This window comes from Cryptomeria japonica, chromosome 9 (assembly GCF_030272615.1).
Source record: "Cryptomeria japonica chromosome 9, Sugi_1.0, whole genome shotgun sequence".
Taxonomy (NCBI): Eukaryota; Viridiplantae; Streptophyta; class Pinopsida; order Cupressales; family Cupressaceae; genus Cryptomeria; species Cryptomeria japonica.
The window spans coordinates 24062423-24134511 of NC_081413.1; positions in this window are offsets into that span (position 1 = coordinate 24062423).

Sequence of the window (72089 nt, forward strand, 5' to 3'; positions counted from 1 at the left end):
CTTCTTCAGATTGTAGTCTGGATTTATATGTAGTCAGTGAGGCTCCTTTTGTGATGAGCAATGCGCTCTAGGCTATTGGCCTTCTTAAAAGTGCATGCCCCTTCATTGTAATTCACAAACTTACTAGAGAAGTATTATCTGACTGTGGATAGGCTTCCCACCATGGTTTTTCCCTTTATTGGGTTTTCCACGTACAAATCTTGGTGTCATGTGGATGGTATTTATTCTGTGATTATTGTTTATGCTTAAATAGTTTATCTTCTATTTCGGTATTAAAGTTTAAATTGCTAATGGTTTCGGTAATCTGTGACAACTGATTCACCCCCCTCTCTCAGTTGTCTTCTAGATATTTGAACTCTCTAACAATTGGTATCAGAGCTTGGGTCCTCTCTGCAGAAAGCTTAACCACTTGAGGAAGATCCTATGGCATCTAACAATTCAATTTCATCCAGTTCTTCTAGAGATATCTTTTGAAGGGATATTCTGAAGCTTGATGGAATAAATTACACAGAATGGAGGATTCAAATGGAGACTCATCTGAGATGTCTGGGCAAGGAAATTTGGGAGATCACACAGAATGGTGTCACCCCTTATAATCTGGGATCTAGAAATCCTCCTCTGACTAACCTGTGTTAGGTCCTGGGAAGGACAATTGAGAGAGGGGGGGGTGAATCGGTTGTGAACCAGTTGTCAATAAATTGTAATCCAAATGCAAATTATTCCAACTTAAACTTAATGTCGGTAAACCAAAATTAAGTGTCGGTAAAATAGATTAGTAGTTATAGAAGTACATGTTTAACTTAATGAATAAAACATAAAGAGAAACAACATCCACAACACATAACACAAAGATTTTGACATGGAAACTCAGTAAGCGAAAAACCACGGTGGGAAACCTTACCCACAATCAGATGATACTACTGCAGATAGTATGTGTATACAAATGGGGTATGCACATGCAGAAAGGCCAATTGCCTAGAGCTCACTGCTTAATCACAAAATAGGAGTCACACTAACTGCAAAATTGGATGGTTGAATTTAATGATAATAAACTACTCAAAATAGCATCTCCAATGTTGGATTCAGTACCGGTTAAGCTCTGAACATGAGTGTCAAAACACCTTCATAACCTTCCTTCAACCTTCAAATAATGTCTGCATGATTCGTACAAGGATCTTCTTATTTTCGCTCTTCAATATTCGAATACACTCATAACATAACCATATCCCTATCTTCAATAAGATCTTACAATCATATATATAAAACCTAAGACCAAATGTATAGGTCGGTTCACTAAAGATATTACAATTAAATCAATTACAAATAAGTCTTGATGCGATACAACATGTCGCCTCAATACATTTACCACAATAACAAATCAATTAAAAATCTCCATAATGTGTCGTGCTGATCTATAGTACCGGTCCATAACCTAGACCTATTTGCTGGTAAAGGCAAATTTGTCAACCCGATAAGACCAATAAGCAAAACACCAAATCCAAACTTCTAGTCCATGTCTTCGACATAAGCAAATGATCTCCAGATGATAACAAGTCATCATCGCTGTTGGTGAACAATATAACCTACTGGTGAATACATACTAGTGATTGTGCATAAGCCACTAACCATACCGATGAACATAATGTAAACCTCTAAGAAGATAAGTGTTGACATCAATGACAAAACCAATGCAACACATGACGAAGTCATCCATAATACCAACAATCTCCCCCCTTGGCATTGATGGCAACACTAGATGAAAAAACATCTAAGTGCCAAAAACATAATGCCAAAACAACAAACCAACAATCTCCCAAAGGTAGATTGATGCAAAGTTTGTTACAGAACCAAAACCAAAAATACATATATCCAAAAGAGTATATATCTCTCCCCCAATGAATAATCTCTTCTCCAAGCAATAATGTTTTTTTCATAGATATCTCTCCCCCTTTGACATCAAATGCCAAAGCAGTTAAGAATTCAAAACTTAACATTCAGCCAACTAATCCCCCTAAGAAGTATCTCTCCTCCATCAAAGCCGGAAAAAAGATTCTTTTGTTAGTCCATGTCGGTTCGATGCCAATCTTCAACATCTAAGTCTTTGTCGGTGGGGAAATTACCCCAAGATGCTCTCTGAGATATTCAAATGTTTCCTTAGATAAAGGCTTTGTAAAGATATCTACAATTTTCTCTTTAGTATTCACATAAACCAATTTCACTTCATTTTCTTCAACATTCTCTTTCAGAAAATCATACTTAATAGAAACATGCTTTGTCTTAGAGTGAAATACCGGATTCTTTGATATATCAATTGTTGCTGAATTATCACAATAAATGTTTACTGGTTCTTTGCCTTTTACCTTTATATCCTTCAACATTTGCTTAATCCATAATACTTGAGTACAATTATTTTCTGCTGCAACATATTTTGATTCTACTATTGATAATGATGTACAAGTCTACTTCTTGTTTATAAATGAAATCAATCTACTACCAAGAAAGAATGCGCCACCAGTGGTACTCTATCTGCCATGTACATCTCCTACCCAATTTGCATCAGTGTATGCACATAAATCAAAATTTTCATCTTTAGGATACCATAAACCAAGATTTGTTGTGCCTTGTAGGTACCGGAAAATCCTTTTAACTAATAATTCATGATTTTCTTTAGGATTTCTTTGAAATATTGAAACATTACGCACTGCATTCATTATATCATGTCTTGTTTGTGTCAAATACAGTAAACCTCCAATCATAGATTTGTAACTTGTTAGATTAAGAGGAGCCGAATCATCCTTCAATGTCAATTTATCAGTTGTAGTCATAAGAGTACTTACCAATTTGAAATTTTCCATACCAAATTTCTTCAAAAGTTCCTTCAAGTACTTTGTTTGACATATGAATATACTTTTATCTGTTTGTGAAATCTGCAAACCTAGAAATTTTTTTATCTCTCCAATCATAGACATTTCAAATTATTTTTGCATTTGGTTAGCAAAGTCCTTGCATAATCCATCTTCACCTCCAAAAATGATATCATCTACAAATACTTCAATAACCAAAATATCATCATTGGTAACTTTGTAATACAAATTGTTGTCAACATTACCTTTTGTGTAACCAAGCTTCAAAAGATATTTATCCAATCTAGCATACCAAGCTTTGGGAGCTTGCTTCAATCTATATAAAGCTTTCCTTAACCTGCAAACCATATCCTTATTATCTATCAAATAAAATCCATCAGGTTGTTCAATGTAAACTTCCTCCTCAAGATCTCCATTAAAAAATGCACATTTTACATCCATTTGATAAACTTTATAGTTCTTATAGGCTGCAAATGCAAGAGATAGTCTAACTGCCTCAATTCTGGCTACTGGTGCAAAGGTTTCATTATAATCAATTCCTTCTTTCTGTGAATAACCTTTACAAACTAATATTTTTTTGTTCCTGATTACTTCTCCATCTTCATTAAGTTTATTCCTAAATACCTATTTAGTTTTAATTACATTTTTGTCTTTAGGTCGGGGAACTAATGTCCAAGTGTTGTTTTTTTCAATGTGTTCTAATTCATCTTCCATTGCTTTTATCCAATGTTCATCTTTACATGCTTCAATAACAGATGCTAGTTCAACTTGAGAAATTAAACATACCTCTTCACTTGCCAGTCTTCCTCTAGTCATAACACATTGATTCTTGTTTCCAATTATCTGATCTTTTGAATGATTCAATCTTACATACCTGGGTTTGTTCTGATTAACATTCACGGGCTGTTGTTCTTCAGTCATAGTTGACTTTTCTGATGATGCTGGTGTGACCGGGTCTTCATTCTGTACCAGTGCAGTTTGTGCTGGTTCATTTATAATCATTTCAACTGCCAGTTCTACAGATCTTCAATCTCCTCTAAAGTGTTCATCTATCTTCACATTAGTACTCTCAATGATTTTCTATAGCCTTTTATTATAACATCTATATGCCTTGCTTTTAGATGAATAACCAAGAAATATTCTTTCATCACTTCTAGGATCAAATTTGCCAATATACTCATCTCTTCTAAAATAACATTTGCTTCCAAATATTCTTAAATACTTAAGAGTAGGAATATGACCAAACCATAGTTCATAAGGGGTCTTACCGGTTTCACTTTTGATGTGAACTCTGTTGAAAGTATAAACGGTTGTATTCACTGCTTCTCTCCAATACACATGAGGTAGATTTACTTCCATTAACATTGTTCTTGCTGCATCCAGAATATTTTTGTTTTTCCTTTCCACAACTCCATTCTGCTGGGGTGTCTGGGGTGCTGATAGTTGTCTTTTAACTCCATTCACTTCATAAAATGCATTAAATTCTCTAGATATAAATTCTCCTCCTTGATTTGATCTTAAACATTTGATTTTCTTGTCAGTTTCATTCTCTACCATTGCCTTGAATATCTTGAATCTTCCAAAAGCTTCTGATTTCTCCTTGAGAAAAGTAACCCAACACATTCTAGAATAATCATCAATTATTAGCATAAAGTATCTATCTCCTTGTAGACTTCTTGTTCTTGCTGGACCACACAAAGTAGTATGAATTAAATCAAGAATATTATTGGATTTCTCAGTAACACTCTTAAATGTTGTTCTAACTTGCTTTCCTATTTGATATTCCTTACATACCGTATTTTGAGGTTTCACAATCTTAGGTAAATCCCTTACTGCCTTAGTTGAATTGATCTTTACAATGTAATCAAAATTCACATGATAGAGTCTTTTATGCCATAACCAACTTTCATCAATGTGTGCAATTAAATATGTTTTATCATTGGTATTCAAATGAAAGATATTACCTTTAGTCTGATTACCGGTTGCAATCTCTAATCCAGTTCTATTTATGATTTTGCATTTCCCATTCTTGAATTGTAACTGAAATCCTTTTTCCACTAACTAGCCAACACTCAAAAGATTATGCTTTAAGCCTTCTATATAATAAATATTGTCAGTATTATGCTTACCATCCAAAGATATAGTTCCTTTTCCTTTGATTAAACAAGCTTTATCATCTCCAAACATTACTAGACCTCCATGAATTTCTTGAAAAGATAAGAATTTTCTTTTATCACCAGCCATATGATGCGAGCATCCACTATCTATAATCCATTCATCATTTTCTTCAATTTTAGTTGCCAGTGCCTACTCTACTAGTTTGACAATGGGTGTCGGTTGATCTTCTTTTATTGCAACAAAAGCCCATCCGCTATCTACTGGATCTTCAGCTGAATCATCTGTAACACCTTCATCTGCATAGTAGCATGACTTATCTTTGTTTTTCTTAAATATGTATCTCTGATATTCAAGGTTAGGTTTATATGATATTTTTACTTCCTCCCTTAGTCTTGCATATCTATCAAGACATCTAGATGCAATATGACCAACTTTATTGAAATTAAAACATTTGAAAGGTGCTTTACCTTCATACTTACTTCCTGCTAGACCTTTAGGCATTTTCCTTGCAAATAGTGCTTCAAGTTCTTCAAGTTCTTTATTTTCTCTCCTCATATCTTCAAGTTCTTTTGCATAAAGTGGTTTCCAATTAGTTTTGTCAGATGATGATGATGTTGATGCTAATGATGATGCTTTAAAATCTAAATCAATATTTATAGTAGAAACAGGACCAAATTCCTCAAGCTCAAATGTTGAAAGTTTTCCAACCAAAGTATATCTAGAAACTGAAGTATTAGGCATTGTTCTCATTTCATTAATAGCAATCACTTTCATTTTGTAAGCCGATGTCAATGCTCTTAAAACTTTAGACACAATTTCATCTTCACTTAAGGATCCTCCACAACATTGTATTCCTAAAACAATTTCATTAACTCTTTCCATAAATGGAGAAATTCTTTCATCTTCTCCCATTTTTAAGTTTTCATACCTGACCCGATAACATTCTAATTTTGCAATCTTGACAGTGGTATCTTCTTCATTCAGTGTTTCCAGTTTATCCCAAATAGCTTTAGCAGTAGATCGATCTGATAATCCCATGATTTGCTGATCTGATAATGCACTCAGAAGCGCTTATCTTGCTTTACAATCATTGTCCATGTCCTTAGCCAATGTTGGTGGATGAGGTTGATTCGGAATAGGAGCAACATAGCCATTCTTTGTAACATCCCATATATCTCTTCCAATGTAGTTCAGATGTGTTTCAATTTTGATCTTCCATATACCATAGTTAGTTCCATCAAGCTTCAGACTATCCTTCCTAAAAATTAAAAAAGAGGACTTAGCTCTGATACCAATTGTTAGGTCCCGGGAAGGACGACTAAGAGGGGGGGGTAAATCAGTTGTGAACCAGTTGTCAATAAATTGTAATCCAAATGAAAATTATTCCAACTTAAACTTAATTTTGGTAAACCAAACTTAAGTACCGATTTAACTTAGTGAATAAAGCATAAACAGAAACAACATCCACAACACATAACACAGAGATTTTGATGTGGAAACTCGGTAAGGGAAAAACCACAGTGGGAAACCTTACCCACAATCAGATGATACTACTATAGATAGTATGTGTATACAAATGGGGTCTGTACATGCAGAAAGGCCAACTGCCTAGAGCTCACTACTGAATGACAAAATAGGAGTAACACTGACTACACAATTGGATGGTTAAATCCAATGATAATGTACTGCTCAAAATAGCATCTCCAATGCTAGATTTAGTAATGGCTAAGCTCTGAACATGAGTGTCAAAACACCTTCATAACCTTCCTTCAACATTCAAATAATGTCTGCGTGATTCACACAAGGATTTTCTTATTTTTTCTCTTCAATATTAGAATACACTCATACCATAACCATATCCCTATCTTCAATAAGATCTTACAATCATATATACAAAACCTAAGACCAAATGTATAGGTCGGCTCACTAAAGATATTATAATTAAATCAATTACAAATAAGTATTGATGTGATACAACATGTCAGCTCAATACATTTACCACAATAACAAATCAATAAACAATCTCCATAACATGTCGTGCTGATCTAGAGTACCGGTCTATAACCTAGACCTATCTACTGGTAAAGGCAAATTTGTGAACCCGATTAGACCAATAAGCAAAACACCAAATCCAAACTTCTACTCCATGTCTTCAACATAACTAAATGATCTCCAGATGATAACAAGTCATCATCGATGTCGGTGAACAATATAACCTGTTGGTGAACACATACTGGTGACTATGCATAAGCCACTAACCATACCGGTGAACATAATGTAAACCTCTAAGAAGATAAGTGTTGACATCAATGACAAAACCAATGCAACACATGAGGAATTCATCTATAATACCAACAACTTGGACAAGGAGCTTGAGAATGATTGTAGAGCAAGAGAATCCCTCTTGTGTGCACTATCTGATCAACAAATAATGGGATTAACCAACAAATCATCTGGAAAGGCTATATGGGATAAGTTAGAGACTCTTAATGAAGGTGACCCTACAGTGAAGATTGCTAAACTTGATGGTTACCGGGTGAGATATGAAAACCTGAAGATGGAAGAAGATGAAAGGATTACTGCATTCATGGAAAGGGTAAATGAGATTGTTATGGGAATTCAATGTTTTGGTGGAATTCTGAGCAATGATGAAATTTTTTCTAAAGTCTTGATATCCCTACCACTGACTTATAAAATGACGGCTACTACTATTATTGAGTTGAGAACAATGGCTAATACATTTGTCAACAAAGATACTTTGGTTGGGAAACTATATGCTTTTGAGCTTGAAGAATTTGGACCTTCTGGAGTTGTGAAGTTTGAACTTGCTTTTCATGCATCTATGTCTACAACCGGTAAGCAAGACTGGAAAGCTTTGTATGCAAAGGAACTGGAAGATATGAAGAGAGAAGATGATGAATTTGAGAAACTTGAAGCACTATTTTCTAGAAGAGTACCTAAAGGACTGGTAGGAAGTAAGTATGAAGGAAAAACACCTTTTAAATGTTTTGCATGTAATAAGATTGATCATTTTGCATCTAGATGTGTTGAAAGGAATTCAATATTTGAAGAAAGAGTTATAAGATCATTTAAGTCTAACCCTGGATATCAAAACAAGTATAAATACAAGAAAAAAAGAGACAAATCATTTTACATAGCGGATGAGGAAGGCATTATTGATTCAAATGATGAACCAGTAGAAGACTTTGCTAGTGGATCCAATAATGGGAAGGAATGGGTGTTCCTAGCTATCAAGGAAGATGATCCGGTACTGGAAGAGAATGTACCCAAAGAGAAGGCACTTGCTACTAAAATTGAAGATAAGGATGAATGGGTAATTGACATCGGTTGTTCACATCATATGACTAGAGATAAAGGGAAGTTTCTGCCTTTGCAAGAATTTGATGGTGGTCTAGTTATATTTGGAGTAGACAAGGCATGTATGATCAAAGGAAAAGGAACTATATCATTGTATGGTAAGAACAATACTGACAATGTTTATTATGTTGAAGGTTTGAGGCATAATCTTTTGATTGTAGGACAATTGGTAGATAAGGGATTTCAATTACAGTTCAAGGATGGGAAATGCAAAATCATTAATAGAGCTAGCTTGGAAATTGCAACCGGTACACAGACAAAAGGTAATATATTTCATTTGAATTCTGGTGAGAAGACATGTTTGATTACACAGATTGATGAGAGTTGGCTATGGCATAAAAGGCTGTATTATGTGAATTTTGATTGCATTATGAAGATCAGTTCAACTAAGGCAGTTAGCGACATACCTAAGATTATGAAGCCATATAATCCGGTATGTAAAGAATGTCAAATGGGTAAACATGTCAGAACCTCTTTTAGGAGTATACAAGATAAATCAAATGATGTTCTTGATCTTATTCATACTGATTTGTGTGGCCCTACTAGAGTTTAAAGTTTTCAAGGTGATAGATATTTCATGCTAATCATTCATGATTATTCTAGAATGATGTGGGTTACTTTTCTGAGAGAAAAATCTGAAGCATTTGAAAGTTTAAAATCTTTAAGGCTAAAGTGAAAATTGAGATAGGATTGAAGATTAAATGTTGAGATCAGATCATGGTGGTTAATTCACATCCGGTGAGTTTAATAAATTTTGTGACAAGCATGGTATAAGAAGACAATTTTCTGCTCCCCGGACACCTCAACAGAACGGAGTTGTGGAAAGGAAGAACAAAACTATCTTGGATGCTGCTAGAACAATGAGGATGGAAGATAGTCTACCTCATATCTACTGGAGAGTGTTGGCATTTGCATGAAAATTGCATTAATGATATGTTATGTTGTCATTGATGTCAATTAACCGGTAATGATATTGTTGATATTGTTGTGATATTGTTTTGTAACCGGTAGGAAGAATTTGTGGAATGAACCAGTATTTCTATATATTGGAGAGTTGAACCGGTAACTGGTAAACTCTACCTATTGTTTTTGATAAACCCTAACTGATTAAATTTGGTGAAATGGTTATATTGGTTTATGATTTGATGATGAGCGGCAATGATTATGACACGTATGATTATTGTATGAGGACAATTTCAAGTAATTTGGGCAAACTCTTGTAACGGTTTTTGTCTGGAGAATGAGCAAGTATATTGCATATATCTAAAGCGCGTGATGAGTTACTAAGTTCAGTGAAGCGGTGATCAAGGAGCGATCAAGGTTTTCTTGATTGATGTGCAGAGATTGCTATGTAATCTAATGGTCATACTTGAACCGACTTGTTTGTAATCTCTATAAGAATTAGGTTTTTGTTGTAATACCAACCTAATTGATTTTTTTTATAAGGTCGATGAAGTTGTTTAGTTTAAGAGTTGGCAAAGAGTTGGAAAAGATCAGTTGAGTTTATGGTTGCCAAACCGGATGATGTATCTGCAGTTTGAGTAAAGGTAGATAGGAGCATGAAAAGGATCTGATCAAGCAAGTGTAGTGCTATTCAGACAGATCAGCAAACTCCTATTTTTTTCTAACAATTACAACATAATTGAAATCCCCTAACCGGGTAAGCTCTAACAAGCTTGGTACTATTCAAATCCTCTAACAAGGTGATCCATTAGCTTGTATTTTCAAATCCTCTACCAAGGTTACTTCTTACAGGGTATTGCTTCTAACAAGGCATTGTAGTCAATCCCTTAACCGAGTGGTTCCTAACAGGATCAGTTCTTAACAGGACTTTTGTAAAGCTTTAACAGGGTAGGCTCCTAACAGAGCAAACTTCATAAGAGTTCAGATAGTTATCTTGTGAGTCTCATCTCATCGTGGTTTTTCCCATTTGGGTTTCCACATCAAAAATATTTGTGTCAAGTGGTGAATGTTTTTGTGGTTATGTTCTTATGGTTGATTTACTTAACTACTTAACTACTTCGATAAGTTATGATAACCGGAACCATTGAGAAATGAATTATGTTGACATATGAAAAAGCATTTGGATGTTTATGAGTTTGAAGTTATTTACTGTTAATTTGTTTTAATAGTCAACCGGTTTATCTTATGAGTTTTTATCTTGACAGTGGTATTACATTGATAGTTCTAAGTTTATTTTGAGAGATTGATTTTTGAGATTGGTGAAGTTTGTATCAGTTTTTCTATCTACTAATTCACCCCCCCTCTTAGTAGTTAACCAGATACTTATTCTTTCATCATACCATCAATTGGTATTAGAGTTTATCAGGTCCTCTAAGGTCTAAGCCTGATAGCTTGAGGTAAAGATCTTGCAGATCATGATGAAGAAGGAAGGTCCAAAGTTTAATAGAGATAACTATAAGATATGGAGTGACATAATGAAAATTTATATCAAGAGTCTGGGAAGCCAGTATTGGGAACATGTCAATACTAAATGTGTTGCACCTACTGGGATGTTGACTGATGATCAAAAGGAAGCACAACAAGAAAATCATCAAGCATTAGAGGCAATTATAAGTTCTTTGTCTGATGCAGAGTATGTAGATGTTCATGGTCTAGAGACTACATATGAGGTATGGAAAAAACTTGAAGAGATTTATAGCAATGATGAATAGGTTAAGATTACTAAAGAAGAGAATCTAAGAGGAAAGTTTAATGACATGCAGATAGCTAAAGGTGAGAATATCCAGTAGTATGGTCAAAGGATAAAAGAGATAGTTGGTGAAATTAAGAGTGCGGGAGGTAAAGTGGAAGATGCCACAGTGATCAGTAAGGTATTGAGAACCCTGCTACTGGTCTACACTATCTGAGTTGCAGCCATTCAAGAGTTAAAGTCCATTGACAAAAATAAGATAACTCTTGACTCCATCATTGGCAAGTTTACTACTTTTGAATTAAATGGTTATGATGGTAGTGTACAGAAATATGATTCTGCATTTAGAGCTTCTGTTTCTAACCCATCTATGAAGAAAAGTAGAGATGCCAGTCACACTTATGAATCTAGATCCAACAGAGAAGCTGATGATGAAGACGGTTTAGTTGAGCTTGAAGCATTGTTGGCGAAGCGGTTGCTTAGAGGTACAGGTAAATATAGAGGTAAATTACCTTTGAAATATTTTGCATGCAACAAGATTGGACACATAGTTGCCAACTGTCCTAATGGTGATACTAAGCACAAACGAGAGAAATTCAAGAAGTATAAGGGTAAAGGTAAAATAGATTTTCTTATTGTTGTTGATGATGGTATCACTGATGAAGAATCTGATGGTGATGCTAATGAAGATATTGTGTTTGTAGCCATTAAAGAAGAGATATCAGACAAGAAGTCATTAGTATCTAGGATGGATAACTCTAATGATTGGATCATTGATAGTGGTTGTTCACATCACATGACCGATGATTGGAGCAAATTTCTTTCTTTGAAGGAATTTGATGGTGGAGTTGTAAGATTCGGTAATGACTCACCTTGCATGGTTAAAGGTAAGGGAACTATTTCTTTTAATGGAAAGAACAATGCATATGATGTCTACTGGGTTGAAGGTTTAAAGAACAATATTTTGAGTGTGGCACAACTCAATGACAAAGGATACCCATTGGATTTTGAGAATGGTATGTGCAAAATCTATGCCAGCAAAGGTGAACTGATTACAACCGGGAAGAAAACTTAAGGTAACTAGTTTCACCTTAATCCTAAAGTCAGCAACTATTTAATTGCAAAGATAGATGATAGTTGGCTTTGGCATAGGAGATTTTGTCATATAAAATTTGATAACATTGTTAAAGTGAGTAAATCCAAGACAATGAGAGGTTTTCCTCAGTTGGACAAATCGGTTAATACTCTATGTAAATAATGTCAGTTGGGAAAGATGACATCCTTAACTTTCAAGAGGAAATCTTTTTTAGCGGAACATTTATTAGATTTGGTTCATACAGATATTTGTGGACCAATAAGGACAAAAGGTATTCAAGGTGATAGATATTTTATGATCTTCACTGATGATCACTCAAGGATGATGTGGGTCGCATTATTGAAGGATAAGATTGAAGCTTTTGGTAAGTTCAAGGAATTCAGGGCCTTAGCTGAGAAGGAGAGTAGTAAGAAGATAAAGTGTCTGAGGATAGATCAAGGCAGTGAATTTACTTCTGAGGAATTCACTAGATATTGTGAAGAAAATGGTATCAAATGGCAGCTTTCTACACCGAGGACACCACAACAGAATGGTATCGCAGAGAGAAACAACGGGTCGGTTGTTGAAGCTGCTAGGATGATATTGATACAAGGAGGTGTAGCGAAAATTTTCTAGAGAGAAGTTGTCAGCACAACTATCTACACTATGAACTGGATTCTGGTAAAAAGAGGTAAGGACAAGACTCCTTATGAATATTGTTGTGGAAGATCACCTGATGTTAGTTATTTCAATATATTTGGAAGCAAATGTTTTATTAAGAGAGGTGATTATATTAGAAAATTTGAAGGTAAAAGTGATGAAGGTATATTTCTTGGCTATTCCACCAAGAGTAAGGCCTACAAGTGTTTTAACAACCAGACACAAAGAATTATTGAGAGTGTTCATGTTTGAGTGGATGAATATCCCGAAGTCTCAGAGGAAACCAGTTTGGAGAAAAAGGATGAAGATCCTTGCATTTTGTTTTTAGAACCAGAAACTATGAAATCTGAAACCGGCAAAGCATATACTGATGTACCAGTTCAACTGGAACAGATAAATTCAGAAGAAGATGATGATAATGAAAAACTTGAACCTGAAGATAATGATCATGTTATTCCAAGATATGTGAGACTGAATCACAATCCTGAATAAATAATTGGGGATAAGGATGTTGGAGCACTAACTAGAAGAAGAATCAAAGAGAATTCTTGCATGATCTCCACTATTGAACCAAGAACTGCTAAGGAAGCATTTGGTGATGATCATTGGGTTAAAGATATGGAGGAGGAACTAGATCAAATTGAGAAGAACAACACATGGACCCTAGTACCCTGACCGGTAAATAAAAATGTGATAGGTACTAAGTGGGTATTCAGGAACAAATTGAATGAAGATGGTGTTGTAGTTCGCAACAAAGATAGGTTGGTTTGCAAAGGTTATGCACAAGAGGAAGGAGATGACTATGGTGAGACTTTGCACCAGTGGAAAGACTAGAAGGTGTCAGAACTTTACTTGCATTCGCAACACACAAGAAATTCAAGGTATACCAGATGGATGTTAAGCCAACTTTTTTGAATGGGATACTGGAAGAAGAAGTATACATTAAGCAATCAGATGGTTATGCTTTGAATGATGAGAAAGACATGGTATGCAGATTTCATAAGGCTTTATATGGATTAAAGCAAGCATCGAGTGCATGGTATGAAAGGATTCATACATGTCTGATGAAGATAGGCTTTCTGAGAACCACTGATGATAGTAACATATATCTCAAATTTGAAGGAGATAAAATATTGGTCAGTGAAGTATTTGTAGATGATATCATATTTGGAGGTAATGATGACATGAGCAATAGTTTTGCAGATGAAATAAAAAATGAGTTTGAAATGTCTTTAGTGGGAGAAATAAAAAATTTCATAGGCTTGCAAATACAACAAATGAAGAATGGTATTTTTATCACACAATCTAAGTATGTGAAAGAGGTCTTGAAGATATTTGGCATGAGTGACTGTAAACCAGTTGGAACACCAATGGTTACAGGTTGTAAGTTGTCTAAGGAAGATGAATCCACATCTGTTGATGAGAAGGAATACAGGTCAATGATTGGAAAATTGCACTATGTTGTTAACAGCAGACCAGACATAGCTCATGGAGTTGGCATAGTTGCTAGATTCCAAAAGAATCCTTAGGAAACACATCTGATAGCAACCAAGAGGATATTTAGATATTTGAAAGGTATTGTTGACTATGGATTATGGTATCCATATGGAGGAAATTTTGACTTGAAGGTGTACACAGATGTAGATTGGACAGGGAATGTTGATGACTAGAAAAGTGCAACTGGTGGAGCATTTTTTCTTGGAGGAAGACTTATTTCATGGAGTAGTAAGAAGCAAAGTTGTACATCACAATCTACTGTTGAAACTGAGTATGTTACAGCTTACATGAATTGTACTCAGGCTATCTAGATGAGGCACATTTTGGAAGGTTTTAAGATGAAGATTTCAAAACCTATAAAGATCTTATGCGATAATACAAGTGCCATAAATATTTCTAAGAACCCTATTTTGCACGCACGAACCAAACATATTGAATTGAAGTATCATTTCTTAAGAGAAAAAGTACATAGTAAAGATGTGATCTTTGAGCATGTTTCTACCAAGGAGCAGTTTGCAAATGTCTTTACTAAACCTCTGCCTAAGATTACTTTTGAATATCTTAGAAGTCAGCTAGGGGTTGTATCCCTTCATGAGGTCAGTTAAGCATGATGTAGATTACATCAGTCCTGGAGCTACTTGCATAATTTTACAGAAGGATTGGTGTATAAGTGGAGTTATTCCATAGGGGGATCATCAAGTTGTAGGTTGTTGATGCCGCATAGTGAAATTTGACATTACATGTTTTACTTTCAATTTGGCATTGTTGTCAAAGGGGGAGAAGAATCATGTGATTATGGGGAGAAGAACTAGTGACAAGCTGAAGACATGGAGAGCATGGTGAATACTTGATATTGATATTTCTATTGCCAATAATGCCAAAGGGGGAGATTGTTGGCATTTGCATGAAGATTGCATTAATGATATGTTATGTTGTCATTGTTGTCAATTAATCAGTAATGATATTGTTGATATTGTTGTAATATTGTTTTGTAACTGGTAGGAAGAATTTGTGGAATGAACCAACATTGCTATATATTGGAGAGTTGAACCATTAATCGGTAAACCCTACCTGTTTTTTTTTATAAACCCTAACCGATTAAGTTTGGTGAATTGGTTATATTGGTTTATGATCTGGTGATGAGCGGAAATGGTTATGACATGTATGATTATTGTATGAAGACAATTTCAAGTGATTTTGGCGAACTGTTGTAACGGTTTTTTTTCTAGGGAATGAGCAAGTATATTGCATATAATGCAAAGTGCGTGATGAGTTACTAAGTCCTATGAAGTGGTTATCAAGGAGCGATCAAGTTTTTCTTGATTGATGTGCAGAGATTGTTATGTAATCTAACGGTCATACTTGAACCGACTTGTTTGTAATCTCTATGAGAAGTAGGTTTTTGTTGTGTTACCGACCTACTTGAATTTATTTATAAGGTTGATGAAGTTGTTTAGTTTAAGTTTGCAAAGATCAGTTGAGTTTTTGGTTGCCAAACCGGATGATGTATCTGCAGTTTGAGTAAAGGTAGATAGGAGCATGAAAAGGATCTGATCAAGCAAGTGTAGTTCTATTCAGACAGATCAGCAAACTCCTGTTGTTTTTTAACAATTACAACATAATTGAAATCCCCTAACCGGGTAAGCTCTAACAAGCTTGGTACTATTCAAATCCTCTAATAAGTTGATCCATTAGCTTGGATTTTTAAATCCACTACCGAGGTTACTTCTTATAGGGTATTGCTTCTAACAAGGCATTATAGTCAATCCCTTAACCGGGTGGTTCCTAACAGGATCAGTTCTTAACAAGACTTTTGTAAAGCTTTAATAGGGTAGGCTCCTAACAGGGCGAACTTCAGAAGAGTTCAAATAGTTATCTTGTGAGTCTCATCTCACCGTGGTTTTTCCCATTTGGGTTTCCACGTCACAAATATTTGTGTCAAGTGGTGAATTTTTTTGTGGTTATGTTCTTATGGTTGAATTTACTTAACTACTTTGATAAGTTATGATAACCAGAAGCATTGAGAAATGAAGTCTGTTGACATATGAAAAAGAATTTGGATGTTTATGAGTTTGAAGTTGTTTACTATTAATTTGTTGCAACAGTCAACCGGTTTATCTTATGTTTTTTTATCTTGATAGTGGTATTACATTGATAGTTCTAAGTTTACTTTGAGAGATTGATTTTTAGATTGGTGAAGTTTGTATCAGTTTTTGTATCTACTGATTCAACCCCCCCCCCTCAGTAGTTGACCAGATACTTATTCTTTCAAGATACCATTAGAAAGAAGCAGTGAGCACAACGGTTTATACATTCAACATAGTACATATCAAAGGAGAAACCGGTAAGACACCTTATGAATTATGGTTTGGCAATACACCCACAGTTAAGTATTTCATAATTTTTGGTAGTAAATGTTATATCAGGAAAGATGAAATTATTGGAAAATTTGATCCTAGATGTGATGAAGGCATATTACTTGGTAAATATAATGAAATCAAAGCATATAGATGTTATAACAAGAGATTGCAGAGAATTGTGGAGAGTGATAATGTCAAAGTAGATGAGTTGAACATAAGTCAAATCAGAGTTTATGAGAAGGAACCGACAGTGGAAATTATTATATCTGAACCGGTAGCACCTTTACTAGAACAAAGAGTTGAATTAGTTACTCAAACAACATCTGAGAATTCTACAGTAACTGAAGAACGGGGAAGAGGATCAGAAAGTCAGAAGACTCATAGGTATGTGAGATTGAATCATTTAGAAGATCAAATCATTGGGGATAAGAGCAATGGAGTGATGACAAGAAGAAAACTGACAACTAATGAGGTATGTTTAATTTCACAAGTTGAACCGGTATCAGTAATTAAGGCATGTAAAGATGAACATTAGCTGAAAGCTATGGAAGAAGAATTAGATAAGATTGAGAAAAATAATACATGGACCTTGGTTCCCCGACCTAAAAATAAAAATGTTATTGGAACTAAATGGGTTTTTAGGAATAAATTGAATGAGGATGGTCAAGTTATAAGGAATAAGGCTAGATGGGTTTGTAAAGGATATTCTCAGAAGGAAGGAATTGATTATGGAGAGACTTTTGTACTTGTAGCTAGGATTGAAGTTGTAAGATTATTTCTTGCCTATGTTGCTTATAAAAACTACAAGGTTTATCAAATGGATATTAAATATGTATTTTTCAATGGGGATCTTGATGAGGAAGTTTATATTGAGCAACCTGATGGTTTTTCACTATCAGATGATACATATATGGTTTGCAGGTTAAGGAAAGCTTTGTATGGATTGAAACAAGCACCTAGAGCTTGGTATGCAAGGTTGGATAAATATCTTTTAAAGCTTGGTTTTACTAAGGGCAGTGCTGACAACAATTTATATTATAAGATCATTGATGATGATATACTGATTATTGAAGTTTTTGTTGATGACATTATTTTTGGAGGTGAATATAAGTTATGCATAGAATTTTCTAAAAATATGGAGAAAGAATTTGAGATGTCTATGATTGGTGAGATGAAATTTTTCTTAGGTTTGCAGATTACTCAGATTCACAAAGGTATTTTCATCTGTCAAACTAAATATGCTAAGGAATTGTTGAAGAAATTTGGTATGGGAGATTATAAACCAATAAAGTACTCCTATGGTTACAAGTGAGAAATTGACAAGAAAATATGTTTCTGCACTGGTAAATCCCACAAGATAAAAATCTATGATTGGAGGTCTGCTTTATTTGACACAGACTTGACTTGAGATTATGAATGTTGTTTGTATTGTTTCAAGATTTCAGAGTGATCCTAGAGAAAATCATGAGATGACGGTGAAAAGGATTTTTAGATACTTGCAAGGTACATCAGAATATGGCTTGTCGTACCCTAAGGATGATAACTTTACTTTATGTACATATACAGATGTTGATTGGGCTAGAGATGTTGATGATCGAAAAAGTACTTCTGGTGGAGCTTTCTTTCTTGGAAAGAAGTTGTTTTCATGGATCAGCAAGAAACAATCATGTACTTCTTTATCTACTGTTGAAGCTGAGTATGTTGTTACTTCTACTAACTGTACACAAGTTTTATGGATGAAGCAAATGTTGAAGGATATAAAGGTGGATTATGATGCACTGGTAGTTATTCACTGTGATAACTCTGCTGCTATTGATATATCAAAGAATCCAGTATTTCATTCCAAAACAAAGCACATATCTATCAAGTATAACTTTTTGAAGGAGAAGGTGGAAGCAAATGAAGTTAGACTAGTTTATGTGAACCCTAAAGAGCAAATTGTAGATATTTCACTAAACCTTTGTCCAAGGAATCATTTAAGTACATGAGAGACAAATTGGGAGTTTATGCCCCGCCAGTAGAGACTTGATTGATGCGGTTTGGCATTAGTCCGACATGCACTATCAGAGATACTATTCATTCCGGCACTGATGTGGGATGCTACTGCTTAAGGGGAGTAGTCAGATTTTTGATTCAGTGGTTTATGCCTTTGCTTTGATATTTTTGTCATATTTTTGGCATTGATGTCAAAGGGGGAGTGATATTGATGTGAAAAAGAAAAATAAAGTGAAAAAGGAAAAGAAAGAGAAATTTAGAGCTTTACAAAGATATTATTCATAGGGGGAGATATTGATATTCAGAGCTATTTGTGGGAGTTTTTTGGTTGTCTTCCATTGGGGGAGACTTGTTTGTCATTTCTTGGTACTTAGATGTTTTTCACATCTAGTGTTGCCGTTAATGCCAAAGGGGGAGATTGTTGGATATTTGGTGGAATTGATTATGTGTTGCATTGATGTTTTGTCATTGATGCCAACATTAGTTGTTTGGATGCTTTACCAACACTCTTCTGGTCCCGGTAGGTTGAGTGGTTTCTGGTTAACTTGGATCCGACATTATCTAGTAGGATCCGATATAGTTTGGTGATGGAATCAACTTGTTCATGATACTCATGCTCATATTTGGTCATTTGGTTTTGGTCTGGAGATCGGATGCTATCCTGCTTGCTTAGAAGATTGGTTTCAAGTTTCGGCAAGGGTTTCACCGATAGACCTTTTGATAGAGATCTTTGATGAATTGCATAAGTGGTGTTGGTGTAGCATCTGGTGGATTTTCAGGATGTTGTTGATGATCATGTTCGAGACTTGGTGGTTGGAGATCATTGTTGAAGTGTGTGGACCTATATTGGGTCCCAATTGATCTAGGTTATGGACCGACTTTAATGTAATGTGTGGATAGAACCTATTAATGCATTTCTGGGATATCTTATGTGTTGATATTATTTATTTGGTCTAAGACCGACATGGCTTGTAATAATGTAATTGGGTTTATTATCTGGTGGCCAACCTAATTGTTTATGGTTGAGGGTTTGTATATATAGATGTAAGATCTCATTGTAGATCATCATGGTTATTGTTAGAGGTCATGGTCAAGGAATGTAATGTGTGAATAATGTAATATCATTTAGGCAGAGGAGTTGGTCGATCATTGGAGATCGAATTGGGTTTATGTAAGAGGATTTAGTCCTCTGGTATTGAGCTTAACCAAAACTATACTCAGGCATAGGAGATGCTATCTTTTGTAGTTCAACACTTCTCCGGATTGTATTATGGATTTATATGTATTCAGTGAGGCTCCTTTTGTGATGAAAAATGTGCTTTAGGTTGTTGGCCTTCCTGAAAGTGCAGGCCCCTTCATTGTAATTCACATACTTACTCCAAAAGTATTATCTGACTGTGGGTAGGCTTCCCACCATGGTTTTTCCCTTTACCGGATTTTCCACGTACAAATCTTGGTGTCATGTGTATGGCATTTATTCTGTGATTATTGTTTATGCTTAATTGGTTTATCTGCTATTTCGGTATTAAAGTTGAAATTTCTAATGGTTCCGGTAATCTATGACAACTGATTCACCCCCCCCCCCCCTCTCTCAATTGTCTTCCGGTTATTTGAATTGTCTAACAAATATATTGTATATAATGTTGAAACCTATAACATCTTCAAGAAGAAGAATAAAACACAATGACAAAAAGGTTATCATGCTAAAGTATTACAATTTGCACCATAACTTGTTGAAACTGATCCTTATCATCACTGTAACCAAAACACATGAAGATCACAACCTGAACTTTAACATTTGTTGAAGCTATTCAAAACAAAAGACATCATTTTTTCTAAATTTGTAGAAGCTAGAACTTAATTCTATCTAGTTGATTGTTGGTCTTCATTTGTTCTTTTAGGACCTACTTGCAATTGTGAGCATAGGAAAATAGTCTGAAAGATGATTTCAGAGTAAACCATGAGAATCTCTCCTTCTTGGTGAAGCTCATGGTTAGATAAAATAGCCATGTATACCTACTTTTCCATATATTAAGAAAAATAATTTGTCTCATAGAATCAATTACTATATTTTTTTTTAAAATTTAGGCCCAAAACAACTTCTTTCCAACATAAGGCATGACCAAAAATATCTAGAATATATTTTTGCTTAGTCAAAATGCAATTACAAAAGATATGTTTCAAACTTTCATCTTGAAGGAAAACAAGGCATTTATCTAGTTGAATCATCATACATCACAACCAATCATTTGCTGGTAGTTTAAAATGCAAAATTTTCCAAGCCAAAATGTGTGCATTGGCCTCTGCTTTAGACAACCAAATTTGAGCACTCAACTTTTTCCACGTTTTTCTTAGAATTTACAATTCCATTTTTTATTTAATCTTAGATTTAGTGAAAAAGAAGGCAAAAGACTTAGGTAGACTTTTTTTAAAGGAAACTGGTGTAAAGTGGAAAATTGGATCCTAGTGATTCCCCACCTAGGAGAGAGAAAGGAAGCCACTAAGATGTTTTTCACTTGGAGGAACTCTACATTCAAAAGAGGGGATTGATTCCACTAGATCCAAATCCAAGGGAAACAAGGATGTGAATCCCAAGTGGATTGCGAGGGTTTAAGTGTGATTTACCCTCTTTTGTAAATGAGAAAGTTGACTATGCAGAAAAGAGATAGGAAATGAGTGAAATGAGGAGCTACCAGTTCGGGATCATGCTGTAATTTCAAATATGAGATAATTAGATTGATACAGATCTGCCTTGCAAATTTGGAAAAAATTCGTCAGGACCGTGGCAGGAATGTACATGGTCCTCCACAAAATCCTTGAAACGAAAAGGGTTATTCCGTCTCTGCAAATGAAGCCCAAATCTACAATTACAGTTGTGCACCTGCAACCTACACACAAAAAAGAGAGGGAGAATGGTTGAGGATAGGGGTTTGCCTCAATCAAACCCCAGTTGAGGAATCAACCTTGAGGCAAACCTCGGTTGAGGAATCAAACTTGAAAGAAAGTAATTACAAATTCTTGAATGTAAACAATGGAAATGAATACCTTGCAGATTTGCAACTTGATGATGATTTCTTTTCTTCTTGAATGTAACCAAAAATGTTGTATAAAATGGCATGTAACATGACAAAACCTTAACACATACATGCTTGTAAATGAATGTTGTAATGTTGCTCTAATGGATGAATGAAGAAGACTTGAATGCTTGAATACTTGATGATGACCTTGAAATCCCGTATCTTATCCTTATGCCCCTCTTATCCTCCTAAATGAGGGAATTGAATCCACTTTTATACATGCCTCAAGGATTAATTTTCAACCACCGAACGCCGACAAAGAGGAATTACAAACCCTGAAGGTAAATTATGCATAGGAGACTGGGCAGACCTAACTTAGGGCCACCCTAAGGGGTGGGGAGAGGGGTGCCATGCCCCTGTCCTGCCCTATTTTAGGGCTCGGATAGGGTCTAGAGTCTAGACAAGAAAGATTCAAGGATGAAAATGCAGAAAAGGGGTCTAGATTAGGAAGGAAGAATGTCGTTGTCGAGTGAGGACCTAAAATGTGGTAAAAATTGCAGGGGTCACAATTTTATGACACTACAACTCAAAAAATTGATGAGTAGATAGCCACCACCAATATTTTTAGAAATCACATTCTAATGGTGTGCAAATATTTATGGTAAGATCACCAGGAGAGATTTAACAAAGATTAAATACCCTTTGAACCTATTATTTAGACCAATGGTATTCTTAATAGTTGACCAAACAGCCCACTCTAATGAGTTGAAGTCCCACAAATATTTAAGCCAAAGAACTCTTTTCTTGAAGAGATAGTAAGCCTCTCTTTGGAGAGAAACAACAAGAGGCTGGCCCTGATATTGGATCAATTTGTTCCAACAAATTGAGGAATCACCAAACTTAAAACCATGTTGAAGGGAAAAAATTCTCCAGCTCAAGTATTTGCAGACTGGCTACGATGCCCTCCGAATAGACTGTAAGGGAAAGGAGGTTTTAATACAAAAAGAAGGTACCATTAAAATTTTATCCACCCACTTAACATTTTATCATTTATTCTTTGTCGAGGCTTGGACAATGTGAAACCGAACCAAATCTTTCCAAGGCTCGTCTCCCTTGATTTCTCTAATTATCCATTTGGCTGCAAGATGCACCCCTTGAGTTTGAGGATCCAAAAGGCCTAATCCACCTTTAGATTTAGGTTGGGTACAATGGAGCCATGAAGTATATTGGAACACAACAATACCACTCCAATTAGACCATAGAAAATGTTGAACAAGTTTGATAAGATCATTATCTTTATTTTGAGGCCAACCAACAAGAAGAGTAGTAAACATGTGAAGCAAGAAAAATACAATTCACCACTTGGATCTTATCAGCTAAAGATAAAAAAAAAATTCAAGTGCATATTTCATTTTGACTTTGTTAAGAAATCATCTCCGCATATTAGAAAGAGAAATGCCCAAACCAAAGGGGATACCCAAATAGTGTGTAATTTAACCATGCTTGATTTATAAAGAGAAATGCCCAAACCAAAGGGGATGCCCAAATAGTGTGTAATCTAACCATGCTTGATTTGCTTCCATTCCTTAGGAATCCAAGGAGGAATGAGGTCAATCTGTGGCATGAGAAATTCAATTTTATGACGAGAAAGATTTGACGCAGAGAGGAACAGTAAATGTTGAGAGCATGCATGGTGTTATTAATCTCCTCTTAAGAATAATTGGAGGAGCAACATATTGTCATCAACAAAATGAGAATATATCACAACCGAGTTGTTGGGGGTGGAAATACCCTTGATCTTATTCATTTGATTATATTTTTGTAACAAATAACTCAAGGCATTGACAGCTAGAACATAAAGAAAATGTGACAAGGGGGTCCTTTCTTTGTAGAGGAAAGGGCTTGAGCATCTCTCTGTTTATAATCAGCTAGGTATTGGTATCTGAGAAGAACATTTCATCATGTTTGCACAACTTAGGACCAAATCCTAGCCATTGCAACATTTTAAGGATAAAGCTTCAGTGCATTCTATTGTAATCTTTATCAAAATCTAACTTCACAAGTATAAATTTTTGGCTTGATAGTTGGGCCCATTCAATAGATTTCCAAGAAAGGATAAGATTATCAAGGATAAATCTCCCACCAAGAAAACCAATTTTCCCAAGTCTAACAATATTTTTTGCAACCAGTTTGATCCTTGTGGCTAAAGCTTTAGCAATAATTTTATAGGAAGTAATAAGAAAGGTGATAGTTCTGATACTTAATATAAGTACAAATCCAATAGCCAACAAGATGAGGGGGGGGGGGGGGGGGGTGTGAATCATACAAACTTAATCATCCATAAAAACATCAGATTCAACCTCGACAACATATATTTCAGTAATATTACCAAAACTGTTAAACATGCAAACTCAAAAGCATATGAACATCATAAACCTCATAACACCAAATTTAACGTGGAAACCCAAATAGGGAAAAACCACTATGGGATTTCGGACCCACTAAGAAATATACTCTTCTAGAGTATGCTCGGTTAAAAGCAAATCCTGTTAAAGATTACAAACACATTGCTAGATGTGACTCGGTTAAGGGATTTCCCTCAGATCTGTTAGGATCTTCACCTTGTTAGAAGTGACCTTGTTAAAGGATTTCAAACACTCAATCAGAATGTCACCTTGCTAGAGGGTTTTACAAATAAGACTGTTAGGTCCACTCGGTTAAGATATTTTCTTTCACTTTCACAAAATAACAGTAATAAAATCTATCTGCAACTTCACATCTAAAATGCTAACGCAGATTCCTATTTGTTCAATACAATCTAGACATAGAACTAATCTTGTCTATCTGCTGGGCTTCTATACTCTATTATTCAAACAGGTCTTCAAGCTTCTGTGCTCGATAATTACTATGTAGCATCCCTGTGCATACACTTGCCCACATACATTGTTTATCAACAGTTTCCTATTTATAAACAATTAGGTAACCACTTAATCTCCTTGATCACATTTCCCATGATCAATCATAGTCATCAGATCTTCGATCTTGTCCAGGTTCAATGCATCTTTCGATCTGAAAATGTTTTACCTTGCCTTGGAACTTGTATACATTTCTTGGAACTTGTGCCAGGGTATTACGGTTCAATCTGAGCTGTAGATCTTCATGCCGACTTTCCTTTGCCTTAGATTCGTTAACAAACTTCATTCACGACTCACTAATTATCTAATCAGTTCCAACTCATCAGCTTCCTTCATTAAATAACGCATGCAAACATTTAATGCATTCTGTTATAGCTCGGTTACAACTCGGTAACAACTCAGTGAATACTAAACTTTACTCAGTAGACATTCCGCCTTCATTAACCGATAGCGATAACCTTAGGGTTTACCGACTAGTTCCTTAGGGTTTACCGACTAGGTTCTTTGCTTGATAACATAGTATAGTATTAACATTTATAATTTACAACATATGTATGATGTTAAAACAATCTAAAACATCATGATCTCATCATTGTCTGACTCGGTACTAGTTGCCCATTGAATACCTTATTCATCCCCTTATTCTTCATATTCTTTCCTGTGTCTTTTACCGACATCTATATATTCTTCATATCATACTTCTCAAGATATGGCAACATCATACTGAATTAGAAAATCAATTACTTGACATCAATGACAAAATAATAATATCAAGACAGTAAAACATCCTTAATCAGTTATATCCATAATCATCAACAACCTTCTCAATATCCTTATGAAATGCCAACAATCTTTCATTGTCTGTTATAATGCTATATTGCCAACAAAAGGTAATATGACACCACCCAAAAATGGTGTCTTCATTCTTCCCTTTAGGGATGAGTTTCACAATGCCCTTTTTAATAGCAAGCCCTAAAGACGTAGCCTCAAGGCCTCTAAATAGAGCAGATAAAAATCATCCTTTGTATATTGCCACATGACTTGATAAAATCCCACTAAAATACCATCAACTTTGAGACTTTTGTTTGTTGCCATATAAAAAGCAACTTGTTCTAGCTCTTCAATAGAGAGAGGTCTAAGAACAGACTATAATCCTTATCCAGTTTCCTAGGAATATTCCCTTTAACAATGCCTTTTAAAATCGGTTGAACATCTTGCCAATGGACATCTTTAAATAATTTTTTATAATATGTTTGAAAAAAGTCTTTAATCTCTTCAGACTTTGTACAAAGATCACCCATTTCATCTTGGATAGCTCTAATGAACTCCTTTCAATTCTTGCAATTAAGAAAGTTAAAGATGTACTTAGATCCCAAGCTATTGCCTTCCTTAGCTCAATGTAATTGAGCCCTATCTTTAGCTTCTTGACCCGTATAGTTATCCAATTTACAAATTTAGGCCTCTAACGAATCTTTCAAAGTCTGTAAGTTAATATCATAATTAGGCATGCTATTCAATAATTATATATTGTGTTCAAGTTTACCTTTAAGGGATTTTTCTTTACGTTTTTGTTGCCAAGCCATTCTCCTCTCGAAGGCACAAAGGAATTTAGTTCATCTTGAAATGGCATTGTTCCACCAATCCCTGTAAGAATAGACTCCTTCATTAGGCTTAGGGATAGAATTCCAAAGCCCCACTAGAGTAGACACCCAGGAAGGATTTTTAAGGTGAGAAGTATTAAGCTTGTACGGCAACCTGAAGTCCTCTTTATTCTTATTAGTCTCTATGATCGAACAAACAATAGGATAGTGATCTGAGAGAGTAGACTTGTGTAATCTACTCTAACACAAAGACTAGCTAAATCATGAACAATATGAAGATTAGGGGAGATGTAGAATAGATGTCCAATCTGTTGAGATTTATCTCCTCCTTAAACCTACAACTTGACCAGGTAAACCAATTATTATCATGAGTAAGGTCTTTTTCATGAATAGGATTTATCACCCCAATGGAATTACAACAATATAACCATTTATCAAACTCTTCATTAATAATTTTGTGAGGTTGAGCCAATAGTGATTATTATGATGTTCTACCATGTTGAAGTCTCCACCAATTACCTGTTGCAAGGTGTGTGCCCTTGGTCTCCTTGTGTTGTGTAGCACAATGCTTGGGTTTGTGACATGGCTTAACTGCCTCTTGTGGATTCTATAAATCTAGTGGTTGTATCGGACATTAACAGGTTAATCTTTTGGTGCAACGACAACCACACTTGTAACAAGTGGTATCAGATCTTGGTCACAGGTTCAAACCCCTCGCTTGCATTGGGGGGGGGGCATTGTTGCAAGGTGTGCACCCTTTGTCTCCTTGTGTTGTGCAACGCATGGCTTGGGTTTGTGACATGGCTTTACCGCCTCTCGTGGATTCTATAAGTCTAGTGGTTGTATCGGGCATTAACAGGTCGATCCTTTGGTGCAACGATGACCACACTTGTAACATTACCCAATCAACATTAGGCAGATTTTTGGCCATCCACTCTCATAACTCACTTCTATCTTTTGAAAGATTAGGAGCATAAACAGAGAAAAAGCCAATGGACTATCCACTAATAAAAGTGAGGACCCAATCACAACTATGTGAAGGATCCCCACCTTGATTAATGGCAAATCTCTCCACCCATGCAACCAAACCAAGGATAGCCCTACCTCTACCTTCTATATGTGATGCATAAAAGAAAGAAGCTTCTCTCCATAATAGAGAAGAAGAAAGACAAAAACCACTCAGCTTGACCTCTTGGAGAAAGACAATGTGAGGTTTCCAAGTAACTAATGTCTCTCTAAATCCATACTTGCGGCGAGGGACATATATCCCTCTGACATTCCATGACATTATTTTAAAGTTCATGGCAAAGATAGAATGAAAGGGGTATCTTCTTGTGGAAAAGAATCAAAACGGTTGGCTATAGCAACTAAAGGATTCGTGGGGCCCAAATCAGAATTGGTAGGAAATGGAGACTGTGATCTTTGCCTGACAAAATGGGTTTGAATAGAAGTGTCCACATCCTTGGGAGAAGGGGACTGGGAATGTTGTCTCAAAGAATGGGAGAGAGAAGGAGAAAGATGAACAATATATTTGGAATTATGAGTAGAAGAAGATTGGTGGGCTCCTACAGAAGAATGAGGACCCACTTTTCTACTGGAAGGCTTATATGACTCCTTTTTCTTTATGACTACCTTCCACCCATGCTCCATAACAACATCCTTATAAGTAGAAGAAATGTGTTAAGACTCATGATTAATGTTGGTATCCATAGGAAAAGTGGACCGTCTCATAGCTTGGATTGCATCTTTAGACCCAGAAGGAACTGACGACTAGTTCATAAATTGTGGCTAGTTGGGTTGTGTTAAAGCTTGAGTTTGAATAATTTTGTTCTTTCTAATCAGGCAATCCCTAATTAAATTTCCTTCTTGTTGGCAATAGAAGCATGCATTAGGTTTATTTAGATATACTAATGGTTGAAAAAACTCAAAAACTACTCCAATGAGTTTAATACTTTCCAATAATAATTTGTTTAAGTCCATTTCAACACAGACTCTTGGATAGACTCTTAAACTGGGAAGCAAACTTGTCAGAGTTGTTCTTACACCAAATAATCCTACCTAGTTGAGCAACAATATCCTTCAAGAAAGGTCTAAAGGCAAGATTCAAAAAGGGAAGTTCCACCCACATAGGATATCGTGATCATGAAGGACCCTTAGGATGAAAGTCTAAGGTCCAAGCTTGAAAGTAACACACTTGCCTACATATGACCCAAGTTCCATATTGAAGCACAGTTTGTGCATGATCAAGATTTTTAAATTTATAGGAAACATAACCCTTTCCCAACCCCCTCAAGGCTTCAATCTCCCATCCCCTATTTTCCTAATTGAGTTTGGCCCATTTGCAAAAGTTTATTTTTGAAGGGACCCCTCCTAAAAAAAAGTAAAACAAGTGATCTATGTTGACGTTCAACAATACAGTCCATGACATCATCACGAAGGAAGAATTCAAGGGTTTGACTTCCTCCATATGCAATGATTCCTTGACTCTATTTTCTTCTAGTCAATGAAGTTCATATTTGGCACCCGAATCTCTATTTTCGTTGAGCATGTCATCTTTGTGTAGGAGTTAACCTAGAATTTTTCTATTATTTTATTTCTAAAAGATCTTTAAGACCCTCGTGAATTTAATAGAACTCAAACTTAAAAAACAGTCTATAAACTTCTTTTTGTCGACCTTTTCAACCTCTAAATTGAATATAGATATTTTCATTTTTGATAACTTGAACACTTTAAGTAGATTCATGTAGAAACCTTTTAAGGTTAGAAGTTAATATAGACACTAACACCAATTGATTTACGTGTCAAACCTTTTAATTTGGGATTAAATATTGACCTTTCACGCTTGGAAATATTTTTCAGTTGTTTGACTGAAGCTTCATTCTTCATACTTCAGAAACGACGTCCTTTTATTCCGTACATGCAACTATACGAGGTGACAAATAATACGTAGATAATATATATAGTATATAAAATAAAGCAATTGTTCTTTGTACCATACGTTTACCCTCACGCTCAAACCGTGTTAATGTCAGAAAGAGGGAATTTAGTGTTGTTTGTTCCATCAATTTAAGAACGTTGGGTACCTACCTACACGGAATTCGGTCAAATAAGACACCCAAGCGTGAAAAGGAATTTTTACCATTCACACTTTATTTAAATTGTAAATTCTGTTTTTTTTAATATAAAATCAAATAAATAAGTTATTTGTGTGTTATATGAGGGAGACAGATATTTTGGTATAAACTTTATGTTCATGTCTATATTAAGAATTTTATTATATTCTTTGTCAAATTGATTGTATGTCTTTTGAGATTAAGGTAGGGAGAGGATTTGATAGGTAGTGGCACATGTGGCACACGTGTCTAGTCTAAGTGTTTCAAATAGTAATGTCGCATAACTAATCTTAACTCAATTACATACATAAATTAAATAATCAACTTTTATACAACTTTCAAAATTGGCAGCGTTATCTATCAAATCGCCTCCCTATCTCAATCTTAAGTTACACGTAGGCACATGCATTCCTTACAATTTGTACTCCAAGACACTAACACTTACCATAAAGGACTCATTCAATGTTCAATACTAAAATAATTATGAAAAACAATACGCATGTTTGAAATTAGAGAAACCACTTTAAATATACATCAATTTTTGTCAAAAGAGTGATATGACATAAATTGTAGTGCCTTAATTATGTACAATTATGAAAGGACATATACCTATTCTTGATTTATATATGTCAAAGATTCCATATTAAATGTGATAGATATGCCTACTATTAATGGTTAAACATTTCACATCACAACATATAATATCTTCCTTTATTTTGTTGAAGATATCTAAATTACTATAACTTCTAATAGCAATATGCCCAAGTACTACACCATTCTCCAATGCTTAAAAAATAACAAATACTATGTTAGACTCACTAGAACAACAAATAGATAATATAATTTATGGATAGCATATTTTAAATTTGCATGTATTTGTTAACTCTTCAATCTAAAATGCATTGGTCCAAACTATCTCATATTAGTCAATGAAATGTAGCAACATTCAATGTCATCCAAATAATAAAATATATTTTGTTACAAAGATGTTTACAAAAAGAGAATATTTTCAATCAATTTATGTCTACATTTTTAAACTTTATGCTTGTATGGCTTCTCACATCTTCATTTTCAAATATGAGTAGAAATAACCCATTTTTTATTTTTAGTTGTAAGATGAAATTAAAAATAAAAATAAAAGCCAAAGGGTTGTAGCTCAACGGGTTGGGCACAATTGGTGAGGATGATGGTAAGAGATGTAGATGCCATCCTCCAAGGTTCAAACCCCCAGAGGCACGCTTGGGCCAGGTTCGACCCTTGGGTGAATTTGACGGACTGGATCCCCCTGCACGTGGTTGCTTAGTCGAAGGAGGCTTGTAGTTTAGATGTATGCTTACTCAAAATTGTAGTTTAGATGTATGCTTACCCGAAATGTTGTAATATGCTATGTAAAGGATGAGATGCCGACATCTATGTATGCTGACTTGTTTCCATCAAAAAAATAAAAAATAAAAATCTTTAGTTGTAAGTTGATTTTGTTTTCATTTTAAAATGTAAGTTCAAATTAGTTTTTATTTTACTATTTTGTGTTTTATAGATTAGTTCTATGATAAATACACGACCTCATGATATGGTTCAAAATCACAACTTAAACCATTATCATATATCTCAAAATTCTACTTGTTAGTTGGAAGATTATATATATAGTAATACTTTTGGATTTTGATTGGGTTACATTTTTTATCATCAACATGTCATGTCATACTCATCTTGATGATTGATCATGTAGTATGATTCAAAATGTTGATGATAGTCAAACTCTATAAATATTGTATTACATTGGTGTCACGAACTTAGTTGAAAGATTAGTTTAATTTGTAACTTTATATATCAAGTCTTTCCTAAAATCTTGTTTAACTCATTCCTCATGGAAGTCTCATTCTTGAATTCTATTTCAATTAAAAAATAGAAGTCTATTAATATATTGCTTAATAACGCACAACAATTTATGATATCAAAATATTATAGACATGCAAACACGTGACATTTTTATATAAAATCTCATCATTTATCTAAAATTGCATGCACAAACACACATATCGTCCCAATGTATAATATTTTAAACATATACTATTTTATATTTCGTTGGTCTATTTCATGATAAATACAATAGGTCAATTATAATTTCACAAGTTAAATTATTAGATATAAGATCATCCCCATATATAGTGATGTATTGCCTATGAATGAAATAAAATTCAAGAATCGGATTTACATTTGTAATAAATTTATAGAAAGAATGAATTAAGCTTAATTAAATGTTATCAATTGATAAATGGAACGGGACAAATTTAATTCTTAAAATAAAATAGTTGTTCGAAGTGTACAACTAAATTTTAAAATACTAGGGGTATGAGCTTGATAGTGACACATCCCAATTTTATGGGTGTAAAGAGTTGCACACATGCCATTATTGCAAAACGAAATACATGATAATATAGCTAGGCATGTTGACAATTCCATTATATCCTTTTGAAAATGTTTTGCCACATTTTTTCCTATTTGCGTTATTTCTCAAAAGTAGTCAATGTTCACCCTAATATCAACATTTACCAGAAGTTACAGTTAAAAAAATATTACAAATTATTTTTTCCAAAGAACTAGCATTGCACCTTGTTGTTATCAACAAAATACAATCATGCATTACTTAGAGATGGGATGGTAGTAATCTACCCATATAAAAATCAAATACACTTGCAATCAATAAAATGCAGTTGCACTAAATGAACTCAAATTGTGGTTGGAAACAAAAGTTATTTGATAAATGATGGACTTGATACATATTTAACAATAACTTGATAAACAAGACAAGCTACAATATATATGTTTTATAATAAACACATTATGAAAAATAACATAAAGTATTTTGCGTTATAATACTTATAATGGCTTGAAATTAATGAACATAGAAATTGTGATTCAAATATATGTTCATATTATAATAAGAATTTATTTCAATGCCTAAATTGATTTGGAGTTTCTTTTCAATTTTCTTAAATGAATAATAAAGCTCAAATGAGAACTAGTGCACAAATATTATGGTTGAAATTTCCTTTGCATAAAAGAGGTGTACTTGACTTCAAGTTGAGGATGATATTTGAAAGACATTCCCAATGAACATTTTAGTTGATAATGCGATTTAGATGAAAAATGTACTACATCAAAGAAGTTTTAGATTGCATCAAGAATAAATAATAGATGATATGGAAGTGTGCCAAGTGTTTTGGAAAACCCTCTCTTTTTTCTTCATTTAGAAGTTCTCTTCTTTGTTGTATTTTTCTAGGAGATCATTATGTTTGTTATGTTTGGTAGGTGAAGTGTTATGTTGAGAGAATTAATCTAGATGGCGGGTTGTTGATTATATATTCTTGTTAAAGGAGTTAAGCACTAATATTGTATTGTAATTGTTGAGCTTACTAGAAATACAAAGCAGTGTGCTTTTGAATGTGGATTTTTCCTTCCAAAAGGGTTTTCCCAATGTATTGTATGTCCATTGTGGTATGTCTTTATGCATGTTTTTTACTCTCTATCTAAATGTGTTTCTTATTCTATAATAGTTAAGATTTTCAAAGAAAATTTCCACTATCTCCCCCACTAGATAAGTGCCAAGAAGCATTTTTCGCACCTTTGCTTCATTTCAATGCAAGCCCATTCTTGGATGAAAAAGGATTTATTTCTAAAGTAGTTATAGAGTTTTGTGAGATTAGTTCTAGCTGGTGTTTCACCAACTAATTTAGACACTTGCCAAATTTTTAAAACCATGAGATCCATGTTGATTTGACAATAATTCAAGAGGTAAGGACAATTTCTACTAACTTGCTAACTTTTCTAGAACACACTATCATAAATTACGACCACTTGATGTAATTTCAAATATGCTTTTGGATACATGTCGAATCACACTCTATGATTTATCATCAAGATGAGAGAGTTGCAAGATTTTCTTCTCCCGTTGCAACTCTCTCATCCTGATGATGAATCACAGAGTGTGATTCAAAACATTGATGCAAAAACTTCTACAGAGCGGAATCCAGAAGCATATTTGAAATTAGCATGGACTGTTGAAATCTCATCTTTCCACTTGACAAATGTCAAAAAGTAGTATGATAAACTAAATACATTGAATTACACATTAAGAAATAAAATTACAACCTAGTAACTTTACATTTGAAAAACAATAACTATTAGAAACTTAAAATCACATGATTTAAGAGGATAATAATATGACCCCTAAATTGAGATACACTCCGGGCGACATACATCCTAGCAAGACTTTTCAATTTACTATACCTAATGAGGCTTTTGTTGGAGATAACATTCTAAGTCTCTTAGTTTTGAGTGAGCCTCAAAGAGAGGTAAATAACAACAAATAATAAAAAATTCCAAGGGAATAAAGGGTACATGAAATATTAACATCACATTTGGCTGAAGCTTCATTCTTCATAATTCAGAAACGACGTCCTTTTATTCCGTACATGCAACTACACGAGGTGACAAACAATACGTAGATAATAATAAGTAAGTATATAAAATAAAATAATTGTACTTTGTACCGTAGGTTTACCCTCACGCTCAAACCGTGTTAATGTCAGAAAGAGGGAATTTATTGTTCCTTGTTCCATCAATTTAAGAAGGTTGGGTACCTACAGGGAATGCGGTCAAATAAGAGACCCAAGCGTGCAAAATGAATTTTTACCGTTCATTGTAAATTCTGTTTTTTTCAATATAAAAAAAAATAAATAATAAGTTATTTTTGTGTTATATGAGATAAATATTTTGACATAAATTTTATGTTCACATTTACAATGAATTTTTATATTATATCATTTGTCAATTTGATTGTATGTCTTGAAATTGAGTTAGGAAAGAGGACTTGATAGGTAGTGGGGTGCACTTCTATTGGATATAAGATTTTGAAATAATAGCATAAAATAATTGATCTTTAAATCAACTTCGGTATCAAATAATCCATCTTTAAACCAGCTTTCAAAATTGGCAGCACTGTCTATCAAACCATCTCACCTATCTTAATCTTAAGTCACACATAGGCACATTTATCCTTACAATTTGTACTCCAAGACACTAATGCTTATCATAAAGGGCCCATTCAATGTTTAATATTAAAATATTTATTAAAAGTAGTGCATATGTTTGAAATTAAAGAAACCACTTTAAATACATATCAACTTTTGACTAAATAGTAATATGACATAAATTGTACTACCTTAATTTTGTACAATTATGAAAGGGCATATACCTATTCTCTATTAATATATGTCAAAGATTCATATTAAATGTGATAGATATATCTCCTATTAATGGCTAAAATGTTGATGGTAAAAAATATTACATAGTAAAAAATCTACAAATATTGTACTCCACTAATATCATGGATTGTTGAAATTTTATGTTTTAGTTGGAAGATTAATTTAATTTGTAGCTTTGTATATTAGGTCTTTCCTAAAAGCTTGTTTAATTTATATTCTACATGGAAATCTCATTCTCGGATTCTATTTCAATTAAAAAATAGAAGTGTCTATTAATACATTGCTTACTAATGCACAACAATTTATGAGATAAAAATATTATTTGCACACAAACACATGATATTTTTATATAAAATCTCGTCCATTATCTAAAATTGCATGCACAAACACACATATCGTCCTTGTGTATAATATTTGTAGGCATATACTAATTTGTATTTCATTGGTCCATTCCATGTTAAATGCAATTAGAAGGCATATACTATTTTGTATTTCATTGGTCCATTCCATGGTAAATACAATTAGAATTTAAATTTCACAACTTAAACTATTAGATCATGCGTGAGTATACACACATATAATATCACCCCCCTATATAATGTGTTCACAGTTGAGGCATGGTCATCGAGATGGTGTACATTCCAATAAACATATGGATCAGATTAAATACTAGTTTTTGCAGCTTCAAGAAAGAGATTTCAAGTGCTCCAATCTACTGTATAAGTTTTGCAAGTTTCAAGTGTAAAGTCAGGTTGTGCTCATTGTATTTACTGTCTATGTTTAATTTTCAGCAAGGTTTTGTTACCTTAGCTTTGTATTTATCTTTTAATCAGCCATGTTCCTTGTTTACTGATTGGATATTCTAGTTGTTCTATGGTTGGATGTTCACAAGTTGTGAGGTTTAGTCATGTTCATAGCTCATTGGTTTTGTAGTAATTAGTCTTGTTAGTGAACAATGTATATTTCCTTTTATGCAGTTCCATTGTTGGACTGCTTATTCTTTTGTACTATTTTCATTTGGCTTCTTCAATATATATATAAAAAATAATATTCAAAAATTAGATTTACACGTGTAATAAATTTATAGAAAAAATGTTCATTAAGCTTAATCAAATGTTGACAATTGATATATAGAATGAAATGAATTTAACTCTTAAAAGAAAATGGTAGTTCAAAGTGTAAAACTAAATATTAATATACTAGGGGTAAAAGCTCAATAGTGGTGCATCCTAATTTTATGGGTGTAAAGTGTTGCACACATTCCATTATTGCTAAAAGAAATACATAGTAATATAGCTAGGTATGCTGGCATTTCCATTATATTCTTTTCAAAATGTTTTGTCACTTTTTTTTCTATTTGCATTATTTCTCAAAAGTAGTCAATGTTCACCCTTATATCAACATATACAAAAAGTTACAATTAAAAAAACCATTACAAATTATTCTTCCCAAAGAACTAACATCATACCTTGTTGTTATCAACAAAATACAATCATGTGCATTACTTAGACATGAGATGGTAGTAATCTACTAGTATAAAAATCAAATACACTTGCATTCAATCAAATGCAGTTGCACTAAATGAACTCAAAATTATGGTTGGTGTAGACACTTAAAAATAATTATTTTAATTATTTTTAATTCCTCGCATAATTAATTAATTAATTATGTTAATTCAAATTCTTCTCAATATTGATTAAATATAATTAATATTGTCACTATAGCATATGATTGACTTATTTAATAAATCAATCCCTTTCTTTATTCTTCTAAAAAAAATCAAATCCTCACAAATCTTCCTCTTAGCTAATTAATTTCAATTAATTAGTTAACCTACATGATTCCTACAAATCATCTTCTTAATTCATTCTTCTAGAAACTCCCTAAACTCACTTAATATTATTCTTCTAATTTTTTATTCCCTCCACTCATTCTCTTTCCTAGTCAAATTCTCTTACAAATATTAATCCCACCTAACATTTCCTCTAATCCCCCTCCTAATGAGTTGTTAATGGTTAATCATCATGATTAGCCACAAAGTAAACTCTTTGTCCTTTTCATCCAGCCACTAGCTTTAAATGTTCTTTTCCTAGGTAAATGTATGATTTTCGAAATCACACATTCCTCTAAGCATCCCCTCTCCCAAGGAATTTTTAATTCCTTTTTATTCCTCCAATCCCCATGATATCCTTTTTTGGAGAATTTTTAATTCCTCCAATACATCTTGTGGAGTGTGGAGATACGAAATGCCTTTAAGACATATTTATTGGTCTCCACACCCTCTCTTGGACCTTGTGTGAGCTCACAAGTAAATCTTAGCCCCTCATCTCGAATTCATCCTAGCCATCCGTTTTCATCTCCTCTTCCTATAAAATAGGGCTCCATCCGTTCATTCAAAACATCTTGAAATCCAATAAATTTATGCTGCCCTTTTGAGCCCAGGAAATCAACTTGGCAACTTGATCATCTCATCCTTATCATTTTTCAAATCCATTCCATTTGTGCACAACATTGAAGAGCCATCCACATCCAGTAATTAAAGGAGCACATCAAGTGGAGCATTATCAAGGGGCGCCTTCACTTCATCAAGCTCAATCCGAAGGAGAAGGTAAAATAGCAAGGTGAAATGGTCTTTTAATGATATTTTAGCATTCTGCATGTTTATTTCGTTATGTTTTGATCATTTGACCTTCAAATCTGTTTTCCCCTCTTCATTTTGGCATGCCCGGTGGGATCCACGTCCCTAAGAACTAATGTTTTTTTTTAGGTTTTTGTGAGTTGTAAGACACAGGTTCCAGAATAGCAGCTCTGTATTTTTGCGCAACAGCTTCTTTTCTGTTTCTGTTGCGTTTTTGTTTCTGTTCTTTTTCTATTTCTGTTTCAATTTCAGGACGATAGCTCTGCGATTAGCGCGAACGTTTTTGTGGGAATTTGAATTCTTGTTATCCGATCTGTTATTTGCTCTGTTATCTACTATGTTTAATTATAATCTGTGTGAAAGTAGGAGAGTATGCTCTTGTCTATATAGACAATCAGAAATCCAGACCTTTCACTTTTCTATTCTGTTTAGCGCGACTATATGCTCTGACCGCAGGAAAGTGTGAAAATATGAGAGTATGCTCTTGTCTATCTAAACAATTAGAAATCCAGACCTTTGACACTTTTCTATCTGTTTAGTGCTACTGTCTACTCTGTTAATCTGTCTGAAATTTTTATGCGCTAAATGTAGTCTGCATTTCTTTTTTTTCATTTCTTGTTATCTGCCCTATTTAAAGATAATCTGTCTGACCGTAGGAAAGTGTGAAAGTAGGAGATTATGCTCTTGTCCATCTAGACAATAAAAAATACGGACCTTTGACATTTTTTTTATTCTATTAAATTTAGGGTTTCTGCTCTATTAAATCTAGGGTTTATGTCTGCTCTGTTAGATCTAAGGTTTTAAAAAAAACAAGTAAAATTTTTTCTGTTTTTTTTCCATATCTTCTTTATCTCGACTCCATTTTCCTCCAAACTTCACCAGATTCTCCACATTGCCATTTTCCACATTTCCTTCCTTGGAGGCCTTATCCCAAAAATCCACTTTTTGGAGCCCAAAATCCCACATTTCTCTATTTTTAGGGTTTCTCATAACTCCTTCCCCTTTTATCCAATCACTTCCAAATTTTTCTCATATTATCCATCTCCAATTTTTGCTTCTTTGTACCTCTTGGGCAAATTTTCCCATTCCTTCATCTCTCCTCCAAAATCTCCATTTTTCGCTTGCCTATCCCTTGGAAAGTGGCAAAAACCTAGTCAAACCCCATTTACCCATCAAAGCTTTCTTCAAATCCACATTTGTCATTAGTAAAAAAGTTTTTATTCATGTTTTTCTATTCATTCCCAAAAAATAAAATAAAAATTAATATTTTTGTCATTTTGTTGTTTTTTGCAGGACGGTTGTTGAATACTCTATTTTTCCAAACTACTAATCAAGTTGTTTTGCAGGACGCTTGTTGAAGACTCTATTTTTCGAAACTACTAATCAAGTTGTTTTGCAGGATGCTTTTTGAAGACTCCATTTTTCAAACTACTAATCAAGTGGTTTTGCAGGTTGCCTAGTTGATTCAACCAAATATTGTGCATTTATTTAAATTAGGCACCTAGATATTATTTAAAATGGAATGAACCATTGTCTTATGTGTCTTTAAGAAAAGCGTAAAGGTAGGAAAGTATGCTCTCGTCTTACTAGATGATCAGAAATCCAGACTCTCCAACATTTTCTTATTTGATTGTGTGTTTACCTCTAGCGGGCCTACCCTCCCAATTTGCTCTTTGAGAAGGTAAGAGGGGAACGACCCAAGTGAGTACACCCGGACTTGGGGTTCCCAACTCACTATAATAAATAGGCCATTGACTATGAAAGGGTTAATGGTTGGGGCTATATGAGAGTTCACTCTCACATTGGGTTCTTAGTAGGATCCTAGAGATCTCAATCATGCTTGCGTGACTACTAAGTTCTTGGTGCTTCATTGGGCTATAGGCCTCAATTGCGCTTGTTCAACTTCGAAGGGTAGCTCCTAACAGGAAGACTTGCTAAATACCTTGTTCATAGTGGCCAAAAACCTTCTAGTCATTGGTGTAGGAGGTCGGACCTCTGAAGCGGCCCATATTCTTACAACCCTTAGTAGAGACACAAAGTTTGCCATGAGGAGTTTTCATGGGAATTGATGCTCGGCTGCCCCAAGAAGTGAGTGTCGTGGAGGGGAGCCAGTGGGGTCAAGCATCTAAGTGTCCACTCTGGGTAAGCGTAGATGGGAAACCAATTGGGATTCAATGACTATTGTCCTTGCCAGCCTTAAGAATGTTGTATATGAGCATGAGTGTCTTTGATATAATATGCATTTGATCACTGTGTTTGCTTTGTTTGATACATACTTGCCAAGAGTAGACTAAAAACACATCACTATCCCCAAACACTTTGCAAAAACATTTGTCAAGACACAAACAATTGTCCAAGTCATTACCCACACAAAGTCCAAAATTGCGTCAAAACTCTGTCTGTCCCATTTTTCATAAGCCCAAGAGAGAAGCTAAGAGTCCATCATCTCCATCAACATTCAAGTTTGTCCTTTGAAACACCAGCTATCGTCCAAATCAGGGTGGTCATATCCCTTCATACAACATGTCATTCAAATCGATCCTCCATTAAGTCGTATTCATGTCAAAGACAACCTAGTTATCAAGTTTCTTCTAAACCATCACTACCATACCTTCTTCATCAATCATCCTCAAATTTCTTAAATCCTTTCATCACAAATTTCTAAAATCCTTTCATCACAAATTTCTCAAGTCCTTTCATCACAAATTTCTTAATTCCTTTCATCACAAATTTCCTAAGTCTTTTCATCACAAATATCGTGTATGGTCACAACTCGATCCCAAAAGAAAAAGATGGCTGAACAACAATATGGCATGCTAGACATGGGTGTCCTATATGAAGATCCCACACAAAATCATACACAAAGTGGGCAACCTAGCGATCAAGATCAAAGTCAAAATCTTGACATGGTTAACCAAGATGAACTTTGTCCGGAAGTGCAAACTTTCCTAGCCGATTCTTATAACCAAGAGATGATGGAAAAGTTTATTAAACACAATCCTACTACACTTCTGAAAACTCTCCTTGAACATGGAGCTCAACTTCTGCCTGAATTTAATAGATCCACTCTCACCCAACAACCACAAGGAGACCTCACTCCCACACAAAGTGTTGCACCTACTATTCAAACTCAATCAATTGTAGCCCCATCAATCATCCAGGCTCAATCAATGCCACCCGCGGTACCTCCCATCGTGGTCTCCATCCCACCTTCTTCCTCCTTACCATCCATACCACTATCAAATCTGATCTCATCCATTCTCCAACAAACTTCTATACCACCTCCTTCTATTCAACCACAAATTTCTATTCCACAAACTTCCCTTCCTCCCAACAATGTCGCAAAATTTTATCCGGGCCATATTCAATCTCGTCACAACCATTTGCGGACCACAACCAACTGTCACTCAAACCCCAACGACATCGATCATCACATCCCACGTTCCCACCTCCTCATCATATCAATATATTGGTGGTGGTACACCTTCTTTGGCTCATCCAATTCTTGGGGCAAATACAATTCATCATTATCAAAGCCCACAACAAGACCTCATCAAGGAAATTCAAGACATGAAAAATATCATCAAGGACATGAAACAAAGGACTAATAAAAGAAAAACTTACTCGTTTGAAGAGTTTTGCCCTTGTCCTTATGACCCATCTATATCAGTTGCACCATATCCCCTGGGATTTGAGATCCCTAAATTCACCCCTAAATTCACCAAGTATGAAGGCAAAGGAGATCCCCGCGACCATGTCCAAGAATTCCACATCTTATGCCAAGAAGTCTCCTATAGTGACCTTTATCTTCGCAGACTCTTTCCCAAGAGTCTCATGGGAGACGCCTTGGCATGGTTCTCATCTTTACCACGAGGTTCCATTGTCTCTTTTCCAAACTTGGTAGAAAAATTTGTGGCCCACTATGCATACAACATGGGTAATTATGTTTCTATGATGGACTTATGTAATACAGAACAAAGGCCCGGAGAAACCTTCACCAATTTCCTACAAAGATGGCGACATCTTATCAAGAAATTCCAGTGGGGCATGCCAGAACAACATCAAATTGAGCTATTCCACAAGAACTTGGTGCCTAAACTTTCAAGACCTTTAATATCTCAATGTATCAAATCCTTCCAAAAATTGACAGCTAAGGGCCTCGCCCTCGAACGTGTCTTGTTGGAGGAAGGAACCTTGAAACATTACCAGAAATCAACACAAAGTTCTTCCTCTTATTATAGTGACAAGCCAAAATTCTGGTCCAAAAACAAATATGTGGTCAATGATGGTATAATTGATGCAAAGCGGGTCCAAACTGTGGCCGCTCCCTCAAAATCCACCACCAATAATCATCAATTCAATAATCCAAACAATCCAAATCAATCCAAAAAACCTCACAATAATGTCTCAATCCAGGGATGACCACCCTGATCGAATAACAGGACTCCAAGAGATTTCACTCCTCTGGCTGAGCCTATTGAAGTGGTGTTTCAAAAACTTGTCCAAGCAGGTGTAGTGGTTTTTCCAATCACTCACCCATTTGACCCCAATCAACCTAAACCGAGATGGTATAATGAAAATGAGTATTGTGAATACCATCGTATCAAGGGACATGATACACGAAAGTGTATGAAACTGAAGATCTACATACAAGATCTCATTGATAGAGGTGAGATTGAAGTAGCAAATGCAAAACCTGGTAATAACAATGACAAACTCAAAATGTACCAGGAACCCTTCTCGAAGCATGATAAAGGAAAAGGCTCATCATCTAACGCAATGGGTTATGACTACGCTAATCACGTAACCGGTTTTGATTTTTTGGTAGGTCGCATTGAACCTGCAGATAATAATGTCAATGTCATAACCATCCAAGGAGTTAATCCTCTTTCTTCCCAAAGCAGATCAAATCCTGCTCGGATAGTCATTCAAGGCGCCACGCCTTCCACCTCCCATTTCCAGAATGAATGTAATGCAACTACACACCGAGGAAGAGTCACCATCCAAGGAGTTCCTCCCTCACCAAACCCCCCACCCATGTCTTCCACCCGCCGATATGATCTCCTTGATCAACTTGGGAAGACACCCGCACAGATCTCCATTTTGGAACTTCTCAAGACCTCCCCGGTCCATAAAGAAATTTTGGAACAATCCCTTCTCCAATCACACGTTCCAGATAACATCAACGCCACCCAATTCCAAGCCCTCATTGGAAACATTGTTGCCCAACAGCACATTGTATTTAACTCCAAAGATGCTCTCGCAGATGAAGACCATAAAAACCTTTGCACATCGAAGCTCTTATCCAGAATCAAAAGGTCAAACGTATCCTAATAGACGGTGGATCCGGGCTTAATCTGTGTACATACAAATTAATAAAACAGTTGGGACTTTCTGAGGATCTAATAGACACATCAGGAAGGATCACAATAAAGGCATATGATGATTTAGAAAGAATTTCAAATGGCGTGGTCACCTTACCTCTTCAAGTGGGCCCCATTACAATTGAAACCCCTTGCCAAGTACTAGATCTTGACCTCCCCTACAACATTCTCCTCAGGAGGCCATGGATTCATTCCTTGTAGGCTGTACCCTCCACCTATCACCAATGCATCAAATTCCCCTATAATGGAAGAGAGATCATTATCAAAGGTGATCCCCAACCTTTTCAATATTGCAAACTATTAGAGGGGAAGCATCCGTATCATTGCCCACTAAATAGACCCTTGCCAATGCCTCCATCTGACACATCAAATGTTGCCTCTACATCATTGCAACTAGATAATCAAATCAAGATCTTGGACAATGGATGTGGAGAATACAAATTGGAGGACGTCTTATTAATAGGCAACCTCCCTCTCTCTCCTAAGTCATTTGGCAAACCAAAAGAGATAAAAAAGAACCTAAAACTAGTCATGCAATGCCAAAACACCACCTTTCAGCAATGGGGTCCACTTGATAATGAGATCCTCAAAGCAGATATCTCTTCATGGCTGTACCGGGAAGAAGATGAAGATCCAACAAGAATATCCAAAGAATTGTACCCAAAAAGCATCTGCCATAGTTGAAAAAATGGGTTACAAAGGACACGGCTATGGACTAGAGGAGAAAGGAAGAAAAACACCCATAAATCCTATCTCCTACAGATACAACAGAGGCTTGGGGTACACCCCGGTGCCTAAGATTACTATCGCTGATGCCCCTTCTAGTCCTTCTTTGGATATCGAAAGCGCTGACAAAGAGGAATTCCATGAAATGCCTTATGAATATGAGAAAGATATCTTTTTGGATGCTTACATCAATACCATCACCCCCGTAACCCCCCCTCCCACTTCACATGAGCTACATCTTGTCCATCTTGAACTCATTGACTAAGGCCAACGAGACAAACCCACTTTAGATATCTGCGCCGACGATAATTCTCTCATTGCTCTCCTAACAACACAAAATACGGAAGATTGTAGTAGAATTGAGGGTATTCAACTAGATTAAAAGGGATACTTTGGTAGTGAAGTCAATGCCCTTAGCCACAAAATAGATAATAAAAGAAAAAGATATGATTCCCTAGGTGAAAACCTCCCTGAGGTGCCTTTGGATGAACAAGAAATAAAAACAAAGGGCGTATCTGAAAGTGAAAACTTGGAAAAGGCACTTGACGATGAGGGATTTGACCTCCCTACCATTGGTTACCTTCCATAGGACAAATCAAATTTGTTGATAGAAGAAACAAATAGCATCAACATGGGCACCGAGGTCATTCCGAAAAATGTGCTCATTGCCAAATCCCTCACAAAAATTGAGAAACAAGACTTCATCAACTTCCTTATAGAGGTAAAAATCAATTTTGCATGGTCCTATTCCGATATGCCAGGGTTGGACCCTGCCTTGGTGGTTCACAATCTCACCGTCCGCCTAGATGCAAAACCTATAAAACAGAAATTGCACAAAATGCACCCACATATTGCACTCCTAGTCAAGGCGGAACTCCAAAAGTTGTTAGATGCAGAATTTATCAAACCAATAGATTATGCTGAATGGGTCTCCAACATTGTACCTGTCGGCAAACCTGCTGGGGGCATCCGCATCTGCACAGATTTCCGAGATCTAAATATAGCTTGTCCTAAAGATGATTTCCCGCTCCCCAATATAGACATGATTGTGGACCTTACAATAGGACATGAAATGTTATTGCTAATGGATGGGTTTTCTAGATACAACCAAATCAGGATTGTAGACAAGGATCAACATAAAACTGCATTCACAACACCATGGGGGACTTTCTGTTATCGGGTCATGCCTTTTGGTCTCAAAAATGCTGGAGCTACATATCAACGTGCAATGACAACAATTTTTCATGACCTCTTACACAAAATTATGGAGGACTATGTGGATGATCTGCTAGGCAAATCTAAGACAAGACAAGAACACATTCCCATTCTAAAGCAGATCTTTGAAAGATTAGAAAAATACAAACTACGACTAAATCCAAAAAAGTGTGTGTTTGGAGTCACATCGAGAAAACTATTAGGATTCATTGTTTCCCACAGAGGCATCGAGGTCGATCCTGCAAAAGTAAAAGCTATCATGGAAATGCCTTCACCAAAAACTCTCAGACAATTGCGTAGTCTCCAAGGAAAACTCCAGTCTGTCAGACGTTTTATTTCACAACTAGCAGATAAGTGCCATCCATTTGCACACCTCCTGCGCAAGGACACAAAATTTAAATGGGACTGCTTATGCCAAAAGGCCTTTGAGAAACTAAAAGAATATCTAGCATCACCTCCGGTATTGATGCCTCCTACTCTTGGGAAACCCCTTATTTTGTATATATGTGCTATTGCAGTAGCATTGGGGGCATTATTGGCACAAACAGATGATCAAGGGAAGGAACACGCCATTTACTACATCAGTCAGACGTTCGTAGGATATGAACTCAATTACACCCCCATTGAAAGAGCATGTTTGGCATTAGTGTTCAACACACAGAAACTACGACACTATATGCTAAATAATAAGACAAAATTAATTGCTAAAATTGATCCACTTAAATATCTCTTGTCCAAAGATGCTCTCACTGATAGAACCACCAAATGGGTCATGCTCTTAAGCGAGTTTGACATTGAATATGTGGACAGAAAGGCAATCAAGGGACAAGTCATTGCAGATTAGTTGGCTGAAGCTCCACTTCCAGGCAACCATCCTCTTCTCACAAAATTACCAGATGAGTTCATTATGACTGTTACCACATCCTCCACATGGAAATTGTATTTTGATGGCTCCTACACTCAAAATGGATCGAGGGCAGGAATATTATTAGTCACACCTCAAGGAGATGGCATCCCCAAATGATACAAGATAGCCTTTGCATGTACCATTAACATAGCAGAGTATGAGGCCCTCATCACAGGTTTACTCTTGGCTATCCACTGGAAAATAAAGGAATTACAAGTCTATGGCGATTCCCAACTCACATAAAACAAGTCAATGATGAATACCAGACAAAAGATGATAAACCCTACCATACAATGGTTGAAGATATTAAGCAACATTTCACAGCAATCAAGTTTGACCAAATCCCACGAACAAACAACAGGGCTGCAGATGCAATGGCCACCATTGGCTTCCTCCTTCAAATGCCAGCACACAATCAGAAGTGCGAGTTCTTGGTCGAGCAATTGTTTATACCGACATATGACCTACCAGAGTCTGAAATGGTGTGTGTTCTCGTTGGTCTCGAGTCCCCTTGGTACCAAGAAACCTTCTCTTTCCTCAAAGACAACACCATTCCCCCACACCTCACCAAAACCCAATAGTAAACCTTCATCCGCTGATGTGCCCGTTACACCATCCTTGCAGACACCTTGTTCAGAAGGCATTTTGATGGTTCCCTCCTAAGGTGTTTAGATAAACAAGAAGTAGAATGGGCATTACACGAAGTACATGAGGGTATCTGTGGGGCACACTCAAGTGGACTCACATTGGCTAAAAAACTTTTGAGAACAGGATACTATTGGCCTAAAATGGAAGAATATGCAAAAAATTATGTGAAGAAATGCATCCCTTGCCAGAAGCATGGTGACGAGATTCATGCACCGTCACAAGAATTACAGCCATTCATTACACCATGGCCCTTCTCGCAGTGGGGGCTCGATCTCATTGGGAAAATCCACCCTTCATCTTCCAATGGACATAAATTCATTATCACCGCCACCGAATACTTCACCAAGTGGGTAGAGGCTATCCCTCTTACTTTCACCATCGGCAAACAAATATCCAAATTCATCTTGAACTACCTAATCTACCGATATGGCATCCCAAAAGTTATCATCACAGATAATGGTAAACAATTTAAGAACCAGGATGTCAAAGAACTCTGCCAAAAATTCAACATCCAACACTACTTTTCCGCTCCATATTACCCCCAAGGCAATGGCCAAGCTAAGGCTTCTAATAAAACCCTAAAAAAAATCCTCAAAAAGACAATCAATGAAGCAGGCCGTGATTGGCACCTCCAAATCCATCCTGCATTGTGGGCCTATCGCACCTCCATCCGCAGCCCCACAGGTGCCACTCCTTATTCCCTAGTATTTGGTTCCGAAGCCATCCTTCCCCTTGAGATCGAGATCCCCTCTCTAAGGGTATCGCTGCAAAACCTCCTACGAGAGGAAGACTACAAAATTGTCCGTTTACAAGAGCTAGAATTGTTAGATGAAAGGCGCCTCAAGGCCTTGAATCATCTTCGGGTATATCAAAACCGTCTGCGCATGAGTTATCATAAAAAAGTCAAAACCCGAGAATCCCAAGTTGGTGATCTTGTCCTCATGGAAAATCAGAAAAATCTACAAGAAAGAGAAAAGAAAGGCAAGTTCGAGCCTAATTGGCTTGGACCATATGTAATCACAACGAAATATGGATCAGGAGCTTATCAGTTGGCTACTCCTGAAGGCGATCCTTTGGATGATCCAATGAATATCATGCACCTCAAAAGATTTTATGCCTAGTCCTCAGAAAGTCTTAAATTGTCAAAAAAAAAAATCAAGAAAAATTATTAAAAAAAAAAAATGAGAAAAAGATCCTGAAAAAATCGTCACTTTGGTGAAAACCTGGCAAACAGGCACCTTATGACACAAAAAAAATTAAAAAATCAGAAAAAGAAAGAAAAAACAATTCGTCCATTAGTGAAAACCACTTGGTGGCGCTATGGACAAGTACCTTGGTGAAAACCTCTATGTAGACGCCAAGGTAAATAAATGGATCCATTGTCTATCATGTTGATACTACAAATCATTTGCCATCCAGCCCACCCATGCGCAACATTCCTTCTTTTCCGCCTCCCAATAAAACATGCGTATGATGATGAAGTCATTGCCTGAGTCATGAACAAGGAATGTCCCATTGAAACTGAGATTTTATGCCTCTGTGTGTAAGCTTCAAGAAGTATTGAGAAACAATCTCAAGTCCATCCTAGTTCTACTCTTGGCAAGAGGTATCATGTGGTCGCAAGGAAGAGACTTGTTAGATTTTGTTAGATCTTTTCATATAGGCTTGCATCTTTTTCCCTACGATTGCCACTATTTACGACTGCCTAGGTTCTTCCATATCTAGGTACATTATGATAGGTGCATACTGGGGCATATTTCATATTATGGCATGTTTTGGATCCTTGTATAAATTGACGACCTGGTACTAGTGTTTATCAACACTTACCTTCTCGTGTACAAGAGGTATCAGTGTGTTTGAGGGTTTCCTTGCACGAACCCACAACTCTATATTAGTGTTTCTTAATACTTGCATTGTTGTGTGCAAGAAATTCCCATTTGTCTACAGAGTCAGTCCACGCCCTACGTTTCTTATGGCATCTTGATTTCTATAATCAATTGTGCAAGTCACTCAGGGCAACATCAAACTAGGTTGGCTCTCCACATTTGTTGTGCACAAAATCTCACCATCATTCCATCAAATCCTAAACTCAATAATCCCATGGAGTTCTCAATTGCCCCCATTTTCCTCCGCAGTCTCGCATCTCGTATTCTTCTTTCCAAATACCTCATGACTGCTTCATATTTGTTCCTCATTTATCCCTTCCACCTTAATTTTTCTTCCTCTATTTTTTTTCCTCACATAATCAATTCTGATTTTGATTCATGTCTTATACAGGATGTATCCTTCCTGAAACTAGATGCTCTGATCATGTCTTATACAAGATGAATCCTTCTTGAAACCAGACGTTGTGATCTGATCATGTCTTATACAGGATGAATCCTTCCTGAAACCAAACGTTGTGATCAGTCATGTCTTATACAGAATGTATCCTTCCTGAAACTAGACACTTCGATCATGTCTTATATAGGATGAATCCTTCTTGAAAGTAGACATTGTGATCTGATCATGTCTTATACAGGATGAATCCTTCCTGAAACCAGACGTTGTGACCAGTCATGTCTTATACAGGATGTATCCTTCCTGAAACTAGACATTGTGATCTGATCATGTCCTATACAGGATGAATCCTTCCTGAAACCAGATGTTGTGATCAGTCATGTCTTATACAAGATGTATCCTTCCTGAAACCAGACACTCCAATCATGTCTTATATAGGATGAATCCTTCCCGAAACCAAACGTTGTGATTTGATCATGTCTTATACAAGATGAATCCTTCCTGAAACCAGACATTGTGATCAGTCATGTCTTATATAGGATGTATCCTTCCTGAAACCAGACACTCTGATCATGTCTTATACAGGATGAATCCTTCCTGAAACCAGACGTGATCAGTCATGTCTTATACAGGATATATCCTTCCTGAAACTAGACACTCCGATCATGTCTTATACAGGATGAATCCTTCCTGAAACCAGACGTTGTGATCTGATCATGTCTTATACAAGATGAATCCTTCCTGAAACTAGACATTGTGATCAGTCATGTCTTATACAGGATGTATCCTTCTTGAAACCAGACACTCCGATCATGTCTTATATAGGATGAATCATTCTTGAAACCAGATGTTGTGATTTGATCATGTCTTATACAGGATGAATCCTTCCCGAAACCAGACGTTGTGATCACTCATGTCTTATACAGGATGTATCCTTCCTGAAACCAGACACTCCGATCATGTCTTATACAGGATGAATCCTTCCTGAAACCAGATGTTGTGATCAGTCATGTCTTATACAGGATGTATCCTTCCTGAAACTAGACACTCCGATCATGTCTTATACAGGATGAATCCTTCCTGAAACCAGATATTATGATCAATCATGTCTTATACAGGATGAATCCTTCCTCAAACCAGACACTTTGATCATCTTTGTCTTATACAAGATGAATTCTTCTTGAAACCAAACTGAATCTAGATCTTATCAATCAAATCAAATCAAATCTATCGGGATATCAATTTTTCAAAACTCCAAAGATCAAATACCTCAATTGATCTCCCGAGGGGGCATCACCATATCATAATCTATCAATCAAGAGCTGGGGTATCCTATCAAACCAATATCAGCATCAAAACAAGATTATTCTTTGAATCAATGTGTCATCACACCTTGCTTCAAAGAGGGGCAAAATGTAGACACTTAAAAATAATCATTTTAGTTATTTTTAATTCCTCGCATAATTAATTAATTAATTATGTTAATTCAAATTCCTATTAATATTAATTAAATATAATTAATATTGTCACTATAGCATATGATTGATTTATTTAATAAATCAATCCCTTTCTTTATTCTTCTAAAAAAATTCAAATCCTCACAAATCTTCCTCTTAGCTAATTAATTTCAATTAATTAGTTATTCTAAACGATTCCTACAAATCATCTTCTTAATTCATTCTTCTAGAAACTCCCTAAACTCACTTAATATTATTCTTCTAATTTTTTATTCCCTCCACTCATTCTCTCTCCTAGTCAAATTCTCCTACAAATATTAATCCCACCTAACATTTCCTCTAATCCCCCTCCTAATGAGTCATTAATGGTTAATCATCATGATTAGCCACAAAGTCAACTCTTTGTCCTTTTCATCCAGCCACTAGCTTTAAATGTTCTTTTCCTAGGTGAATGTAAGATTTTTGAAATCACACATTCGGCATCCCCTCTCCCAAGGAATTTTTAATTCCTTTTTATTCCTACAATCCCCATGATATCCTTTTTTGGAGAATTTTTAATTCCTCCAATGCATCTTGTGGAGTGTGGAGATACAAAATGCCTTTAAGGCATATTTCTTGGTCTCCACACCCTCTCTTGGACCTTGTGTGAGCTCACAAGTAAATCTTAGCCCTTCATCTCGAATTCATCCTAGCCATCCTTTTTCCTCTCCTCTTCCTATAAAATAGGGCTCCATCCCTTCATTCAAAACATCTTGAAATTCAGTAAATTTATGCTGCCCTTTTGAGCCTAGGAAATCAACTTGGCAACTTGATCATCTCATCCTTATCATTTTTCAAATCCATTCCATTTGTGCACAACATTGGAGAGCCATCCACATCCAGCAATCAAAGGAGCACATCAAGTGGAGCATTATCAAGGGGTGCCTTCACTTCATCAAGCTCAATCCGAAGGAGAAGATAAAATAGCAAGGTGAAATGGTCTTTTAATGATATTTTAGCATTCTGCATGTTTATTTCGTTATGTTTTGATCATTTGACCTTCAAATCTGTTTTCCCCTCTTCAGTTGGAAATAATAGTTATTTTATTTAAATGATGGAGTTGATATCTTTTTGTTCTAACAATAACTCGATAAACAAGACTAGCTATAAAATATATGTTTTACAATGAACACATTATGAAAATAGAAAAAAAGGTTTGAGTTATAATACTTGCAATGGTTTGAAATTAATGTTAAAAATTATGGATCAATTATATGTTCATATTATAATACAAATTTATTTCAATGCCTAACTTGATCTAGAGTTTCTTTTCAAGTTTCCTAAATGAATAATAAAGCTCAAATGAGAACTAGTACAAAGATATTATGGTTGAGATTTCCTTGCATAAAAGAGGTGTACTTGACTTCAAGTTGAGGATGTTGTTTGAAAGACATTCCCAATGCAAAACTAGTTGATAATCTGATTTAAATGAATAAAGTACTACACCAATGAAGATTTCATTGCAACAAGAATAAATAATAGATGATATGGTAGGTGCAATTAAAAATGTTGAGGACAATGGATTTTATACTTGAGGTACAAATAAAAAATAGATACTTCTAACTAGCACAATAATGAAATTTTGGTTGAATAGCTTAACTACCACTTAAAGGAAAGGTCCTCCAATTGTTTGTAATGTGGATGAAGAGATATAGGTAGTTGAATGATGTAAGGATTGAATGGTTGAAGTTGTACATAGGATTGAAATAATAAATCTAAAGGTAGAAGTTGCACATATATTTTAAAAAAGAATAACTCATTTCAGGATAGATTCACATGCAATCTTTGAAGAAAGGGATTTAAAATGTGGTATCCTAACCTTACTTTGAGGATGATTTAACAATTTGTTAAAAAAAAGAACTAAAATTTAGGCCTACACTTGTGGCCACATTTTATGACACATTATCAAGGGCTTATGATGATAATCCTTATAGTTCTTACAAAAGTTGGATATGTGATTAGACTAGAATATAATTTGATTCAAATGGAATTATGCAAGTGCTTTCCAAAAGATGTAGTAAAAGTGTTCCATACATTATAATAAAATTTAGAGAATGAGTCACCATTCTATGTTGTGTTAATGTTGTTAGCCAAAGAATTCTAGCTTCCTATTTATTCAAGGAAAATAAATAAATTAAAATTTACATTGTTAGATATGAACCAAGTGCATGCATGGTTGTGCATGTTGGGATTAAGGTGTCTCAACCTTTGCAAGTCCCAATGTTGATATTTAGATTTATTTATTTAATTTTTGATATAATTTTATGATCCTACTAGTTAGATAAAATTTTTTGCTCATCATCTTATGAGAGTTGGCATATTGACTTGTCATCCTACTAGGAACGTAACATGGATTTTTTGTCCTCACATGAGGAAGTAGGCATCCCACTGAGAGGATCTTGGGATCCATGATATAAGTGGGTGCCATGTGTCATGTAATGATAAATTTATGACAAAATCTATGAACTTTTATTATGACACACCTATCACAACTTATGATAACTTTATGATATTCTATGATAGAATGTACAAATGTGAGGAGACACCTTTATAGGGAGAAGGTGGATGCCCAGGTTGGGTAATGAAATGTTGTAAGAGAATCATCCATCGTTAGTCAGTTATGAAGGGTTCTCTTACAACTGTAAGTGTTGTTAGCCATGATTGTTTTTATGATAGCTACAAGATGTTTAAGAGTATCTGTCATACCTAAATATAGAAAATTTTAGGTGCTCGACTTTGGAGGTTTGAATAACGAGTTAGAGGATGATGTAAATGTGTCATTTGCATGCTTACAAGTGGTTGGAAAAGTGTGCCAAGTGTTTTAAACTGTGGGCCCTGTTTTGTCTTCATTTAGAAGATTCGTTCTTTGTTGTATTTCCCTATACAAGGTTGTCCTGGAGAGCATTATGTATGTTATGTTTTGTTAGTGAAGTGTTATGCTTCCAAAAATAATCTAGATTGTGGGTTATTGATTAGATGCTCCTATTGAAGAAGTTAAGCACTGATATTTTATTGTAATTGGTGAGCTTACTAGAAATACAAAGTATCGTGATTTTTGTGTGTGGAGGTTTTCTCCCAAAAGGGGTTTTCCCATGTATATTTTGTGTTCATTGTGGTATATCTTTATGCATTTTTTTATCTCTATCTAAATGTGTTTCTTATTCTGCAATAGTTGGGATTTGTAAAGAAAATTTGCACTATCCCTCCCACTAGATTAGTGTTAGATTTCATCCCTTTGCTTACTTTCAATGCAAGTCCATGCTTGGATGGAAAAGGATTTACTTCTAAAGTAGTTGTAGTGTTTCATAGCATGTAAAAAAACATCTTTCATACCTAAATATAGAAAATTTTGAGTGCCCAACTTAGGAGGTTTGATTAATGAGTCAAAATATGATGTAAATGTGTCATTTAAATGCTTACATGTGGTTGGGAAAGTGTGCCACGAGTTTTTAATGGTCCTCTATTTTGTCTCCATCTAGAAGATTCCTTCTTTGTTGTATTTCTCTATATAAGGTTATCTTGGAGAGCATAATTATGTATGTTATTGTTGGAATCAAGGATCACTGAGAGGGAGGGGGTAAATTAGTGATCTACCAGCAAATAAGTTTTCTAACTTAATCTCAATCCACCAGAAGCTTATGCAAGAAAGTAAAATGCAGAAACATAAGATAATCAACCACAAAATCATAAAACTAAGATTTTTACGTAGAAACCCAAATGGAAAAAACCACAGTGGGATTTGAACCCACAATATTATTCCACTATGGCCAGTAGCAAAACAATATTACATGAGGGAATGTAGTTGCATTCAGGAACACTGCTTAGAGTTCACTACTCAAGTTACAAAATAGGGCTACAACCCCGAAGGAAGGCTCAATGCCTTACAAGAGATTACAAACTGATTATAATAATTGAAGAAATAGAAAATAGCATCTGACTATGCCAAATATTAGTTTCGATTTAGGCACAAAATGATCCACTGCACTGTTCTGCTTATCTGATCTATTATGCTCTACAACTGCTCATCAGATCAACCAAGATCAAAATGCACACGTGAAAATGCTCTCAATCGCTCCTAAATAGTATACCACATCATACTACACCCATAACGCATCATCTAAATCGGTCTTATATATATATATATCCTATTAGAAAGATTAATTTCCCACAGGTCGATTTCCAAAAATTGCATAACACGCAACATGAAATGTGTAGTTGCAAGTCGACTTCAATCTTATCAAAAACATAGTACTGGACCCAAAAACGATTATCACATGCTTCCTATAGGTCTCACATAACTCCCAAACACAATTCCAACCACCGAAAATAAACTTAAACAATTCAAACATACACTGCATCATCAAATATGAAGAATACTTTGCTTTGCTGCTCAACTGGCTAGCAAATCTTCAAACAAGTGATAGAATCAATACCAGAGGGTAGATCTGAAAGATAACAGGCTTCTAATACTTAACCAATCAACCTTGATCACAAAAACCAAGATCTGCTTCACCGAAACTGAAAAGTGCTCTCAAACTTGTACATTAAGCTTCACCGAGCAAACTGATCACATAAGACATATTCCAGATTATCGGTTAACCAAAACTTCATACCAGATCAAATCAATAGGCTGACTTACCATCAATGACAACTCCTAAGTATCTACAATAATCAAAGACTACCAATCTTCACTGGAGCATCACGAGAACATCAAATGCCAACAATCTCCCCCTTTGGCATTGATGACAACACTAGTAAAAAATGATAAGTATCCCAAAATTGTGCTAACACTAAAAATCTGAATTTTGTACACTCAATCTATACTGACTCCCCTTGAACTAATTACTCTATTTTTCACTATTCTCTCTCTCTCTCTCTCTCTCTCTCTCTCTCTCTCTCTCTCTCTCTCTCTCTCTCTCTCTCTCTCTCTCTTGACAATAATGGCAAAGGGTGGGAATCCACTAACACTTATGAACAAAATAATGAATTAATGTGCTTATTTTCATAAACTTAAAGATGTCTGAGTAAGTCACCTTTAATTACTTCAAATACTCATTCCATCCTCTCAGGAAGCAATCAAAGACATTTATTAAAGCAATGTACATAAATGTATGAATCTCAACACTCGAAAGGTCGAATGGTACCAATTTACTTAATGCACTAATTACATCCTTTTGTGCTCCTAGTAAGGTATCCATATGGTGAGTTATCAAAATCCTCAGTTCACCAACTCTGCTCAAAATTCTATCCTTGTCTTGATTCAAACCCTTTATTTTGGCAGTGTAATCCAAAATTTGTGCTTCAAGGGCACTTGGGAAAACTGATTGAGGTGCAAAAGATTGTCCTAACTGGCTAACTTACCCTTAAGTTCTCTTATTTTCCGATCAATGTCTGCAGTGAATTTGAGCAAAAACAAATATGATTTGAAAATTTTCCTACCTTCATCTAATGCCTCTTCTACACTCTTCATTGCAGACTTTAGGATCACTTTATCCCTCTCTACATCTTTAAGATTTTCTTGTAGTCTTATCACATTAAACCTCTTCTATATAGATTCATCCGCATCCTTGTCTAATGATACAAAATTGATATTGACAATATTCAACAGGTTTTTGAGCTTTCCGGAGGGAGAAGCACCAGAATCTTGACCAAAATTGGGTAAGAGTTTCTCCAAAACCTCAGTGGCAAGAGTAATAACTTCCTTTTCTTCAGATTGAGATTTCATTAGATCTTCACTTGCCTTAATTTGAGTTTGGGTGGTAAGTCTCAATGCTTGAAGAGGGGAAAGAGTGATAAAATCAACTGGACCATGAGAAAATTCATCCTCTCCATCAATTTCCTTACCTTTGACTGTGACTACTACTGCAGTCATGGTTACCAGAGGTTTCTCTGATTTCTCATTACTCTTCTCCTTCTCATCCCCTGCATTCATGCTCTTTTCAACCTTGGCAATCTCCTCTACAATCATTTCTGCAATTACCTCAATCTCAAGAGGGTCATGAGTAGCATCACCAGAGACATCTACAACTAGATTTGCATCTTGTGCTGCTTCTTTCTCAACCTACTCAACAAATTTCTAGTCCATTTGATCACCGGAGACCTCTGCATGTACTTCCAGAATGGAAGTGTCTTCTGTCAGGTGGGTGCTAACTTGAGGTTGAATTACCACATACTTCTTCTCAAGAAAAAATTCTCTCATAATCTACTTAGTCTCATTGGCAACTTCATCAATTTTACCAATCATTATTCGGTTGACCCTTTTCTTACTTCTGAACTTTTCTTTGGCCAGCTTAAGTAAGTTACTTATTTCTTCTCTAGAAATATCCGAACATCAATTAACCAAAACATACTCCTATATTTCCTCATCTTTCTGGCAAGAAGTATTTCTTCGGATTTCCAAAATATCATACAATTCCTTTGGAAACTTGGATGATAACTCAATTAAGGCTCTACTAAAGTTATTCATATAATGAACAACTGCTTCTTCTAACTCTCGTCTCTCATTATCATCCCCATTTTCATAGTATACAACAAGATTTTTCAAATTTCCATCCTTAATGATTTCATCCTTTATTTCTTCTAGGGACTTAGGAGGAATAATATCAACCTTACCAAACTACAGGGCTTCAAATTTATTCTTCTTGGTTCCCTTGGACTTCCTAGATGACTCACCTTGAATCTATGTCTTCTTTAAAGGAGCATAACCGGATGGCTCTCAGACTACACGAACATAGGTTGCAATCTTTTTAATTTCTTAGACTCCTTCATCTGACTCTATTTCTTCCTCTGCTCTAGCATACTTCCTAGAAGGCTTCTCCTTTTTCCTCTTCTCAACTCCACCAGTTGATACTGCAGGCTTGGGCTTAGGTGGAGGAATTGGTTTCTTCAAATTGGAGACAGGTGCAAACTTATTAGGTTTAGATTTGGGCTGCATAGGAGGGTTTATCGGTTGAGGTTTGATTACATCCTCCTCCCTTAGAATGTTCTGAGATCTTTCCCTCTGCACAACTTCCTTTGTCAGTCCCATTTTTTTTGCCACCGCCTCTACTTCCTTTCCGATTTTCCTCTTCCAGGGCGGTTTGAAGAATTTCTGATGTAAGCTTAAGTCCTCCTTGAAAGTGCCAAATCTCTCTTCTTTTGGATCTAGTGATTGACTCAATAGGTGTTGATCATATGCCTCAAGCGTGATAGAGTCAACTTCATACCCCATGGGCATGATCTAGACTATCCTAGGCTCAACCGCTCCCATTTGTCATTGATCTTTATTAACCATGAAGCTTGTAGTTTGCTCATACTTATCCACAATCTCCTTAGGGATTCTCTTTCTTCCCTTCATGGAGGCCTAAAAGGTTTTGAAATAGCCCCATAATGCGGATATTCTCATTGTGGCATCTCCTATTCCCCACAATCCCTCTTTGATTTGCATTGCCATTGGTCTATCATAGGCCCATTGGACCTTTTCATTTACGCCGGGTATCTCATTCAAGAAATATAAGGCCAAGAAAATAAGAAGAGTCCCATACTTAAAGGTGTGCTTTTTATCTTGCTTAATTTTCTTCAAATTACTCATCAGTTCATTCAAAAGGATTGTACACAGATCATACCTCATGTCATTCTTGAGCATCTGATATGATGTGTAAATGGTAGGTTCAGAAACATAGTTTTGTCTACTTGATTGATAGAATTTGTAACCAACTACCATCAATACAAATCTCACATCATGCTCCAAAATGTCACGGATAGTCATTGCTCTATTGTCGAACTTGGAACCAGTAGTGGCTATCATTGTGTTACTCGATACCTTTCTTAAGCTAGGTACTTCACTGGTTTCACTGAGGCATGTCACAATTTGAATCACCTATTTAGTGTTTGTATAAGGCCTGTCAAGCCATATGAGCTCATCATGAACTCGATTGGGAATATACCAAATCCACTGTGCTTCATTGAATAATGGAAAATGGATGAACTACGAAAAACCCTTATCCTGAAGAACCTTATATTTTGGTTTGAGATTTCCCAAACTGTCCACCAAATGTTTGTTATATAGAGTCAACATATCAGCACTGTTAAGCTCCTCAAGGTTACAATGGATGTATTCCCTAACATCCTTATTGCGAAGGATGTCATAGGGCACTGAAGAAAATGATCCCTCTAGATCATCTTCAACTGACTTGAAGGGATGTTTCTTGCAAATAGGTCCGACTCTATCCTTGATCTCAACAACCAATGGGGTAGCAATTCCAGATGCTGATGCCATTTGAATCTAGGGTTTAAAATTTGATAGTTTCGTGAAACAAATAAATACCTTAATTCACAATTGGGTGGAAGAATTCGCCTTTGGATTATTGTAAGCTTGGTTTTGATCACCAAATCGCTTCACTTTGTTGAACTGCTCTATTCTCTTGGTCGCATTGTGAAGAATGAACTTTGAAATGCCCTTTTTAACCTCTGAAAATGTAATTCTGCATTGTAATAAATGCTTCAACCGGTTACCATGATATTCATGAAATCACTTACCAAAGCTTCAAATCTTCTTCCAATCTTCCAGATAACACCTGCATACATGATTTAAACTTTCTGCAACCTTTTGGAATCGGTTATAGATCTCCAAAGAGGGGGTTCTATGAATCTCCATGAAAACCTTCCCACTAAGGCCAAAAAGCCCTAGTTACCAGATGAAGATCATGCACCGGATTCAGGTGCAGATCCACTGTCTATCTTGGATTCATCTTTTCTGACCCATATCTTCTCATTCTTGTCTCTAATCTTCTCTACCTTCTCTTTTCCTTTCTCATCTGATTTGCCTTTGTTTACCAGATCATTATTCTTTCTTTTGTAATACTTTACAATGTGATTGGTTTTGTTGCATGTATGCCAAACAATATTTATCTGCATAGGTCTGAAGTTCATTTGATTTGGTCTCATCCTGCACTGGTTAGAGATATGTCCAAACATCCCTCATGCATAACATCTATTGTTCTAAAAATTGTTTATTACTGCTCTGCACATATTTGACTTGTGACCAAAATTATTGCATATGAAACACTGACCAATAAAGCTAGGACCATTGTTCATATTATTCATTCCATTATTTATCCTACTTCTACATTGATTAACCATATGACCAAATTTATTGTAAGTACAACATCTACCATTGAATTTATGAGAATTAGGTTGTCTTACTAGAGGATTCTTTCTCTTCTTATGATTAGGTTTTGCATTGCGTTGTCCAGATCTAGAGGATTCTCCCTTCTCAAATCCAAGTCCTCACATGTCCTTTCCATGTCTCTGACTTTCTAGCATCTCATCAAGCCTTACTGAGCTAGCATTGAATTTGTCTTTATATTCATTTGCAGTAGTAAGCTCATCTCTTAGGGCAACAATCTATCTCTCAAGTTCTTGACCATTATTCCTTGATTGTGTCAACTCAAGCTTCAACTAATCATTCTCATAGGTAAGTCTGAAGCATTCATCTGATCTATCTTTCAGTGATTATGTCAGAATTTCTTCATTCTTCTTCCAGTCTTCAATCTCCTTAGTCAACCTCATCAAAATGGATTGCATTTCATTCTTTAAAAGAACATTCTCTCTAGAACGCTTGTCATATTCATCAACTTTGTCCTAATTCTCCATGCATTGTTCATTCTTCTCTTTCAGCTTGTCCATCATCTCTTTCCTCTTGTATCTTGAAGTGTTCACTTGATCTTTCAAATCCTTAATGAAGTCTTTGACTGCATTCAAGTTTCTCTTTAAGGAACTTATTTCATTTCTTTCTACATCAAGATCCTCAAGTGCCACACAAAGTTGTCTCTGAAAACCATAATATATTGATTCAATCTCTCAAACCTTCCTCAAGCAGCTAGGCTTCCTTAGAGGAACTAGGCTTTGATAACAATTGTTGGAATCAAGGATCACTGAGAGGGAGGGGGGGTGAATCAGTGATCTATCAACAAATAAGTTTTCTGACTTAATTTCAATCCACCAAAAGAATATGCAAGAAAGTAAAATGCATAAACATAAGATAATCAACCACAAAATCATAACACCAAGATTTTTACATGGAAACCCAAATGGGAAAAACCATGGTGGGATTTAAACTCACAATATTATTCCACTATGGCCAGTAGCAAAACAATATTACATGAGGGAATACACTTGCATTCAGGCACATTGCCTAGAGTTTCTTACTCAAGTTACAAAACAGGGCTACAACCCCAGATGAAGGCTCACTACCTTACAAGAGATTACAAACTGATTATAATAAGTGAAGAGCTGGAAAATAGCATCTGAATATGCCAAATATCAATTCTGGTTTAGGCAGAAAATGATCTGCTGCACTGTTATGCTCTAGAACTACTCATCAAATCAACCAAGATCAAAATGCGCACGTGAAACTAGGCTCAATCACTCCTAAACCGTCTACCGCATCATACTACACCCATAATGCATCATCCAAATTGATCTTATATATATATATATATATATATCCTATTAGCAAGATTGATTTCCCATAGGTCAACTTCCAAAAATTGCGTAACATGCAACATGAAACATGTAGCTGCAAGTCACCTTCAATATTATAAAAAACATTGTACTAGACCCAAAACACATTATCACACGCTTTCTATAGGTCTCACATAACTCCTAAACACAATTCCAACCATAAAAAATAACTTAAACAATCCAGACACACGCTGCATCATCAAATATGAAGAATACTCTACTTTGCTGCTCAACCAGATATTGAATCTTCAAACAAGTGACATAATCAATACCAAAGGGTATATTTACAAGATAATAGGCTTCTGATACTTAACCAATCAACCCTGATCACAAAACCCGAGATCTGCTTCACTGAAACTGAAAAGTGCTCTCAAACCTGTACATTGAGCTTCACTGGGCAAACGGATCACAAAAGACATTCCAGATTACCGGTTAACTAAAACTTCATACCAGATCAAATCAACAGGTTGAGTTGCCATCAATGACAACTCCTAAGCATCTACAATTATCAGAGACTACCAATCTTCACTGAAGCATTACCGAAACATCAAATGCCAACAATTATGTTTTGCAAGTGAAGTGTTATGCTTCTAGAATTAATCTATATTGTGGGTTATTTATTGAATACTCTTGTTGAAGAAGCTAAGAGTTGATATTGTATTGTATCTGGAAAGATTAGTAGAAATAAAAAGTATTGTTCTTTTGGAGTGTGGGGTTTTCTTCTAAAAGGGTTTTCCCCATGTATATTGTGTGTTTATTGTGGTATATCTTTATGCATTCTTTTTGTTTCTGTCTAAATGTGTTTTTTATTCTATAATAGTTAAGATTTGTACAAAAAATTTGCACTAGCTCCCCTCTGTATTAGTGTTAGGAGGCATTTTCTACCCCTTTGCTTCCTTTCAACATGGAAGCCCATGCTTGGATGAAAACGGATTCATTTCTAAAGTAGTTGTAGAGTTTCACATAAGGTAGTGTTGTTAAGCATGATATGTTAGAAAATTCTTAGCATCATAAAGAAGATGGATCTAATAATGGTGGTTCCATATTAAGGTCACTTAATTTCAAATTTGCATATAAAGTTTAATATTTTCATATTGTAGTAGTCCCAACCTTGTATCTCATCCAACAAAGTCATAAATTAATTATTTGGATAGAGATTGAAATTTTCGAACATACCTCAAAGGCCTTGTAGTGAGGACCCATTCATGCATCCATCCTTGTATCTATCATTAAGGTTTTAGATACTCCCGAATATGAACTTAAGGGGGTTGTTAAGTAAAATATATAATTACCATAGGTTAATTAGGCCCCATTTTTGCTTATTACACAAGCTAAACTTAAGAATGTTTTTCAAAATAGAAATCGTTTGTTTTTTGTCTCAAAGCATAGGATGATGGAATTTGTCATAATGTAATATAATCCTTTCCTAGGGTTCCATTTGGGGTTGGATTTTTTTCTTTTTGATTTTATAACTATTTAATATCAATGATGTATAAAAAGGGAACCAAGTAGCTAAGGCCTAATCCTACTCTCATACACATTGGAATATGAAAGCTCGCCTACGGAGATATTTCACTTTGACTACCCTTGAGAGAGAAAGAGAGAGTCAAGGACTATATTTAGGGTTTCTATTCCTTTGCTATAATGTAGAGGAGATGTGTAAAATATGATGCAATAACCAACTATGGTAGGAGATGGACAATGAAGCAAACATAAACTGAAAAATGCAGAATTTGACTGAACTGAAATTGAGAAACTGAAAGTAGAACTAGAAAATGAACTCAGAAGTACACTTGTCTTTGAAATTTGGTGCAGAATGGGTAGAACTAGGGTGCCACACCCTGGTCCTCGTCAGAACAGAGAGTTGAAAACCTGGACTTGAGACTTTGAAGGCCAGAAATGTTGAACTGCCAAGAAATGATGCAAAAATCAAGGGACCAAGGTGCCACACCCTCGTCTTGGACCAGGGGGCCACGCCTTGGTCTATGAAAATTGAGACCTAACTCTGTGATTGGGTCTGCACCTATGTCTTCTATCAGTCCCAAGAATCGCGTGTTTGTTGGATTCCTGTACGTGCACCTACAACTTGAAAAATGGTGTCTAGGTGGCTATATAAGGTTTTTCTTTAGTCAAACCCCCTGTTTGGTGGTTTCCACCTCCATAAATAGCCGATAATGTATTGAAAACGTGTGTGCAAGAATTTTATGTGTATGCAAGATCCTAAATGAATGAGAAAGTAAATCAAGAGTCCTACCCTACACTTTGGAGAGCAAACCCTAAGTGCTTGTAAATGTAAACGTAAATGCCTCAAATGCTAATGGATATAAAGCATGAATGTAAATATGAAAATGAATGCTATGAAGCTCATACAAAGACATGAAAATAACATGAAATCATACCAAACCCTAGGGGAGAGGTACAAGCCAATAAATAGTTAGTGATCTCCTATTATTCTTCAATGTCTTCAACACTCCTAATTGATGTTGAAAATGATTGATGTAGACTTGAATGATGCTTGATTTGATGTTGTAGACTTCACATAACCCGCACTTTCACTTCACAAGAGGATCCTTCAAAGTTTCTTGTAGATGGATCCCTCAAATGAGGAAAGGGAAGACTATAGGTAGGAAGCCCTAATTCAACCTTAGGCCAACCTAGAATCAATATAATTTCACAATTCTTTGTATTTAAACATTAAAATACTACCAGAACCTGCTCCCGAAATTTTGGAAAAAAAGTTTGGGACCAGGTAGCCCCCCTCTTGGTCCGACCAACTTTTCATCAAATTTTTGGGGAAACAAGATAATGTGATTCTAAAGAGAATTCTAGAAGGATATGGAAATTCATAATGTCTAGATATGCGAAATTGGGCCTTGAAGGTTGAAATAGGACATAATTAGGGTAATTGATGAAATGATTTATTGAAAGATAAAATAAAAAGGGGCAGACTTAATATGAAGGGCCCAAATTTATGATGTGTCAAGTGATGAAAGAAGACTTTAGATTTGATTAAATTAATTAATTAAATTCTTAAAGGGAAATTAAGATGCAAGATGCAAACACACTAAGGCAGGTGCTAACCTAAGCGTGGAATTGTACCACCCAATTAAGGGTGTACAATTTATGATGCTACATTTAGCCCCCTCTTTAGAAGTCATATGACACTACGTGCATATGCAAGATAACGTACAAAAAAGTAAACATTTCATGAAAAATGATATATCCATAAGGTGTCAAACGAAGCCCCCAATAGTATCTGCAGTACACTATTAGGAATCGTACCCTACAAAACCACATTGTTAGATAAAATAAAAAAAATCACCTAAATGCTTACTAGGGAAGTGATGAAATTTGTGGGTACCTATATGCCCCCACCTGTTTTGGCTTGCTAGTTAGTGAGTTGAAACAGGGTATCATGTTTACCACATCTAATTGTGAAGGAAATTTGATGACAAATGCTCACAACAAGGTTTGATACAAGATCAAAACTAATGGAGAATCATTTGGTAAGAAACAGAACTAAATGATGAAAGATTAAGTGGAAAATAAATGCAAAATTAGGGTTTAGATAAGAATTACCTTTTCAATGTCAGGGGCATTAATGCTCCTGACAAAAGAGGGAGAATCAAATCTCACCTTGATTCTTCAAAGGCTGACATCTTTATATAGGAGTTGAGAAAATACAACACCACAGGAGCCTGAAGATCTTTTGCAAGCCGAATAACCTGTTACAAGGAGAAGCAATGAAGCAAAATCTGAAGAACATACAAAACACAGAGAATATGCTCAAAAAGAGAGAGCTCAATATTCACAAAAATATGTAATGTGATTCTTACAATGAAAAGAAAGAGCTCAACCTTTAATAGGTCAAGAAACCCTAAAAAGGGAAAACCTAGGTTTGCACATAATAATTAATTAAAATAATTAATTATATGCACCTAAAGTTAGCTTAAGTGTAAAAGAGATAAAGGGAACTTAAATAATTAAACAAATAATGTTTAATTAATCAAGTAAATACCCTAATACTCTAACACCCCCCCTTAAGCTAGACTTAGGGAGAAGCTAAAACCTAGAATAGCTACTGAAAGCAATAAAGGTGGGTCCCGACAATAAGGCCTGATCAGGTACCCAAATACAATGAAATCTCTATGAACTGGAGAAATAGAGAAAACCACATGGGAACAAAACTCTACTCCAAAAAGAGATGGAAAAGAATATCACTGAAGCATGAAGACCCTGCAAACTCTGTCGAAGAATAACTGCTGATCTGAAGAACATCCACTGAACTAGAACATGACCAGGTAGAGAAGACTGTAATCTGCATGAGTGCCCTCAAATGACACTATCGAATCAGGAGGCAAACAAGGCAAAACAACTGAAATCAAAGATACAGATGGCATGAGAAACCAAAGCCTGAAGAGTTGATCAATCGAACCATGGAAGCATTAGAACCAACAGGATAAACCTCCCCATAATGCAGAAGTGGGAGAGGGACAGGAACACTGAAAATGATAGCCAAAAACAACTGCATGATGAAGAACCAAGAACATCAAAGGTGCTGAGACACATCATCATGAGGCGAATTTCATGGAAGGAACACTCACTTGACAAAGGAAGATGGCAAACAAAGGCAAACATCAACCCCCTCATGGCACTTGATCAACAGTGCATGTACAACAAGACACAATATATGCAAGATTCCAAGTAAACAATGCATGATGGCACTTTATCTCAATGTGTTTGCATAATTACAAGCTACAATGATAAGAATACTGGAAATAGAAATGAGAATCAAAACAAAGATACCCTACTCAGAAAAGAGATCCCAGGACCTAAAACAACCACGATATCCACTAAAGAGATGAAAAGCAAAAAACTGAATAAAATATGCATGGAGAAGAATATATAAATAAAACCCATTTTTTTGGAAAGTACATAGCACAAGCTTTCCAAAAATATAATTTTTTTGAAAAACAGAGTTCAGATGCTCATTCTACGTCTCCCGGAGTGCAAAAAAGAGACCTCACTTTGATTGTAAAAAAACATAGTCAGACAAAAAAATTGGAAAAAATTACCAACACCATGAGGTCAGCCTTGGAACCAGCTTTTCGACGCCTATTCGTTTGCCAAAATCTGACTCTGTATGCCCAAGATAGGGCCAAAAAACCAAACCCCCCCTTGAAAAAGCCAAAAAAGGGGGTTTGGTGGCCAATGGGTGGTCCAGTGGCCAGGGAGCGGAGCTCCGGTGGTGGCTAGGCGGAAGCCCGGTGGCGGAGTGGTGGCCTGCAGGCCGAGCGGAGATTTCCCAGCGGTAAAGGAGGCCGGGCTAGGCGGAGCTCGGCCGAGGAGAGGAGCTGCGGGCGGCGGCCGGCGAGCGGAGCGGCGGCTCGAGGAACATGCAGCGGCCGGCAGGGAGCTAAGCGGGGAGCTGGCGGAGGGCCAAGGCGGAGCATAGCCGAGGAGAGGAGCTACGGGTGGTAGTCGGTGAGCGGAGCGGCAGCCGAAGGAACATGCAGCGGCCGGCGGGGAGCTGAGCGGTCGACGGGAGCGGGCAGCGGCCGGCGGGAGCGGAAGCCGGGGACCAAGCAGCGGCTGGTGGGAGCGGAAGCCGGGGACCGAAAAAGAACGCCGGAAATGGCTGCCGGTGGGGGCCGTAGAGGCTAGACTGATAGGTCTGACAGGCCTGTCAGTCCGGTACCCTGTGGTACCCCCAAACCCCAAAAAAAACTTCCAAAATTTTTTATTTTTTTTAAAAAGAAACAAACCCCCCCCTTTTTTTTTTGCCTTTTTTTTCAATAATTTTTTTTAAAAACAAATTTTGGCCTGCGTGCTGTAAAAAGGCAAATTTTTATTTTTTTGAATTTTTTTCTCGATTTGCGTGCCAAGGTCGTACGACCTAGATCTAAGAAAAAAAATGCTCCCAGAGGCTCAGGAACCAAAATAGGTCAAATTTTATATGACCATAGGGGTTTTTAGGCCTTCTAAGCACGATGGTGAGGTCCGTTTAGGCCCAAAGTGCTAAAAAAAAATCTCAAACCCTAGGTACATAAAAAATTCCTGAAACCCCAGATCTACTTCCAAAGCAAAAAATTCTCAAAACAAGAACAGGCAGTTGCATATCCAAGCTCTGATACCATATAGGAGTTGAGAAAATACAACACCACAGGAGCCTGAAGATCTTTTGCAAGCCGAATAACCTATTACAAGGAGAAGCAATGAAGTAAAATCTAAAGAACATACAAAACACAGAGAATATGCTCAAAAAGAGAGAGCTCAATATTCACAAAAATATGTAATGTGATTCTTACAATGAAAAGAAAGAACTCAACCTTTAATAGGTCAAGAAACCCTAAAAAGGGAAAACCTAGGTTTGCACATAATAATTAATTATATGCACCTAAAGTTAGCTTAAGTGTAAAAGAGATAAAGGGAACTTACATAATTAAACAAATAATGTTTAATTAATCAAGTAAATACCCGAATACTCTAACACTCTATACTCCAAGAAACAAAGCTATCATAGGAAATGTATCATAAAACCGTGGCTAAATGGACACAATTCGGATTTGCCCACATGTAAGGTGTTGGGGCCTCGGGAGGATTACTTACATTATGGAATCCTAAAAAAGTTCAAGTTCATTTATTAGATCAAGATCATAATTGGCAAATGTTGAAAGCAGTATACTATGACATGACCTTTATAGTATTTAATGTTTATGGCCCCATCCCCACTCAGGAAAAGAAAGACCTATGGGACAAACTGACTCTTTTACTCCAACAAGAAGAAGCACAAAATTTTATCATTGGAGGAGACTTTAATGCAATCTTGTCTCATAAGGACAAACAAGGAGGAATCTGCCCACCCCCATGATCTATGCAGGATTTCCTAAGTTTCACCATAGAAAACAACTTATTGGATGTGATCCCCAATAATGGTCTCTTCACTTGGACTAATAGGAGATCAAGCTTCCTTTAGATTGTAGAGAGACTCGACAGGTTTTTCATTCCCTTGGAATGGCGCCTTAATCAGGTTAGTTATTATTTAGACATTCTTCCTATTTCTGAATCCGACCACTTCCCAGTCCAAATTGTCCTTTAATGGTAAAAATAGAACCCTATGCCATGTTTTGGTTCCTCCTTCAAGTTTGAGCACATGTGGTTTAGACATCCACATTTTTAGGCATTATTAAGACAATGGTGGGTATCTGCCCTTGCATGTAGTGGAACAAAGATTTTCCAATTTTTTAAGAAACTTCGGTTTATTAAGGTCTAGGCTAAGGAATGGAATAGAAAGATCTTTAAGAATGTTTTTGCTCAAAAAAAAATCATTGCTCAACAACTAGAAGAAGTTAACCAAAAAATAATTTCCAAGGGATTGGATCAGCTCCTGCATTCTACAGAGAAGGGTCTTCAAAGTGAGTGGGAAGAAGCTTGTAAGAGAGAAGAAGAATACTGGGGACAAAAATCAAGGGAGCTTTGGCTGAAGTAGGGAGATAAGAACACAAAGTTCTTTCATGCTTCCACAAAACAAAGAAAAGTATCTAATGTTATATTCTCAATCAAGCAAGCAGACTCAAGGGTATTGATTAAAAATTTAGCAGACATTCAAGATGAAGGAGTAAAGTTTTTCAAGAATCTATTAGCTCCCTCACCTTCTAATTTAGATCCTTTTTGGAAGGATAATGCTGGCCTTCTACTGCAATCTATCCCACCTCTGATCTTTGACCAGGATAACAGAGTCCTACTGGCCCCGTTCACTCTGGAGGAAGTCCACAAAGTGGTATTCTCCCTTTCCCTAGATAAAGCCCCAGGTCTAGATGGGTTCACCGCCCTCTTTTTTCAAAAGTGTTGGGATGTGATTGGTTTTGACCTCTTAGTGGTAATGGAAGAATCCAGGAAAAAGGGAGCAATGCTAAAAAGTTTTAATGCAACAAATATTGTTCTCATCCCCAAAACCCCTTCTCCATCAACATTTGCTGAGTTTAGACCTATTTCTCTTTGTAACACAATCTATAAGGTTGTAACTAAGGCCATTTACCTTATAATGCATTACCTCATTCCTAAGATCATCTCACAAGAAAAAGGGGGTTTTGTCCCATGCAGGGAGACTATGGAAGGAGCCCTAGTAGCACATGAGGTTTTACACTCTATCCATGATAACCAACAAGCAAATTTTGTTGTCAAATTTGATATGATGAAAGCATACAACCGGGTTAAGTGGGATTTTATTTTTAAATTATTATCAAAATTTGGCTTCTCAGACAAATGGTGCAAATGGATCAAAACTTGTGTCTCAGGTGCACATTTTTCTATTCTAATAAATGGACATCCCTCAGGGTTTTTTCAGGGTACACAGGGAATAAGACAAGGTGACCCTTTATCACCTTTTCTCTTCATTCTCATGGTAGATGCCTTGAGAAGATACATCAATTTTTAATCTTCAAAAGGGCTTTGGCTTGGTGTCACTCTTCCAGGTACTTTAATAATAGTAACTCACTCTCTTTTTGCTGACGATACATTGTTATTTGGTAAGTCTTCTCTAAAAGAAGCTAGGCTCATCAAACAAACACTGGATATCTATTCCTCTGCTTTAGGTCAGAAAATTAATGCTACCAAGTCCAAGATTTTCATTTTCAACACACCTTCAATCTTGTCACTAAGAATATGCAAGACTTTGGGCTTCTCAATGGACCAATTGCCATCTTCCTACCTTGGCATCCCCTTTTTTATGGGAATAAACAAACCTTCTTATTGGTTTGCTGTCATTGATAGAATCAAGGCACAAATTTCAGCTTGGAAAGTAAGGTGGCTTTCACTATGAAGTAGAATCCTTCTTATCAAGTCAGTGTTAACAACAATACCGAACTATTACATGTCTGTTCTCAAAGCTCACTCATCCGTCATTCAACAATTGCAGAAACTCGTTAGAGACTTTCTATGGAATAGTAATATGACAAATGAAAGGAAAATACCCTTAGCCTCTCTGGAAAATATGTCATACCAAAAATCTCAAGGGGGAGTGGGACTTCACAATTTTAAGCATCGCAACAAGGCTTTTGGAGGGAAACTGATTTGGAAAATGTACACTAAACCTGTTTCCAAATGGTGCCAGATTATGCAAGATAAATATTTGGACAACACTCAACCATCAAGAGTGTTGACAATTTTAGACCCTCCAAAGGGGTCCGCTATTTGGAATTTTATGATGGATTCAAGAAATCTAATATCTAAGTATGTTTCATGGGAAATCAATAATGGTCTCAGTGCTAACTTCTGGATAGACTCATGGTGTGGGAATCCTCCTATTGCTCAATTGGATAACATGGAAGACATTATGAATATAGCTATAGCTCATTGGGGTACAAAATTGAGTGACTATGTGTTTGCTGTAGAAATATTTTCAGGGAAAATAATCTGAAAAGATCCCACTCTTCTCCCAATATCCACCCAACAATCTTCCTCATTGGAAATATTTTATTGAATAGGACAGCTCTCATGTCTAACAAAGATGATGTATTATTTTGGGCAGCTTCAAAATCAGGGCAATATTCAGTTAAAGAAGGTTACAATGCCTTACAACAGGGTTGCAGTAGTAAGGTAAGTAGTTGGGCATACTCTTTCTATTATAATGACATTGTTCTACCAAAAGCAGGTTGTTTTGTGTGGTTAACGTTGAAAAAAATAATCCTAACAATAGAAAGACTAGTAAAACTAGGCATTACACAAGCTTTTAATTGTGTATTTTGTGACTTAGAGGAAGAATTAGTTGATCATTTATTTTTACACTGCACCTTTGCCTCCCAATGTTGGTTCTTCATCAAGAATAAACTCCAAGTTATGTTGCCCTTTATGAAATCACTGTGGGATATGTTTAACTCTTGGCCTCTTTTATTTTTTACATCAACCCTCTAAGGCATTTAGAAATGCACTCCTGCTCACATTATTTGGGCCATTTGGTGGGAGAGGAACAAAAGAATTTTCAGAAAAACATCCTCTTCTATGGATCAAGTTTTGATCAAATTGGAAAATTCGATTGGAGAAATCATAAATTCTTCTCTCACTAATTCCAAGGAGATCCAGTCATTTACTCGGTAGGATAAGGTAATTTCAAAATCATGGAACAATATTACTTTTCCAATAGGGACTCCCCCGAACTGGTCCTCAACTCATGTGAGATATAGGTCATCCATAAAATGGGTACCCCCAACACCTAATTTCTTTAAGATCAAATTTGATGGCTCTTCCCGTGGAAACCCAGGGAAGTCGGGAATTGGAGTTTGCATTCGAGATCAATTTGGCAAAATGTGTGCTTTCCAAGCTTCTCCCATCCCTCTGAGTACAAATAACTTGGCGGAGGCAAATGCCTTACTAGCTGGTCTGGTGTTAGCAAGGAAGTGTGACTTCTCCAATATACACATAGAAGGGGACTCATTAGTTATTATCAATTCAATTACCTCAAAAAGATCTAAGACTTGACATATTTTGTATGTTTTGAAGCACACCTTGGATCTTCTCGACACTTTTTCAGACTACATTCTCAGCCACACATTAAGAGAGGGCAACTTCATTGCTGACATGTTAGCAAATATGGGTTGCGATGGCATTTCAGTTGAGTTGGTTGCAATTCCCACTAAGCTGTCTTCTTTTCCCAAATTGCTTGAATTGGTACAAAAGGAAAGTACAAAACTCTAATCACAAATTACTTCCTAATAAATACTCCCATGTAAGCATTTAACTGATGCCTGTGTACAAGAAGGCTGACAGGACACTAACATTTATGTTTTTAAATGCACTTTGTAGATGGTATGAATGAAATTTTAGTGCGAATTACTCTGGGATTTTCACAACGTCACTTCACACGGGGCAAGATAGAGTCAGGCCTCCCACACATCCTCTTGACTGCATTACGGTCACAAATTAATACAAGAATTGCAAACATGATCCTAAAAATTTGATCATTTATTGTACTTTGAGATGGTAATTTTTGTTTATAAATGGAACCAGCCTGTTTTTATATACACAATTCTCAATGGAAATTTTTGAAATCTTTTATATTTTTGAAGTATCTGAGTGCTTTGCAATATGGAGAATGACTCTTGCGTAGGGTGCAGGAAAATGCATTGGGAGTATATGCCATGGAATGATCGGGTTTCAGTGCAAATTTCAGAACCCTCAGCGGCTTTTCATGGACACATCAATGACAGGGACCTCGCCCAACTTTTTCTTTTGCACAATCCACAATTGAGAAGAGCTATCAAAGACTTCATCGGTGAGGATATCTTATCCCCTCAAGCCAAAAGGATTATTTATTCCTATCAACTTCTCAGTTCTTTTTTGTCAAATGCTCTGGATCTCTTGCAATCTATTCCTCTGCTAGAACTAGTGTTCTTTAAGTTGGTAAGACAAGATGTGCTTGCACTGACCTCGTTACATGAAGCCCTAGTAAAATATAATCTATGGCAGGGGTCGGTTCTCCTTGGGGGACTCTTTCCTTGCCACTTTATTCAATCCAGCCATGCTTACATGGTACTTTATGACCGAAAAAAACATGCCCTTGAATGACAAAACTTCCGCCAAGTGAAGAATGACCTGCATCAATTCGGTAGACAATTGGACGACCACATTGTGCACAGAGTCAAAATTAAAGTTGGGGCTCCCATGGTGATCCTGGAAATAGAAAATGTTGATCCCTATTTGCCAATTTCACAACCTGTGGAAAGGGGACGAGCTACAGATAGGGTGCCAGACCTCAACCCACCGGTGCAGGATGATGCCATGG